The 66,347-nt window shown below is 47.1% G+C and overlaps 2 protein-coding genes across 2 annotated transcripts; one reads left to right on the forward strand and one right to left on the reverse strand.

Moving 5' to 3' along the window:
* The first annotated feature begins 6,659 nt into the window (after positions 1–6,659).
* Positions 6,660–21,811, forward strand: LOC130205453 (phospholipid-transporting ATPase ID-like). Its single transcript, XM_056432850.1, has 28 exons — positions 6,660–6,790; positions 7,542–7,625; positions 7,782–7,840; positions 7,929–8,042; positions 8,261–8,359; positions 8,463–8,524; positions 8,663–8,735; positions 8,860–8,930; positions 9,062–9,144; positions 9,442–9,600; positions 10,279–10,367; positions 10,510–10,703; positions 10,837–11,045; positions 11,143–11,186; positions 11,288–11,453; positions 11,596–11,784; positions 12,781–12,896; positions 12,995–13,159; positions 13,879–13,990; positions 14,986–15,091; positions 15,346–15,496; positions 15,971–16,154; positions 16,250–16,473; positions 16,881–16,964; positions 17,113–17,358; positions 17,954–18,092; positions 18,188–18,318; positions 20,145–21,811. The coding sequence occupies exons 2-28, from the start codon at positions 7,571–7,573 to the stop codon at positions 20,424–20,426; spliced, it is 3,606 nt and encodes a 1,201-aa protein (XP_056288825.1). The 5' UTR covers positions 6,660–6,790; positions 7,542–7,570; the 3' UTR covers positions 20,427–21,811.
* Positions 21,812–25,214: 3,403 nt separating this feature from the next.
* Positions 25,215–30,342, reverse strand: stbd1 (starch binding domain 1). Its single transcript, XM_056432443.1, has 3 exons — positions 29,959–30,342; positions 28,734–29,062; positions 25,215–28,303 (listed from the first exon to the last, which is right to left on the reverse strand). The coding sequence occupies exons 1-3, from the start codon at positions 30,254–30,256 to the stop codon at positions 26,576–26,578; spliced, it is 2,355 nt and encodes a 784-aa protein (XP_056288418.1). The 5' UTR covers positions 30,257–30,342; the 3' UTR covers positions 25,215–26,575.
* Between the last annotated feature and the right edge of the window lie 36,005 nt (positions 30,343–66,347).

Consider the following 66,347-nt stretch of genomic DNA (forward strand, 5'->3'; position numbering starts at 1 on the left):
TCATCCTCCGCCCTGTGTTTTACGGAATCATGGCTAAGTGGATCGATACCAGATTCTGCGCTCCAGCTCGCTGGCTTCCAGCTGTTCCGAGCGGACCGGGACACGGAGCTCTCCGGAAAAGCAAAGGGTGGAGGAATCTGCTTTTACCTCAACAACGGCTGGTGCAACGACGTAACGGTGATCCTACAGCACTGTTCGCGGACCTGGAATCTTTATCATTCACTGCAAACCCTTCTACTCCCACGTGAGTTCGCTTCATTCATCCTGGCCGGAGTTTACATGCCGCAGGGGAACGTGCACGAGGCACAGCGGACCCTCGCCGAACAGATACGGTGTGTGGAGCGGACCTTCCCGGACTCTTTAGTTATTGTACTCGGGCATTTTAACAAAGGAAACCTCAGCCACGAACTCCCTAAATATAGACAGTTAATTAAATGCCCTACCAGAGAGAAGAGCATTCTGGACCACTGCTACACAACAATCAGCAGGGCCTATCACGCCGTCCCTCGAGCTGCACTGGGAAACTCTGACCACGTCATGGTTCATCTGATTCCTCATACAGGCAGAGACTAAAGCTCTGCAAACCTGTGGTGAGGAAGTTCAAGAAGTGGACCAGTGAGGCTCTGGAGGATCTACGGGCGTGCTTGGACTGTACTGACTGGGATGTCTTCAGGACTGCTACCAACAGCCTGGATGAGTACACAGAGGCTGTAACTTCCTACATCAGCTTCTGTGAGGACAGCTGTATTCCATCCAGCTCCAGGGTGAGTTATAACAACGACAAACCCTGGTTCACAGCGGAGCTCAGGAAGCTAAGACTGCAGAAGGACCAGGCATTCAGGAGTGGGGACAAGGACCTGTACACAGAGTCCAAATACAGGTTTAGCAAGGCGGTGAGAGATGCTAAACGTCTGTACTCTGAGAAACTGCAACAGCAGCTCTCAGCAAACGACTCTGCTTCTGTCTGGAGAGGGCTCAGGCAGATCACCAACTACAAGCCCAAATCACCCCACTCCATGAACAATGTGCTTCTGGCAGACGAGCTAAATGAGTTCTACTGCCGCTTTGAAAGACAATGGAGCAGTCCTGAGACCATCCCCACAGCCCCATCAACAAGCCACAGACCATCAGCCCACCCTCCCCAGCCCATCAGGGGCTCACACCTCTGGAGCACCCTCCATCAACTCAGCGACGACCCTCGTCATCCTGAAGAGAGACGTCAACAGGCTGTTCAAAAGCAGAACCCCGCAAAGCAGCGGGCCCGGACTCCGTCTCCCCCTCCACCCTGAAGCACTGTGCTGACCAGCTGTCTCCGGTGTTCACCGACATCTTCAACACCTCCCTGGAGACATGCCACGTTCCAGCCTGCTTCAAGGCCTCCACCATCATCCCGTCCAAAAAACCCAAGATCACAGGACTCAATGACTACAGGCCCATCGCCCTGACCTCTGTGGTCATGAAGTCCTTTGAACGCTTGGTCCTGTCACACCTCAAGACCATCACCGACCCTCTCCTGGACCCCCTGCAGTTCGCCTACAGAGCCAACAGGTCTGTAGACGATGCAGTCAACATGGCCCTTCACTACATCCTCCAGCATCTGGACTCCCGAGGAACCTACGCCAGGATCCTGTTTGTGGACTTCAGCTCTGCTTTCAATACAATCATCCCGTCCCTGCTGCAGGACAAGCTCTCCCAGCTGCACGTGCCCGACTCCACCTGCAGGTGGATCACAGGAAGCAGCACGTGAGGCTGGGGAAACACGTCTCAGGCTCCCGGACCACCAGCACGGGTTCCCCCCAAGGCTGTGTTCTCTCCCCTCTGCTGTTCTCCCTGTACACCAACAGCTGCACCTCCAGTCACCAGTCCGTCAAGCTCCTAAAGTTCGCGGATGACACCACCCTCATTGGACTCATCTCTGGTGGGGACGAGACCGCCTACAGGTGGGAGACTGACCACCTGGTGACCTGGTGCAGCCAGAACAACCTGGAGCTCAACGCTCTAAAGACAGTGGAGATGGTTGTGGATTTCAGGAGGAATGCAGCCCCACCCGCCCTCTCATCCTGTGTGACTCCCCGACGCTGTGGAGTCCTACCGCTTCCTGGGCTCCATCATCTCCCAGGACCTCAAGTGGGAGCTGAACATCCGCTCCATCACCAAGAAGGCCCAGCAGAGGATGTTCTTCCTGAGGCAGCTGAGGAAATTCAACCTGCCAGGGAGAATGATGGTACAATTCTACACGGCCATCGTTGAGTCCATCATCTGCTCCTCCACCCCCGCCTGGCCCCCTGCAGCCACAGCCAAAGACAAGCGCAGGCTGCAGAGCATCATCCGCCGGCCGAGAGGGTTATCGGTTGCAATCTGCCTTCCTCCAGGTCCTGTTCACTTCCAGGTCACTGAAGCGGGCCGAAAAGTTTGACGCTGACCCTCCCACCCTGGACACTCCTGTTCGAGTCCCTCCCTCGGGGAGGAGGCTGCGGTCCATCATGACCAAGACCACCCGCCACACCAAAAGCTTTTCCCGACGGCGGTCGGGCTCATCAATGGACCCCGGGACTGACTGACTGTCACCCCCAGGACTACCACCTCTTCTTCCACCTTCCTCTCTCCTCCTTCTTCCCGCTCCTTCCTCTTCCTCCTCCTCACTCCTCCTCCCTCCTCCTTCTTCTTCCCTCCTCCACACACGTCACTTTAACATGCACTTTAACTAAAACACACCACTTGAAGCACACACCCAAACACTTCACATTATTTGTTGTCTTTCTGTCGTGTTGATTGTTGTTTGTTTGTCATGTCCAAATGTTGCACCTTCCACCAAAAAAAATTCCTCGTTTGTTTGTGAAAACATTCCTGGCAATAAAACTGTTTCTGATTCTGATTCTGATTCTGATTCTGTTGGGGTCCTAGCAGGAGCTAGAGCGAGCGCACTCCGCTACTGCAGCGCAGGTCCTGTGGAGCAGGACAGAGACAGCCTGTCTAGTGAGGGGAGAGCGTAACGCTGCCCTCACTCGTACAGTAGCTGTAGCTGCTGGGGGTCGCAGCAGTAGCACCCGCTACTGTGGCCCAGGTCCTGTGGAGCAGGACGGAGACAGCCCGTCTAGTGAGGGTATCAGCCACCACTGGCCTCCCTCGTCCGGTAGCTGTAGCAGCTAGGGTCGCAGCAGTAGCACTCCGCTACTGTGGCCCAGGTCCTGTGGAGCAGGACGGAGACAGCCCGTCTAGCGAGGGTAGAGCGCGGACGCTGGTCTCGCTAGTACGGTAGCTGTAGCAGCTAGGGTCGCAGCAGTAGCACCCGCTACTGTGGCCCAGGTCCTGTAGGACAGGACGGTGACAGCCCATCTAGCGAGGGTAGAGCGCGGACGCTGGTCTCGCTAGTACGGTAGCTGTAGCAGCTAGGGTCGCAGCAGTAGCACCCGCTACTGTGGCCCAGGTCCTGTGGAGCAGGACGGAGACAGCCCGTCTAGCGAGGGTAGAGCGCGGACGCTGGTCTCGCTAGTACGGTAGCTGTAGCAGCTAGGGTCGCAGCAGTAGCACCTGCTACTGTGGCCAAGGTCCTGAGGAGCAGGACGGAGACAGCCCGTCTAGGAGGGTAGAGCGCGGACGCTGGTCTCGCTAGTACGGTAGCTGTAGCAGCTAGGGTCGCAGCAGTAGCACCCGCTACTGTGGCCCAGGTCCTGTCGGGCAGGACAGAGACAGTCCGTCTAGGAGGGTAGAGCGCGGACGCTGGTCTCGCTAATACGTTAGCTGTAGCAGCTAGGGTCGCAGCAGTAGCACCCGCTACTGTGGCCCAGGTCCTGAGGAGCAGGACAGAGACAGCCCGTCTAGTGAGGGGAGAGCGTAACGCTGCCCTCACTCGTACAGTAGCTGTAGCTGCTGGGGGTCGCAGCAGTAGCACTCCGCTACTGTGGCCCAGGTCCTGTGGAGCAGGACGGAGACAGCCCGTCTAGCGAGGGTAGAGCGCGGACGCTGGCCTCGCTAGTACGGTAGCTGTAGCCGCTAGGGTCGCAGCAGTAGCACTCCGCTACTGTGGCCCAGGTCCTGAGGAGCAGGACGGAGACAGTCCGTCTAGTGAAGTGAGGGCGTCCCAAAAACACCACTGTCCTCACTAGCACGGTAGCTGTGGCTGCTGGGGGTCGCAGCAGTAGCACTCAGCTACTGTGGCCCAGGTCCTGAGGAGCAGGACGGAGACAGCCCGTCTAGCGAGGGTAGAGCGCGGATGCTGGCCTCGCTAGTACGGTAGCTGTAGCAGCTAGGGTCGCAGCAGTAGCACCCGCTAATGTGGCCCAGGTCCTGAGGAGCAGGACGGAGACAGCCCGTCTAGCGAGGGTAGAGCGCGGACGCTGGCCTCGCTAGTACGGTAGCTGTAGCAGCTAGGGTCGCAGCAGTAGCACTCCGCTACTGTGGCCCAGGTCCTGTGGAGCAGGACGGAGACAGCCCGTCTAGAGCGAGGACACCTCTTCAGTAGCTGTGATTACTGGTGTCCTATCAGTAAACTTAAGCGAGAGCACTCTGTTACTGTGGAAACGGGTTCCGTGGAGACAGTTTAGAAAGCGGTCTAGAGAACAGCCTCTCTCTTAGAGAGAGGAAGTGAGGACACGCTTGACTAGTACAGTAGCTGTAATTACAAGCATCCCACGAGTAGCCTGCGAAAGCACTGTGCTACGGGGGAGAAGGTCCTGTGGAAACAGTCGTAGTGAGAGGGCAGGTCCCTTCGAGGACCCTCTCCACTAGTATGGCAACTGTACTTACTGGTGCCTCCCAGTAAGCCTGAGCGAGAGCTCTGCGCTACTGTAGACGCTGATCCCGTGAACACGGGTCAGAAAACAGCATGTCTAGTGAGACAGTGAGGACACACTTCACTCCTCTGGTCTGTCAGCATTAGCGTGGCATTAGTTAGCCTGAGTGGAGACGCTCTGCTAGCTGTAACAGCGGCGATGTCATGGAGGTACATGTGCAGTATGCATCAGTATCGACTTATAGCCTCCTTAGCGTCCCCCCGGTGAGCCTGAGCGGGACGCTCTGCTCACTGGAAGCCGGTAGCAGTGTAGCAGTGTGGCATCCAGCCGCACTAGCGGACGCGCTCTCGTTAGCGCTGTAATCGCCCACCAGTAGCCTGAGCGAGAGCGCTCCGCTACTTGGGCCGAGGTCCTGTGGAACAGGAAGTAGCTGTCGGATTTAGCGTAGGCTCCGTTAGCCTGAGTGGACACACTCTGCTAGCTATGCACGGCGGCAATGCTACCAAAGTCAACACACACGCTATCTCAATCGCTACAGAGAGCCGGTCGCGCCGGTGTAGCAGCACCGAGCGGACGTGCTCCCGTTAGCACACAGTTAGCAGGAACGAGAGCTCTGCTCCTGTGGGATATGCCGTCATAGGCAACAATTGTATTCGATCTCACCCGATTGAAGCTTCGCGGTGAAGGCGCTCTGGTGAAGACCGAAAAAGACTTGTGCGTTCTCCGGTCCGCCTCGACGGACCGCCGTAGAGAAACGCCACGTCCTCCTCCTCAGAGGAGAGCTCGTCGCAGCCTCTGGAGGGCGACGGATCGCAACTCTGACCATATGGTCACAAGGCTCCCCGCGACGAGCTTCAGTTAAACTTCAGCCTTAGCTGATGCCTGCGTTTGCGAGAAGATGAAAAAGAACTGATCTCGGGATGACACCGGAACTTATACCCGGTGGGCGGGTCATCCGAGGTCACGGGTGACTTTGTTGTTATTAATACTCGACCTGCTATGCGCAAGACGGAAGATATCCAGTGCTAAGCACCGCCTCTGGCGGTCAGGAAGGATGAAATAGAAACATATATATGTATATATATATATATGTATATAAATGTGTATAATATTTATTTTTGTAATGTCTGTAAATTGCTCGACATGGCATCCTTTTCAAGCGAGTTCCATCTCCTCGGGTCTTCTCATCAGGTCTGTTTTACGACATCCACACAGACACACACACACACACACACACACACACACACACACACACACACACAATAACTAATTTAGCAAGCTGTTCATGTTGAGATCCCCCGTACGACTCACAGTCCTCTCATTGTGTTCCAATCAAGGTTATAAATTCCATTTCTGTCCACCATGAAATCACAATATCTGGAGCTGTCATTTTAGTAAATAATTTATAAAAAAATCGTTATCCTTCAAGTAACAGAGGCTTGTGCGCGGGGAAAAAAAAAAGAAGCCCTGGGTCCAAGCACGTGTACTTGCCACAGGGTGTGTGCCACCTGACCGCCCAGATCCAATGCCATCCCCTGATTGGCCCGGGTCCGTGCACCTGTGCTGTTGTTTTTATAGCCCCCCCACCTCTGGCCCTCCCATTCCACTCTTCGCAACGCCTCCAGGTCCAAAGGTCGCTGCTCTGTTTGCTCAAGCCCTGAGCCGTTAGGCATGGGGGGGGGGGGGGGGTGGCAGGAGGGGGGGGGGGATGTCCCACAGCTCTTCCGGCTTCGACCTGAAACCTTAACCACTGTAGGCAGCTCTCTATCACCACCGTGCCGCTTCACCTGTCGTCTCATCCCGCGTGTCTTTCATCCCTGCTGGAGGCCGCCGGTCAAGCCCCGTTCTCAGTCGGGACCTGGAGGTCCGGACAGAGCACAGACGAGGGGGGGTGTGGGGGTGGGGGGCGGTGGGCGCCTGGATTTACTTCACCTGAGGCGGATTGAAATTTGCCTGTTATTTTTTCCATCCCGTTGAGGCCCCCGTGTTCCTGTGTCTATGCGTGTGCGCAGGACTGTGCACAGGAAGTCACTTATTCTTTTCTTTTCTTCTTTGAGGTATGTTTTTTTCATTTAGTTTTGCAGACTTTGGCGAAATGGTGGATGTACAGCACTTAACCGAGACTTGTGTACCTTTTGTATTGTGAGGCACACAATGTAAAGATGACAAACTGTGTCCCATCTTCTTCGACGTGGAAAACGAATACATGGGAATGAGCTGCTATATATATATATTTACAAATATATACACCCATTTTCTTCATTTGTTTGTATTTCGCTGTAGACATTTCCAACCCTAACCCCGACCCTTACTCATCCGCAGGTAAACCAAGCAAAAACTATAGATCTTTTTTTTCTCTCCCGGCGTATTCAAAGAGCGAGTCGAACGTTCACGGTCACATCCCTATCTTGATCTTTGTGGTGACATCGACTTCCCTCCGGTACAAAGGGTTGAGAAGGGAGTGCCTCATGCTGCATTTACGGCTCCGCACAGCAGATAAACGAAAGTCTAAAGGATGTCGCCCGATATCATGAACTTCCCACTGTGTTTTTCTCGCCTGGGCGTCATGGAATCTCCAGGGATTTTATAAAAACATACCTTCAATGTTTTTTTTTTTTTTGGGGCTGCAAGAGCAAAACAAATAATAATTATTATTATAAGTAATTGTAATGCAAACAATACCCTCAATAAATATAATAGTTCCCCTTCTGCCACAGTTTCTCTTTAGCCGGTATGAGGAAGTGGCGCTTCGCCCCACTGGCTGCGATTGGCTGTGTGATTGGTGAATCGCGGTTTCCCTTTCTCCAGGCGGGAGGTGTGGAGATGCTGAGCTGAAGATGGGGTCGGTAACCTCGTCCTTCGGCCCGTTGTGTGGGAAAGAGGAGAAGAGAGGTGAGCTCTGGCGCCGTGCATCGAATGTAACGGTTCTTCTTGCTCTCGCATCGTGTTTGTGGACCGATCGCATCGCCGCACACCTTGATTGTCCTTGACCAATCAAAGCGTCCCCTTTCTCCCGCCGCCTCATCCGCCTTGTGTTTTCTGTCACAGAGGAGGTGCGACTCTTTCGTGCCAATGACAGACCCTTCAACCTGTCTTACCACTATGCCGTGAGTACTGAAGGGGAGAACGTGGGGCGAGACCAGAGGCCGCCGGCCTTCGCTGACCTTTCACCTCGTCGCTTCCCTCTTCCTGCAGGACAACGCCATCAAGACCGCCAAATACAACCTCGTCACCTTCCTGCCGCTCAACCTCTTCGAGCAGTTCCGGAGGCTCGCCAACGCCTACTTCCTCTTCCTCATGGTCCTCCAGGTAGATAACGTGGACTGTATATCGCGCGGGTAGTGGGGATCATGTATGCTCTCCGATGGCGGCGGAGAGACGGATGTCTTTGCAAATGTTGTCCACAAATAATTGGAGGTCAGGATTTTGACCTTTGACCTGACGGTTTTTAGCCTCCAGAATATTTTAATTAATGAGACATAATGCAGACGATTGGTATAAAAGTGTGCGCTCGGTTCCGTTGACAGCTCATCCCGCAAATCTCCTCCCTGTCCTGGTTCACCACGGCCGTCCCGCTCATCTTGGTGCTGACCATGACGGCGATCAAAGACGCCAGCGACGACCTCGTAAGAAGGAATCGACCCGCCGGGAATTCTATGAAACGCGGCCGCTTCGTGGGGGAATAATTATAACCCAAAACACTTGTGTTTTTCTTTGTCTCCCGAGTAGAACCGGCACCGAAGCGACAAGCAGGTGAACAACCGCCTGGTGGACGTCCTCATCGATGGAGAGTGAGTCTTTTTTTTGCCGTGCAGATTCCACGCTAGACACTCCTGATAAACCATTCAAGTACAAATATACATCCAGCTTTCCCGAGCTTCAAAAGGGCCATGTGTTATTTCATTTTGGGATTTACATTTTTCTGGCAGACTGAGAAATGAAAAATGGATGAACGTTCAGGTTGGAGACATAATCAAGCTGGAGAATAATCAGTTCGTCACAGTGAGTACGGAGATGCCGCGATGACGCTACAGGATGTAGAGACAAAGTTCCCTGGAGTGATCATGAAGCTCATCTATAATCTACTTTGGGTCCGCACTGCATCGTAACGCTTTCCCTTTTTAAGGCCGACCTCATGTTGCTGTCCAGCAGCGAGCCTCTCAACCTGGTCTACGTGGAAACGGCTGAACTGGACGGGTACGCGTGCATGTGTGTGTGTGTGTGCGTGTGTGTGTGTGCGTGTGTGTATGTGTGTGCGGCTGACGGACGATGTCTCACACTGGTCTTGGATTTCTCCCTCTCACGTCCTCTCGATGTTTCTCCCCCAGTGAAACCAACCTGAAGGTGAAACAGGCCCTGACGGTAACCGGAGAGATGGGCGACGGCATCGACGAGCTGGCTGGCTTCAAGGGTGGGAAGCTGGACGAAGCCGTGTTCGACATACTTTAGTCAAGCAGCCCAACGTTCTGGGACAACAGTGTTTGCGACTGATTTCGTGTTCAAGATTTTGGGATTTCTCTGTACTTATTTCCATTCAAACCCACCCTGTTTGTGTTAGAGCTGAGGTAAAGCATTGAGGTACGAACAATGGAAAATACACAATTAAGTGTAGGAATAGATATCTACTCTTTCTCATGAGTACATCACACGGTGGAGCCGTTAACTCATCTGTGTTGCTGATATCTCTCTCTCTCTCTCTCTCTCTCAGGTGAAGTGCGATGCGAGCCTCCCAACAACCGTCTGGACAAGTTCAAGGGAACCCTCTCCCTGGACGGGCACACGTTCTCCCTGGACAACGACAAGGTGCTGCTCAGAGGCTGCACACTGAGGAACACCGAGTGGTGCTTCGGTCTGGTCATCTTCGGAGGTAAAAGTTGCCCCGCCCGGAGGATTATGCGAGCAACGGAACTCTAACGTGTAACCCCCCCCCCCCCCCAAAAAAAATAATAGGTGGGGCACATCACTCAAGTCGACAGCCCCACATGACAAAACATTACCGTGAGAGTAAAATACAACGTTGAAAAAGAATGAATTTGCAAAGAGAAGATAGATGGACGCATACATTCATAACAAAAATATGATTTAAACAAATAATGGAAGTTAATGGTAAGTAGATTAAATAACTTCTACTTTAGCTGACCAACCTGCACTCAGTTAGCAATTCATATGCTAACGTTGGACGAGTTCAGTTAAATACTGAAAGTAAAGGGGAACATGTTGCACCTAAAAAACGAATCCTGGGGAACAAAAATGAAAAAATACATGTTTTTAGAGCCGCCAAACAGAATCAGATAAACGTTCCAAAAATAACTGAATCTCCGCTGTAGCTTGCAATGAACAGGGACGTGTTGGGAAGTCCAAGTTTGTTACGTGATAACGTTACAGGCGAGAGAAAGTGAATGAAAAACATGTTCCCCAAAAAACAATGACTACAAACTTCATGACGTGTCAATGATCGAGGGTATATCGGGACCGACTTTCACTTCAAATAAAAAAATCGTATCCATCTGCGTCCCGACATTAACCAGTGATGGACGCTCTCCAGGTCCCGACACCAAGCTGATGCAGAACAGCGGGAAGACGGTCTTCAAACGGACGAGCATCGACCGCCTGATGAACGTGCTGGTGTTGTGCGTGAGTGTCACCGCCACACAACTACACCCCGACATGTACAGAAGGTGTTGACGTTGAAAAGCAGATTCATTGATACCGTCTATTTAGAATAATTTGTCGGTGGGGGGTGACATTGAGATGTCTGACGTCTTGACTCCATCAGATCTTTGGCTTCCTGGCCCTAATGTGCACCGTTCTGGCTATCGGCAACGCCATCTGGGAGGTGAGGGAGGGCTCGGTGTTCACGGTCTTCCTCCCTCGCGACCAAGATGCCAGCGCCGCCCTCTCTTCCTTCCTCTCCTTCTGGTCCTACGTCATCATCCTCAACACGCTGGTGCCTATTTCGCTCTACGTCAGGTGCGGTAACAAACGTACGAAATGGGGAAAAAAACGGCGATGGAGACGACGAATGCCGTCGGGACTCACACTCTCTCTCTCTCTCCTCTCTCTCTCTCTCTCTCCCCCCCATCTCAATGTGTTTCGACGTCAGTGTGGAGATCATCCGTCTGGGGAACAGCTTCTACATAGACTGGGACCGGAAGATGTACTATCCCAAGAGCGACACCCCTGCCCAGGCGAGGACCACCACGCTCAACGAGGAGCTGGGCCAGATCAAGTACATCTTCAGCGACAAGACCGGCACCCTGACGCAGAACATCATGACCTTCAACAAGTGCTCCATCAACGGGAACGCGTACGGTGAGCTCCTCGGCCCCGCATGTCGCATCCAGAGTTGCACGGAAACGCCAGCGGTGTGTGACTGATTTTGGGGAGTGTGTGTTTCTCTGTTATTCAGGGGAGCTGTTTGACTTCACTGGACAGAGGGTGGAAATAACAGAGGTGGGAGAAGAACGCCGTCGCACCGTTGTCTACCTCGGTGGTCGGTCGAGCGTCGCTCCAACTCTCTTGTCTCTCTTGTCTCGCTACTTTCCCCTCTGCAGAAGACGGAGAGAGTGGACTTCTCCTGGAACCAGCTGGCCGATCCGAAGTTCGCCTTTCACGACCACAGCCTGGTGGAGACGGTGAGGGAGGAAAACCCGGAGGCTCGGAACTTCTTCCGCCTGCTGGCTCTGTGCCACACCGTCATGCCCGAGGAAAAGATAGAGGGTGAGCGGCTTTGTGGATGCAGAGGTTTAAAAAAGGAAGAGTTACAAAGTGTGTGTGTGTGTGTGTGTCCGGTTCCCTGGTGAGGAAACGTGGGAAATAAAGGACCCAGAGACTGACAGCAATGCTTCCTCTCTCCTCCCAGGCGAGCTCAACTACCAGGCCCAGTCTCCCGACGAGGGCGCGCTGGTGACCGCGGCGAGGAACTTTGGTTTTGTGTTCCGCTCGCGCACGCCAGAGACCATCACGGCCATAGAGCTGGGCAGGCAGGTCGTCTACGAGCTCCTGGCCATTCTTGACTTCAATAACGTCCGCAAGAGGATGTCCGTCATAGGTGAGAGGGAGAATATTTGGGTTTCTTTTAATGTTGCCAAAATATGACGTTTGAGTGTCTGAAGACGTTCAAGACAGATCGTCACGAGAGATTTTAAGCCATCATACGAAATAATATAATGATATCGAGCCGATGCTGACTCAAAATGGCTGGAGCGGTCATCGTGTTAGTGGCGCCGAACTATTCAGTTAAATTCCATGTTTCTAGAAGCAGAATTTGACCAATGTGTTGCTGCATTAAAGCAGTTTTCACTTCAATTGCAATTCATGGTAATTGTGAGGATATTTTAGCAGCAAATAATTCAGTAGATTTATATCGATGTAATTATTGCATGGCATTTAGTTGATACAAAATAAATCAAGGCTGATCCCGGTCACTTCCACTAAGTGAGGCACCCTGTTCTGTTTCTCCTGTGTTCCGTGTCTCCTATGTCTCCTCTGTGTCTTCTCTGTCTTAATTGTTTAATTCCCTGCACCTGCCCTCAGCCACTCTTGTCTCGTTAGTGTCTGATGTCGTACACCTGTGTTTACCCCCCTATATATTGTGTCAGTCTTTCTCTTGTCTGCTGTCGGATTGTCGTCTCTAGTTCCGTGTCCTTTTCCCGTCGTCCTGTCCGTGTTCCTGGTTCTGCCTGTTGACCCTGCCTGCCCCGAACCTGGTTTCTCTGCCTGCCCCTTTTGGACCTTGTTTTTTGTAAACTGTTTTGCCTCATTAAAGAGTGGTTTTTTGTTGTTCTTTATATTGCGTCCAGCCTGTCACTCTGCGCCTGAGCCTCATCCCGTCACAAGAACCTGACACACACAGCTTATCAATTAACCCCGGTTGGTTCTCTTTATCGGCCAAAGTGTTCCTTTTCCTAAGAAGTTGGATCCCTTAGCTACACGGGGAAAGTTACAACTTGGAACAATCCCCGTTGGCCGATCCGATGACTGTGTCTTCTACCCTTTAGTAGAAGTCGTTCGCGTGAGTCTACTTAACTCCCAACATGATTTCCAGTGCGTAGCCCGGAAGGCAAGTTGACTCTCTACTGCAAGGGAGCGGACACCTTCATCTATGAAAGACTCCACCCGTCCTGCAACAAACTGATGGAAGTGACCACCAAACACCTCAACGTGAGCGACGCCGTCTGAGGTTTCATTCCATGACACGTTGGCCTATTAGAATGTAAAGGTTTTTAAAAATTGATTCTTTATTGGGCCAACTGGATCAGGAGTACGCAGGAGACGGCCTTCGCACGCTGGTGCTGGCCTACAAGGACTTGGACGAGAGCTACATGGATGAGTGGAAACTGCGCCACCATGAGGCCAGCACGGCCATGGACGACCGAGAGGAGAGGCTGGACCAGCTCTACGAAGAGATAGAGAAAGACCTGATGGTCAGTCCACGTCGCTGCCGGGGTCGATAGGCTCAGCAATAAGCTGCTTTATTTCTGGCTTTGTTCTGTAGGTGCCTGGTTTTTTGGGAAAAATATGTAATATACTGACATAATAACGTTAAATCAATAATGATGAGACATCGAAAAATTATGAAATGTTACCTCAGACCAACACAAGTACAGTGAGTACGGAAAGTATTCAGACCCCTTTCAAATGTTCACTCTTTGTGTCATTGCGGCCATTTGCTCAAATCCAAAAAGTTCATTTTATTTCTCATTAATATACACTCAGCACCTCATCTTGACAGAAAAAAACAGAAATGTAGAAATGTTTGCAAATTTATTAAAAAAGAAAAACTGAAATATCACATTGTCATAAGTATTCAGACTCTTTGCTGTGACGCTCATATTTAACTCACATGCTGTCCATTTCTTTTTGATCCTCCTTGAGATGGGTCTACTCCTTCATGGGAGTCCAGCTGTGTTTCAATAAACTGATTGGACTTGATTTAAAAAGGTCTGAATACTTTTCGTATCCACTGTATCTCATTTGCAGATTAAACTGCAAATGAAACTAGCATTGCTTTATTTAAATTGATGTTTTAATTCTACCATGAGCTGTGAAAACAGCGTTGCGTCACACACACACACACACACACATACACACACAGACTGAATTGTTTTTACATTTTTGCTTACCGCTGTTCTTTTTTTTCCAGCTGTTGGGAGCGACAGCTGTGGAGGACAAGCTGCAGGACGGCGTGCCACAGACCATTGAGCAACTGGCTAAAGCTGACATCAAAATATGGGTGTTAACTGGTGATAAGCAGGGTGAGTGAGTCACAGACGTTGTGTTCCTGCTCGAGTCACACGTTTGACATCACATTACATTTAGCTCACGCTTTTTATCCAAAAGGAATTACAATCAATCACACACTGCAGTGTAGACACAGCTACGCGGAGCAATTAAGTGTCTTGCTCAAGGACACATAGACTCGGGCTAGCCGGGGCTCGAACCACCGGTCCTCTGATTGAAAGGAAAACCATTGACCCACATTTCAAGACGGGTAAAGTAAGAAACTAATGTCAATTCAATTCAGTTTATTTTGTATAGCCCATTATCACAAATTACAAATGTGTCTCTTAGGGCTTTACAATCTGTACACATACAACATCCCTGTCCCAGAACCTCACATCGGATCAGAAAAAACTCCCCCAAAAAAAAGAGCGGATGAGTGGGCGGAGCATCGGCAGGGCCATGGCATCAGGCCCAGCCAGGTCCAATGGACCCTAAGAGACGTGAAGTCACAAAGACTCCGGAAAGGAAGCAGAGTTAATAATGTGTGATGGAGAGATGAAAATTCATCCACAAGGAGGGAGAAAAGAGGAGATAGGTGCTCAGTGTATCCTAAACGTCCCCCAGCAGCCTATAAGCCTATAGCAGCATATCAAGGGGCTGGACCAGGTGAACCTGATTCAGCCCTAACTATAAGCTCTGTCAAAGAGGAATGTCTTAAGTCTACTCTTAAATGAGGTGACTGTGTCTGCCTCCCGGACTGAAGGTGGAAGCTGGTTCCATAAAAGAGGAGCTTGATAACTGAAGGCTCTGGCTCCCATCCTACTTTTTAAGGATCTAGGAACCACAAGTACCTCCTTACTTCGTGAGCCCAGCTCTCCAGTGGGGCAATATGATCCTCCCCTCGGTGGCTCTAAGGGTGAATCTAAACATGTGGTTTCATGTGTTAATTCGGCAGAGTCACACAGTGAAAATGTGTTGCCGTGTTTTTGACGTATGATTTGCAATACTGTGCATATTGAAAAAACAGAGACGGCGGAGAACATCGGCTACTCCTGCAACATGCTGAGAGAGGAGATGAAGGAGATCTTCGTTGTGTCAGCCAACACGCCGGAAGCAGTCGGAGAGGAGCTACGGTACGTCACAAAGAGATGACGATATAGAATATATATTTGGCGGGTCATTTTCCAACATCAACACATTTAATAGAACTTATGACAAGAAATTCATCTAATAATGAATTCGACACAAGTTGACATGCTCTATTCAGTGATGTAGTTTCCTATGATTATGTCCTCACGGTACCGGGGATCAATTACACGGTTTTCACATTATCCCTCACCTGTCAGAGGTCTTCTTTGACTCGGCCGACCATCCTTCGTGTCTTCAGGAACGCGAGGAGGAAGATGTGTCCCGGCGCAGCGGAGGAGCCGACTGTGATCAAGGGTCGAGCCGGCCTGTTTTGGATGGAGAAGACGGAGAGAGTGGAGGACGAGAAGACGGAGGGAGAATATGGCCTAATTATTAATGGTCACAGTCTGGTAGGAAGGCTTTTTTAGCCGCTTTTTATATTTTTCACTGTGTGGCTGAATAAAAAACACATGCTGGACCATTTTATCTACATATACAGGGGCGTCAACCAGGGAAAGTCCTGCTGGATGCCCTGTTTTTGTAAAAATAAAAATAATTAATAATAATATATATATATACTGTATATATATATATATACTTTTCTTTTAAATACTTTATATATATACATATATATATATATAGTATATATATTTACTTTTCTTTTAAATACTTTATATATATATATATATATATAGTGGCTTTGCTGGACCCCCCAAAAAAATCCACTGCACATTGTTATTTTACAGGCTCATTCTAGTATTTTTAGACCATATATATATATATATATATATCAAAATCTAACTGGGGTTGTGTTGTAGGAGGGGGGACCCCAATCCTGACCCTCATTGCGGCCCTCTAATCCCATTTTCCCATTCGGTCCTCAGGCCTTTGCGCTGGAGAAGAGTTTGCACCTGGAGCTGCTGAGGACGGCGTGCATGTGTCGGACCGTGATCTGCTGCAGGGTCACCCCTCTGCAGAAGGCCCAGGTGGTTCAGCTGGTCAAGAAATACAAGCAGGCCGTCACTCTGGCCATCGGCGACGGGGCCAACGACGTCAGCATGATCAAGGGTGAGCCCATTCGTCTCAGGCCGCTCACCTGGCCGATAGCTATTGTGACTCATCACGTGACCCCTGCGTCTCTCGTCCCCCCCCCCCCCCCCAAGCTGCTCACATCGGTGTCGGTATCAGCGGCCAGGAGGGCATGCAGGCGGTTCTCTCCAGCGACTACTCCTTCGCCCAGTTCCGTTACCTCCAGCGTCTCCTGCTGGTGCACGGCCGCTGGTCCTACCTGCGCATGTGCAAGTTCCTGCAATACTTCTTCTACAAGAACTTCACCTTCACCTTTGTGCATTTCTGGTTCGCCTTCTTCTGCGGCTTCTCTGCTCAGGTATGATGTCACATCCCTTTTAATGGGTTACATGGGACCTTGATTAACTGCAAGAATAATAATGTATATTCGGAGAAATGACGTCTGGTTGAAACTTCTACTACTCATTTTAGTTATTTATTCCCTCAGTAAACATTATTAACATGCGTTCATGGTCTCAATCTCTAGTTTCAAGTCTTCTTCAATACGGCGTGATGTTCATTTAGTAAATGATGGACCACTAGGAGTCAAATAGAGCAGAAAACAACATGGCGATGGCCCAAATACGGAACGAGAGACTTCAAACGGATGTGTCACTTCTCATATGAAGTCTATGGGAACATCTCAACAGACGTACCCCGTACCAGATGCCATGTTCATAATGCTGAGTGCACATGTTGAAAGTCCTCTGTTGTTCTTGTTCACAGACGGTGTACGACGAGTGGTTCATCACCTTGTACAACCTGGTTTACACGGCACTTCCTGTCCTCGGCATGAGCCTCTTTGACCAGGTGTGGGGAAAGTCAGCGTCTGATATCATAGCACGTATCTGTACGACACAAACCCATATCCTCATGGCTCTCTCCTCTCTCTCTCTCTCCCTCTCTCTCCCTCTCTCTCCTCCCCTCCATCACTTCCAATCCTTCCGATCCCGCCCAGGATGTGAACGACCGCTGGAGTTTCCAGAACCCACAGCTCTACTCCCCGGGCCAGCTGAACCTGTACTTCAGCAAGAAGGCCTTTGTGCGCTGCTTGATGCACAGCTGCTACAGCTCCCTCATCCTCTTCTTCATCCCGTGGGCCGCCATGCACGACACGGTGCGAGATGACGGCAAGGACATCGCCGACTACCAGTCCTTCGCTCTGCTGGCGCAGACCTGTCTGCTGATCGTGATGAACATACAGGTGGGTCGACTCAGAAGATTGTTTGATTTGCAAAGAGGCAAAAAACAGTCTTAAAACGTATATTTTAATTATCTTTTAACCATCTGAATGACACACACAAGTTTGACACTGATTGTTTTATCGACCATTACATAAACGAAAGAATATAACAATATAGTGCAATATGATTTCCGCCTACATCTGAAGGTTTCTTCCCTTTTTTCCCCTGTGAACGTAAAAAAAAAAAAAAGTGTTTCCTGATCCGATGTGAGGTTCTGGGACAGAGATGTCGTATGTGTACAGATTGTAAAACCCTTTGAGGCAAATTTGTTATTTGTGATATTGGACTATATAAAATAAACTGAATTGAATTGAAACTTAATTTCTGCAGGAATAAATAAAAACTCATTAAAATAAAATTCACACGCACTCAACAGGATCGTTGAATACTAAACAAATACGAAATATAATACATTGAAAAAGAGAAATGACAACGTGTATTTTGAACAGCCAATGGGGGTTCAGCGAAAATGCCTTTTTTGTGGCTTTGACCGATTACCAACGACTGAATACTGTGCGGCTGAATTAAATACAAGACGGTGCTCTTGTGTTGCAGCTGTGTCTGGACACCCACTACTGGACGGCGGTGAACCAGTTCTTTACCTGGGGGAGCCTGGCCTCGTACTTCGCCATCACATTAACCATGTACAGCAACGGCATGTTCCTCATCTTCACCACGTCGTTCCCCTTCATCGGTGAGTATACGCTCCGCTCATATAACAGTATGATAATAGTGTTTTTTACGACGGGATTCTTGCTGACGGTGTCTGGCGCGTTTTGGAAATTCCAGGCACGGCAAGAAACTCTCTGATCCAGCCCAACGTCTGGCTCACCATCTTCCTGACCTCCCTCCTCTGCATTCTGCCCGTGGTGGCTTTCCGCTTCATTCTCATCCAGCTTCGGCCCACCATCAACGACAAGGTGAGACGGCACACGACGCCCATCAATAAATGAATAAACTAGAATGGGCACTCGGTAGAGCGCATACCTTCGCATATCACAAGATTGGGCATTGAATAATGAACATTTTGGTATTAGTTGCATGCCAATTGGACAAAAATGTATCGTGCTATGGTAAAAAAAAGAGTTTGACCTTTCCATGACCTTGACCTTTGACCCGATTTATCCCAAAATCTAATCAAATGGTCCCCGGATAATAACCAATCATCCCACCAAATTGCATGCGATTCAAGAACATTTTGACCTGTTCATGACCTTTGACCTTGACCTTTGACCCGATCGATCCCAAAATCTAATCAACTGGTCCCCGGATAATAAACAATCATCCCACCAAATTTTATGCGATTCGGTTCAATACTTTTTTAGTTTTGCGAAAGATTTTTGACCTGTTCATGACCTTTGACCCGATCGATCCCAAAATCTAATCAACTGGTCCCCGGATAATAAACAATCATCCCACCAAATTTCATGCGATTCGGTTCAATACTTTTTTAGTTCTGCGAAAGATTTTGACCTGTTCATGACCTTTGATCTTTGACCCGATCGATCCCAAAATCTCATCAACTGGTCCCCGGATAATAAACAATCATCCCACCAAATTTCATTCGATTCGGTTCAATACTTTTTGAGTTTTGCGAATAACACGCATACAAATAAATAAATAAATAAATACACGGCGATCAAAACATAACCTTCCGGCATTTTCAATGCGAAGGTAATGAAGCTCTCTGAGGGATGACACGTGTTATGTGGCAATAACGCGGACGTTTAAACTCCCACCTCGTGGTCCAATCAGGCCTCCTGGAACATTGACGACAGGTAGCAACAGCGGAACAATATGAAAATAAGAAGGATTACTATTATGGATAAGAAGAATACCTAAAAGGCTCTTGCGGTCACATTTGCTTGGTTTGATGTCCATGAACTAAACATTTTAATATGTTTAAATGTTGTGTCGTTGGACTGATAGAGTTGTATCATTGTAGCGTTAAACATCGCATTACAGAAACATATAGTGGCCGGCGCCTCCACTATATATCTTAGATTAAATATAACAAAATATTGTCATTCACTGGCATCATCTGTGGTAGTGACATAATGTAAAAACATAAGATGAATTAATATTATCATTTCAAGGTAAAACGTTCAAACAAGATTTTAAAGTGACATCTGTGATGGATTTAGCTGGCATATTTAGATATTTAGATATAGAATAGAGCCTTCTATAAAATTGTGAGGTCACATTATGGGATAAGAATATACATTTAAGAGATGTACACCGGCAGGTTAACCTGCCTGCTTTTCTTGATTTTTCTACCCCCTCTAATAATGTTCATACAACAACTAAGCTGTACAGCGATGATAGATAGATAGATATACACTTTATTCATCCCCAGGGAGGATGTATTAAAACAAAACACGTCATCCTTGCATTAAAATCCAGAATAATATCCAACACTGTAAAGTATTTGAATTTTTTTAAAGAAAATAAATAACAAGAACTTCACTAAGACATAACTGGGAGAAGTTGCAAGTAAAAGATTAGTGAAATAGTGCATCTGACTTCTAAAGCATGTCAATATATTTATTTTACATAAGACAATATATAGGCAATATATGGATTTAGCTGGCACATTTAGATATAAAATAGAGCCTTCTAATAATTCTGAGGTCACATTATGGGATAAGAATATATATTATAGATAGGTGGACCCTGACAAAGCATGACAATTAACAGCAGCATGCACGACGTATCGAGAGGTCTACATTAACTGCCCGTCCTCTAGGTGAGACACAAGTTGCGGAAGGAGGCGCTGCCGGCCCCGGCGCCTCGCCGTCCGCCCGCCAGGCGCATCAGCACCCGCCGCTCGGGCTACGCCTTCTCCCACGCGAAGGGCTACGGCGACCTGGTGACTTCTCGGAGGTTCCTGCTGAAGCGGCCCCTGAGGAGCCGACCGGTGCTGTTCTCGCAGACGGACTCCCCGCTGGCTCAGAATCAGCCGCAGGTCTACCGCACCATCACCGAGGAGCCGGAGGAACCCCGGGGCCCTGTGAGCGTCGCAGTGTGAGCCGGAAACCTCGCATGTACCAGTTTCCAGCGGAGATCGTTTCCAGGTCCAACAGAACCGAGTCTGAATTTTTATTATTTTTATTTTAATCTAATGGATTAATATCACTGTGAAAATGTCGAACTTTGCAGCAAATGCAACCTCAAAGGACCACACAGGTGTGTTTCAACAACACTCGCACCAGGGAAGTTTCTAGAATTCCACGAGGGGGGGTTAGCCCCAAGGGGAGTGGCATGTTTGGGACCCATTGGCGGCGCAGATGGCCATTGTTTTCAGACAGTTCATTGATTGGTTCAATCAAAAAGAGCGTGATGTTGCGCTGTAGTTCAGTATTTAATACAAGAGACATCATTTCAGGGTCATAGTGAAATGAAATGTTCCTGCTTGTAAAAGAAAGACGGATAAACTAGCTTTCATACTTGCGTCACTCCCAAATCCCATACATCGTTAAGTATGATGATCGGGTATCGGGTTGTAATTTAAAGGGGGAGAAAACATACAAACCAGAACGCACGCACATTTGTAGCATGTTAGAGTTATAAATAACTTGTCCATGTGAGAAACATTTAATTTAATGATATTACCAAAATAAAAATAAAGTTATATATTTTTAAGCTAATAATGCCAAATTATTTGGGGGTGCTGAAGAAGTGAATTAGGGGGGGCCTAATGATGCCCCTGACTCACATGCTGCTGACAATTGTCCAAAAGCTCCCCACGAGGTTTATACTTTGATTTCCTTCCTCCTGGAGATGTATTTCCTTATGACAACAAATAGACAAGGGTTTTAAGCAGGGATGCACAATGTAATCTCTCAGATGCTTAAAAGCACATTGTCATTGAAAAGAAGAGGGATTAAAATCACATGTTCCAACAACATAGCTCACAGATGTAATGCTTTTCCAGTGCATTTCAATAACGACTTTATTGGCATTGAATCAAGTCAGCAAATCAAGTCTCAGGAATATGCAACCTGGGAGAAATTGTGAAAGATTGTTTGTTTGAAAGTGTTGGCTGTACTGTAGTCATATAGGAGAACATAAACAACCTGAAGGGGTTAGCCTAATTCATGAAATTTGGAAATATTGTCCTTAACGAGCTGAAACCTGCAACAAGATAATCGTGAACAGCACATTGTTGTGGTTTTCGAGAAAGTTTAGTTTAAATGAATTAAAAAGGTTTTCACCACACTGCGACATGAAGTTGCATTTTGTATCTTTTTTTATTCTTATTTTCTTAGAAATCATATAACAGTGATTTCAGTGAAAAATCCAATACTTTCACTGTTGTTTACATAATTAATTAATGATATAAATGGAGATGATTTTTTTTACAGTGTTTTAATAAGGCTCTGTTCTGCGTTAATAAACTGTTTGTTCATTTGACATTTCTGTCGCCTGTGAAGAGATGTACAACCCTGCAGTATGTAGTCTATAATGACACCGGTGACATTAAGGTATGATGTCATACCGGGGGCCGTGCAAGGACCAGCGGGCATCATACATTATTCATAAATTCCCCTTTTTCTTTTCATTCCAAACACATGTTTCCATCGTGTCATTCATTTTTATTCTGTCACCCTTTCCACAACCTGCTCGACCTTCGAGTGACCTTCGATCACTAGACCACGTAATTTCATATCGTATAATGACATCGGATGAAGCACACCTCTGCTGGTGGTTTTATGAAGGGCAAACATTTCTGGTTATTGTAAATATTTGATAACCCAGACTTATTCGAGGAAAGCCTCAACCCTCTAGATTTGTTTGCATTATGCATGTATTAACTCTCTCTCTCTTTCCCTCCCTCTCTGTGCCTGTCTTCCTCTCGCTCTCACATACATGCATCCTGTACTGTTACGTCTGTGCGAAACACACACACACACACACACTACAGTCCCGCATTCAGCCCATAACTGCAGTGTCCTCTGGGACTGCCAGCGATGACATCACCAGTGTGTGTGTGTGTGTGGGGGGGGGGGCTGTCCCGTGGCACAGATACCGTTGGCTTTCTGATTCACGAGAAAAAAAACACAGTTGACTCCAAATGTTGATAACAGGTTTGAATCAGCGGGGAGTAAAAAGGAATCCTGAAAAATGTCTTTAAAATGATATCTTTTGAATTGTTTTAAGGACCATTAGAAGTCATACACTTTGCAAAGATTCAGATTTAGCATGCATTCCTTCTGCTCCAGGTTAACCCTTGCTCCTCCCCTTTCTTGCCGCGCAGTGCAGTCAGCAAGTGCCACAGTCTCCGGTGAAGGTCTCAGAGCGACCCCACGGTATGGAACAGGGACGAGGACTGGTTCGCTCTATAAATAGCCAAACCACTGCCATCGGCTTTATCATTTCAACGTATCTCTGACTACACAAATGTAGAACTTTAATCACACGATAACTTTTTTTTTAACAAGCTACATTTTGGCACCAATTCATTGTAATAAAAAGCCAGTGATAGAGAAAAAAACAGTTAAATCCTTCATGCTATTAATAGGCTCTGATATTTATTGTTCCAGGAACAAACCCTGAATAAATCTGAAACTGGGGCGAATCGGGGATGGGGTCAAAGCTCAGTGTGTGCATTCGAAGTGTTGCAACAAATATTAGCAATCTCCCTGCGCTAAAAGATCAGGCTTCAACTGGGCGTCTTCTGTAAGAGGAGACAAGCAGACTTGACTTAAAGGGAATTTCACACTTGGGCGGTCCAACTCGGCTTTGAGAAGACCGCTGTGAGTCTCAGTGTACCTTCTGTATGCGTGAGCTCTCAAGATGTTTCACTTTGAGCAGCACTTTGGTAGACAAACAGGAATCTCAAAATCTCATGGCCAGATTGACACCTTGGATGTCGAGTATTAAACAATTGATTTATGGACTGCCGTTTTTAACCTTAAGTTCGGCATATTGGCTGTCACCATCTTGGTTTTTGCCAAGTAGCGACCTGTCAATCACACGGTAGCCCCGCCTTAAAACATAGCCTGCTTTATGGTCTGCTAAATGGACCGACATTTACTAAATAATCATCACGTCGTATTGAAGAAGACTTGAAACTAGAGATTGAGACCATGGACTCATGTTTACAATGTTTACTGAGGTATACATCAAGAGAGAAGTAGAGCCATTTTCTTCATAGACTTATAGAAGTTCAATGCACTTGAGGCATTGGCTTCCCTTTTCAGAACCAGTTTCCCACCCGTGGCACATGACTAGCTCTCACAGTGAGACACGGGAACAACAACTGAGTGACCTTCACAGGTGTTGATTCGGAGGCCGGGCTCACATTAAGACTTTAGCCTTAGCGGGGTCAGACATCGGTGTAACTGTTTGACAAATGGGATAAAGAGAGTCATGCAAAGGGAGAGTTATCTATGAGGGGTGTCACTTGTGGGGCTTGTGTCAAAATAAAAGGATTAACTTCAACCTAAGAAAGTGCTCCCTCTCCCAGCTGCCACATTAGCACTGGTGCGCTGCGTTCACACGCCGCATAATCATCCCAGGAGAACACGTTGGAGGCAGCAATGACCCTTCTATGAGCAGGGGTCACATCAGTCTGGTCTGGGTGGTTGCACACAGGGAAAGAAAATATTCCAAAGGGGCTTTTGGTGTAAACAGAGCCTCTCTATAACATTGTGTTGTGTTTGTCTTTGGCTCTTTGCGCTGGGGGAAAACAGGCAAAAGTTCCCTGAACTCCTGTTTAAGAAAATAGAGATCACGCGACCAACGCCTGGACAGAGTTCCGATGACCCCCGTTTGAGGCGAGGTGTACGAGTCCCAGTGCTCGATGTTCAGGGTTCAATACCCAGAGGGAGGAGGCTCCCGTGAGTATTGGTTACTTTGGTGGGGAGGCGGGTGGGGGTCTTCCAAATGTAGAACAGCGGCAGAGATCACATTTCAGAGACGGTCACGTTATCATGGAGATGACAAACGGTGAAAGGTCGACATGAGAGGCATGCAAGTTTACTCCGATTCCCATTAGGCTGGCAAAATATGTGTGCCATATTATGTTAACACATATATACACATATATAAAATTGATATTTGTATATATATATAAAAATATCAATCATATATGTTTATATATATATATGTTTGTGCTTGGTTTATTCGCCTTGCTGTGAGCCGTCTTGACCATTCAAACCGACACTGCTCTGAATTCCTCTCTTCACCACGCTGCCCATAGAGAGCGTCAAGCATCTTCCCCCTCCCCTCGTTCATCACTGCTTATGTTTTGGTTTTATCCTCTGAAATAACCTCACATAAACCCTGCCGCTCCCTGCAGTGCAGATTAATCGTTTCTAGAACTTGTGAAACATTACATTTGAGTCCAGAAGATGATGAGCTGGCAGGAAAATATGACGGCTAACGGACTCCTCTGCGTGGCCACCTCTGAACAAGGTCACGGGTCTGGGGTTTTGGAACGGATCAGGATCAATTGAAGTAGATTTAGTTGAGCGAGTTACCTCACGAGTGCCCACAAGGTTGAACTGTTAGTTTTTGTTTGTTTGTTGCAACCGCAGTTAATGGTTCACAGACATGAGCGCACCATGTGGCTGCCTGGTGGAGAAATAACAAGAGTGGCCACATCTAAATGATCAGTTGGAATGGAGATCTGCAAATATCTGTCTTCAGGACGGACACAGCCAGGTGCATTCTGGTTGATATATCCTCGTGCCTAAATAAAACAGCTTTAAAAAGAAAAAATGGATTGTCACATTAGCCTCTATCACTTTTTTTTGTCCTCCAACTCCCGTTGGAACCAAATGTGTTCAATGAATAAACTAAAGATATGACAGACTTGGACCATTTGTTTATTTGGTAACCAACTTCACCTCAATGACATTACAGGGTACCATCATCTTCACAGTATTGCATAACAAGATACTCTGATCTGAGATATATATAGACACTGCACCGATTAAGAATTAAAAAACTGGAGCCAAAAACAGTGACAGCTGTTTTGACAAAATAAAACATACTGCAAGACACTCAATACAAGTTGCAGTGAAACACATAAGATGATGACTAGCATAGCTGTCAATTAAAAAGAAAAGCCACATTCTTGTTGATGCATCTTAACACATTTTAAAAAATAATTAAAAAAGGCACATTCATAGAACATCCATGGGACAATATTGCATGCACCGCCCCAGGGGATACAAGCAGCATCAACGTTAAAACTACATCACAGTTTAGTGGTAAACACCTTAGAATACCTGCACCAGTCATACAGTGTACAATATACAGTTATTGCCTACATTATTGCTATAGTAAAAGTGATCCATGTGCATTTATTCTCATCGATTGTTGGGGGGTATTTAAGCAGCATACAGAGATTATAGTAAAGTTTCCATTTACACTAATTAACATTACGTCACCCAATTTCTTAAAGAGGTGCAATTTGCATAATTATAGATAAAACCACAGGGAGGGGGGGGGGGGCATTTTATGTAATAATTCTATCTTTTGATGACAATCGTTTCAGTTGTCTTAAAGATCCAGAGAACCACTGGCCATCAAAGTGCAACCCCTAAGAAAAGCCCCTTAACCCTTGTGTTGCCTTCGGGTCATTTTGACCCGAATCAATATTACACCCTCCTGCCGCCTTCGGGTTAATTTGACCCCATTCAATGTTTAATGTCGGTGTTCTTTCGGTAGTCAACAAACAAACATAAAGTGCCTCACACTTAAACTTGGAAAACAATATTAATTCTAATAATTTTCTGGAGGTTTTAATTGCTGGCGTCAAATTGAACCCAAAGGGTAAAATATGTTAGTAAATATAAAGGTAACAGGAGGGTTAAACATTGAATCGGGTCAAAATGACCCAAAGGCAGGGGGAGGGTGTAATATTTAATCGGGTCAAAATGACCCGAAGGCAACACAAGGTTTAAGATGACGGGTGTATTCCGGTAAAAATGGTCTGGGCTTAAAAAACAAACCATTAAATCATAGCAATGGTTATCCGTAAACTCGACGAACAAAACAAAAAACGATGCATCCTCTTAAAGACCCCCAAATTCACTGAAGCAATGCTTACCGGGACGCGTGTTTGACAGGATGCAGCATATGGGGTCATTTCGATCCACTGTAACCTCATGGGGTTCAGCCTCCGGTACCAAAGCGTCCTGAACACGTCAAATCCCAATCTCCCTCTCACAAACGTGCCCAACATTTCTGCACCAGCAGTTCGTCTCCGGCGCCCGTGTCGAGGAGGCGGTTGCCGCATTCCTCCCAGCGGCACACCTCGCCCTGATCCACCACCACAAACTTCCACTCCACGTGGCTCTCCGCGGGCAGGCTGACCACCGTGGCCCAGTGCCCGTCCACGGTGTTCTCCAGGGGGACGAAACCCGTCCAGTTCCCCAGCGCCTGCTGGTTTCCCATGACCCCCACCGTCTGGAACGGCGATTGGGTGACATAATGGACGTTGAAGGTCACATCGACATTCTGGGCCGTGGGCTGGACCACCGCGACGCTTTGGACGTTTTCATGGACAAGGGAGAGCGCGCCGTCTTGTTGGACTTCAGCATGGAGGTCTTGGCATTCTTCAAAGGGAAGCTGGTTGCTTTTTGTATCGTCTGAGGCGGAAAGATTCATCCAAGGAAAGGCTTGGCAGTTACCATCCATGATCCATTCATTATGCTCCATAGTTGCCTCCATGATACTGATTTCCGTCTTTTCGTAGCCCTCTTCTTTTTCCTTCGCCGATTTTGTCGCCTCTTTCATGTCAACGCTTCCTCCCTTCCTCTTCTCTTTAGTCCGCACAACGACGCTCGCCTCCGAACGCTTTTCGGTGAAGCAAGCAACGCTGCCTGCGATCTGCGCCGCAAACTGATCCACGGCTCTGTGGTAGCTATCCTCGATCTCGTGGCCAAACGGGTCCTGGCTGGATGCGAACGATTCATAGACGGTCCGAGCTGCACGCTCGCTGCGAGGCGGCCGGGAGAGATGCGACGGGCGAGGCCCGAGCACCATGCCCGCTGCGTCCTCCTCGATGACGGATACGTCCGCATCCTCAGCAAAGAGGCTGTTCTGAGCCTCCTTCTGTCCCTCAGACTTCAGATCACTTTGCACCAGCGGGACCGCCATGTTTCCAAAGACCACGTCATACTCGTTACCGGCATCAGGGGTGCCGGTCATGCTTGAAATGCCACTCTCTTCACCCACACCGGCACACGACACGTCGTAATCAATCAGTGCAAATTGCTCCAAAGACGGCAAGTCGACTTGACACAAGCGAGGATTTAGGACCTCAATTGGGACGGGAGCAGCGCCGGTGGCCACTTTGGAAAAATCCGCATTATCAGTTTTGGTTTGGTCACTTTGCCAGTCTTGGGATGACCATTGGTCAACACGCCCTTCAGCCAATAAGGCGTTGACATCTCCTTGCAGAACAATAGAATTGGTATCTAGAGATGGAACTGGATGATCTTCTTTGTGCAGGGGTTGACGATCCAATGACAAATCAGCAACTTCTGCAATGCCTAGGGTACCCAACAGACCAGCGAGATTATCAGCCTTCACGGGCGCGCTCAAACAGTCCAGAGCAGGGCTGAGCGCCACACTGAAGCAGTCACATTCTTCGCGACTGTTTCCCCCCTCAAGTTCAATCTCCACGGCTCGCTCGTCGAACTGTGCCGAGGGGGCGTCCAAATGGTCTTCCCGTACAACTCCTTCGCCAGCTGGACCGCCGTCTTCGTCGCAGTCTCTGTACCAAACAGGCGGCGGCGCCTCGTCCGTCACAGATGGCCGGTTTGAGCTTCGCTGGAATGTCGAGGACTGGAAGCACACCGGGTTGTTCAAGGCACACTGAAAGTTGTCCTCCCGCCTGGGCGTCTCGTCAAAGATGTCCTCATCTTCTTGGCATTCTGACGCGGACACCTAGACACACAAATAAAAAGTCAATATCTCTCTCAGACACTTTGTCTGACAGGAGATGAAAAATACACACAAGATTTTAAATACCCCCCGTTAGTCCAAGACCGCAGAGCGAATGAGCTCTATGGGGAAAGTGGGTAAATATACGCAAGAGAGAAATATTCCCGCCGGGTTGGTGCTCCAACCTTGAAGAAATGGTTCGGACAAATTTTAAAATGCTCTTATTTTCCTCTCTTGCTGAGAGTTTGACGGAGCGGAAAAGACGCCGCTCTTGTATCTGGACTGGAAAGTAACAGCTCGCCTGGCTCTGTATGAAGACAACACAATCCACCTACCATCACTTCTAAAACTCAACGTTTTAACACCTTTTTTTCTAAAAAAATAATGAAATAAACCACTTGTGACCGATGAGTTTTCAATAATTTTATAATACCATGCGTGTATCCTCAAACAGAGGCCCAGTGGCTGCTCCCTGCTCGCGGTGGTCGGCATCCATCGGCTCAGGCTCCTTCACGCAGCCGGCGTGCAACTCTTCCAGCGCACCCTTGATCACCTCCTCTGCGTACGCCGCTGCCACATGGCGAGCCGCTTCCTCCGTGTCGTCCGCGGTGGTGCGCTCAAAGCCCGGCGCTCGGTCGCCGCTCTCGGGAGGGGAACACGGCGCAGGGATCTTCTCGGAGGCGGCACGACGGTGTCGGATCCTGAGGTCACGCGTTGTCAGATCAACGTCCTCCTTCACGTCTGATGAGCCATCATCATTCACTATTATAAGATATATGGGGTGAAAATAAGCACTTGAAATACATTTTAAAATACTATACGTAAATATTCTTTACACAAAAAATATATATATTTTGTAACTTTACAATGAGAAAAGCAGGATAGATGATGGAATAGTTCATATTAATTACATTTGTTTAGGTGCATTCAAGTTATACTATTTGATGAATTATATTTACTGGTTTACAAAAGTACAGATTGTGCTTGTGTTGTTTTGCACTTTGTCTTCTTCACCTTTGTACCTATTTTTCTTCTTCTTATTTTAAGACATGACAACACAGCAGAAAATCTAATCACAGGATTGGTAATCAATGCAATTCACCACAGTAATTGTTTGTTGGTCTTATTTCACCAGCCCCCCCCCCCCTACCATTTGACCTGCGTCATCATTAAGCCCTTATATCAATTCCTTATATATATATATATATATATATATATATATAAATAGTTTGCCCTATCCGTGTCGTTTTATTTCTTGAATATTATTACAGAACCATTGCATTTACTTTGGGGACAGTTTCATCTGTACCATATTGGTAACTATCCTAATCTGGAAAGTAGCACAGAAACAAAAGTATCAAAATACATTGAAGTATAAATACTCGGGTAAAACAGATCGACAAGTAGGAGCTCAGCGTTACGCGCAATAGCCTGAGCAGCTACTAACTCTCCTCTGACGTGCATTTGGATGCGCATGTGAGGTCATCTTTTACTAATAGTGCAGAGTTAGTCATATCTTTAATAGTTATGAGTGCCTGTGTACACCTCCCAGTCTCACTGGAACCTAACCCACACTAGAATGAATTAACGTAACGTATAATAATATTCAAATTATATTCCTCAACACTGGATATGTTTCTACTCGTATTGTTTCTTACCTGTTGACTCCACGGAGCGCTGCCATTCATGCATCACCGACGCGTCTCCCTCCGCTCCGGCGGGGCTCGTGCCGTCTCGGTCTCCGTCGCCATCGGCGGTCGCAGCCGCAGCCGCAGCCGCCGTGGCCTTCCTCCGCTTCCCCCTCACGTTCCAGTAGATGACGAAGCCCGCCAGCACGGACATCATCGCTATCACGGCCATAGCCACGGCGGGACCGTGGCGCCCAATCATGCAGAAGAGCGACGCCAGGTCCACGCGCCTCTCCACCGACACGGTGTTGTCGTTTTTCAGCGGCATGGCGCGTCTCTGGTCCGGGAAACAAATAAAATCACGAGTCGCCTCCCGCACCTCTGATTATGTTCTGTAACGTGCACGCGCGCTGACTGGAGTTGCTGCAGGCTTCTCTCTCTCTCTCGCGGCTGTTTATAGTGACCTCTTGTTGCTGCAGAGCTGCGGGTGAAGCGGTGTGCAGGTTGCGAGCTGCTCATTGGCTGAGCCGGATCACGAGGGTCTCGGCATTCATTCATAATAAAAAAGGTGTGTGGGAGGGGGGGGGGCCTACTGCAGCCTGCCTCGCGCTGACACCGCTCTAATCGCGTCAACATTGATTGGGTGTCACATCCCATTGATGGAATTAATTTGAAACGACTTGATGGGATTTGTCCCCTAGAGAGGACTTGATGGGATTTGTCCCATCAAGGGCCCCTCTGAGTGGGGGTCTTCCCTCACGGAGAGCAGCGATCAGTGACATCATCTCAAATGTCCTCAATGGACCAACCAGAAATCGGGTTGGCTGCAGTTTGGTTCAGGATCCTAATTCTAGTGGCAAATGTTAGACAATTTTACCTTTTAAGTAAAGACACATACAATGTTGACATATGTATGTTGATGGTATTTATGAAAAAATATATACATTATGCTTGAAAAATGTATATATTTATATATATATAACATATATTTATATATATATAACATATATATATATATATAACATATATATATATATAATTTTATTGTATTGCAACTGCATTTAGTTTCAAGCATAACATATATATATATATATATTTATTTTTTGGAACTGCATTTAGTTTTAGATCGATTAACATTCCAGTACAAAGTACATATTAAAAGTCAGGCAGCAAGGTGGAGGCCTATACGGAGCGGGACCATAGGGTCCTGTACAACTAGGCCAGAGACACACTGACAAAGGAGATCAGGGTGACAAAGAGGAGCTACACTGAAAAGTTGGAAAACATGTTTTTAGTCAACTTTGTGAGTGTGGAGAGGTCTGCAGGACCCCACCAGCTACAGCCAACTCCTCCTCCTCCTCCTCCTCCTCCTCCTCCTCCTCCCTCCTCCTCCTCCTCCTCCCAATCATGAACTGGCTGATGACCTGCATTGTGTTCTACTGCAGGTTTGATGAGCCCTCTTTCACACCCCTCACCCAACTTCTCAAACAACCACCCACACCCCCCTGAAACACCTCCGCACCGCTCCCAACCGAGGCCCCCGACCCTTCGTCTCAGGTCGAGGAGCGGGGTCATTCGCAAGGGTTCTGTTTGTGGACCTCGGCTGATGCTTTAGGACTCGAGGAGCCCCTCAACACTGCCCCCCAACATGGACACCGTCACAGGAAGAAGAAGAAAAAGGGGCCCAGCAGAGGATGGACTTCCTGCGCCATCACTGGGTATCGGGTCCCTTGTGTTTGCGGGACAACCACTCTCCCCATGACCTACAGCTGACCCAAATGATACAATTATTGATAATAAATCAGGACGTTTGCACGTGTACTGGTGTCAATAATCCTCTTGGGTTGATGGAAGCATTCCTAATGTTGACACATGTTTTAAAAAAGTCAAATAGAAAGCTGTTCTCTGCATAATGTCCAATCTCAAGTCCAAATATTTGACGTAGTGATCCAATAACGTCAGCTGAGCAACAGCTTCTCCCGGTGGTGAGTGATGGTCACGACACGCTGGGCTTTCTCCTCTTAGAATGGAGAAGCTGGGACGGTCACACACAGTATTGAACTATGATCACCAACTCATGTTTTAGTTAGTAAATAACAAAATAACTTTTTCACCCTTAGAGATTGAAGACTTTAATCTACCAGACCAATTTACGTAATCACGTCTCTGAGGTAAAGGTCAACATGGGTGCTAAACTATGTGATAAACTGATAAATGTTATTTACTTATTTACTTACTTACTCTCTTGAATAAAGTGTCTCTCTCACTCTCTCTCTCTCTCTCTTGGACTTGTGTATGTTGTGTTTTCCCACTTTGAATCACTGTGAATTATATGTGTATGTTTATGTATATATATGTTTGTATATATATACTGTATATATATATATATATCCATTCCGTCTTCACATAGTGGCTACAATAATTTTTTGATATTTCTTCCCTAAACTTCTCTGACTTTTACTCATGAGTTATTTGAACCGCATTAATCTTTATGTGGTCGGATCGCTTTCTCTTTTAACGAAGGCAGCGTAAAACTGCAATGCTACCAAGTTCAGTGAAATATCTGTGAAGAATCTTTAGGCAGTAGAGACATACTTAGTGTTTCAGGAGTTATAATACCAGTTATAAACCCTCAACCTAGATCTCAATGACACTAAAGGTGCGTTCACACCAAAAGCGACGCGATTTTTCACGTCGCCCAAAACGCGTGAGTTTACTCGCTCGGCCATTTGCCGTGTTCACACACCATACGCGTCGAGACGCTCCGCGAGGTTGGCCCGAGTTGCGAGATTACCGCCTCAAAGTTGAAATATTTCACCTAGGGGCGAAAATTGCGCCGCTGAAAACGCGCCGCTGTAAACGCGTCGCCCACATCGCGTCGCCCCAAACGCGCCGCCCGGAAAAATATCGCCTCTATCGCAGCCACAGGCGTCTGTACGTTGTCTTTTCATGGGATTCGGTCGCTTGAAAAAATAGTTTCGCTTTTGGTGTGAACGCACCTTTACTGTAAGGCTCTGTTCTGTGTCTCCTCTGTCTTCTCTGTGTCTCCTGTCTCCTTGATTGTTTCATTCCCTGCACCTGCCCTCAGCCTCTCGTCTCGTTACTGTCTGATGTCGTACATCTGTTCTCATGTCGTACTAAATATCAAAATAAAGATTTTGATATTGGTCGAGCTTTTGTGAACCTTGTGCTGCCAGTGCACCCTGTCTCAGGACCCTCCGGGCTTTTCCCCAGAAGAAGAAGAAGAAGGAGGAAGCCAGAGAAGTCGGCGGGGAAAGTGTCAACGTGTCCTTCTTTAAAAGGCTCATCTGATGAGCATCCCCAATTTCTCTTATTCCATCCCATTCCAAAGAACATCTGCCTGATGGATCGTGGAGGTCTCCATCGTGGAATATGCCTACTATGAACTATTCATACACTCTGTCATATTCATTGAATGTATTTTAACTCTAAATCTGTCCTTCTGGTCACATTACATCTATTGCATCTGTCCATCCTGGAGAGGGATCCTCCTCTGTTGCTCTCCTGCAGGTTTCTTCCCTTTTTTTCCCCCTGAAGGGTTATTTGGGAGTTTTTCCTGGTCCGATGTGAGGTTTTGGGGCAGGGATGTCTATGTGTACAGATTGTAAAGCACTCCGAGACAAATTTGTAATTTGTGAAATTGGGCTATACAAATAAACTGAATTGAATTGAACAGAAGGGGCGCATAGCTGCATCTACCATGTCATGTTTCATATTTAAGGGTCTTCTTCTCTGACATGATTACAGTCGTTTATGTCTGGTCCTTATTGTCCTCTGACATCACTTCTCTCTCAGTGAGGATAGTTTGGGAGAATACAATATATATTTTCACAGTTTGACTTGCTTTTAATCAACAGGTATTCATAACGGTGATGCTTTTTTTCGTGTGACTGTAGTTATGTGGCTCTCTGGTTGAAGATTGAAGGGGAACTCGACCTCTTATAGGACCTAAATCACAATCACCAAGTGAAACAAAGAATGTGAATTGACATTGTACATTGTGACAGCATCTTTTTCTTTCTTTCCCTGTACGTTGTTTACCAGTTAATGCTCCGTCTCTCTCTGGCTCCCATCGGGCCTTTTTTTCCGCCAAGAATAGACAGATTGTCCCTTGAAAACGTGGCAGCATCGGTGAGGAGGAGGAGGAGGGGAGAGAAACTACTTCAGGGTCTCTGCTTTTGTTTTAATTCTCTATTTGTGGAAAATGCAGCTCCTTCTCTTCTCCTCTCCATCTCTCCTCATTTTCCCGGTTGGCCTTTGTGTCTATGCTCCCCCCGCCATATCACATCCTCTCCACCCCCCCATTCCCCCCTTACCTCTGTGACAGCGAGGTTTGGCGTGTTGCCCCCCCCCCCTCCTTTGTTTTACTCAACATCCCCTCTTTTCATTTCCTCACTTCTGCAAGATGCTGAGGGGCCGCCGACACATGGGAACATTTACAGACCGGTTTTTATTTCCTCTTTTCCTCCAGGCCCACCCCATCCTCCAATCATCCTTCTTTACTCAAATCTTTCCCTTCACCCCCCTCCCCTTGCACTAATGTCCCCGTCGTCTCAGACACTTTAAGTTGACTCTTAATCAACGGGGGGGGGGGGGGGGGGGGCGTTTGCAAGCAGACTCCTTTTTATTCCCGTCAGAAAAAGCCCATGAGGCAGCCTGGTGTGTGTCTGTGTGTGTGTTTGTCTGCGTCAGTTTGTGTTGGTGGGGATGTTGTACACATGCAATGTGGTGCCTCATCGAATGTGATTTTAAAAGTTTCAGTACGTCAAACACTCAAAGTTCTGCTGAGGAAATATATATGTAAATATATTCTTCTTTGTTTTCCTTTCTTCTAAATGTGAGTTAAGTGGTTTTCTCCTGATGTACAAAGGTTTGACTGTATCTTGACCTCCTGGAAGCAGTAAAAACGCAAACACTCGACTTCCCGCGTCAGTCCTTTCCCATTGGACGACGAGGAGCAGTCAGTTTGGTCGTGATACAGAAGGCAATATGTTGTTTGTTTTTTATACACAAGTTTATTTTTGAGTTGCAGTGTTATTTGTAATGTCTTAGGTGGTCTGTGAGGTAGTGAGACACCCGATGATGTCACGATGATGTCATCAGGGTTAGCTTGGCTCGGACGCACGACAGATTGTGATGTGGAGTTTGAAAGACGTGAATAGGGTTGTCAGGCAGGGGGGGTCTGATGAAATTATCTATCAAGTTTGCATCATGGGAAATGTAGGATACAGTGGTTTGTGAGCTTCACCCAAGCTGATGCGACTTCTCAGGTTGGAAAAAGTCTGATTATATAGAAGTCTATGAGAAAAGGAGGAGTGATTTATTCTTTCAGTAAACTTTGTAAACATACGTTTATGGTCTCAATCTCTAGTTTTAAGTCTTCTTCAACACATCATGATTTTCATTTTAGTAAATCATGGTCCCTTCAATCAAACAGACCATAAAGCAGTGGAGGCTTTAGGGCAGGTCGCTATGTCGTCTCTACTTTGCGTTCCAGATATGGTAGCCTCCGTTCATTGGTTGTGGAAAAAAACAACATGGCGACGTCCGTAACCCAAGATGAAACCAGTGGGTGACGTCACCTTACTGATTTTACTCTAGTCTATTGTGAGTCCTTCAACTTTATGGTGGTGCAATATCAATTTGCTGGAACATGACTTTAATCTTTACCAGACAACCATTCTGGCACAAAAGTCATTACCAGGATGGAAAAACAAACTCAAACATGAAACCAAAGAGAGAGAGAGAAATATAAAGTTTCATTGTGTGTCGGAAAATGTTTTTATTCTGTTGGACATTCCTACTTGTGGACTGGTAGCATGCTGCATGCATCAGGGTTGATGCCTGAAGAAGTATTTACTTGAACAATCAATCTCTGGCGGATCAAGTGCTGTCTGAATCCAACTGACATCATCATGGGAGAGCTACGGATTTAACTTCACTGCATTTTTCAAATGCTGGAAATTTCATTTGATCCCAGTTTTTTTCGGAATTTTATTCATGTTGACGATTACGCCCATTAAAGATTTATGTCCAGTGCCAACGTCTAGTGTTAATGCCGAAAGTAACATTTCAGAAAACTCTTTCTGCGAACAATAATTGTCTTATTGCTCATTAATACTCCGACCTTTCTCAATGTCCCGTTTTTAAGTATTTCAATTCAATTCAATTCAGTTTATTTGTATAGCCCAATTTCACAAATTACAAATTTGTCTCAGAGTGCTTTACAATCTGTACACATAGACATCCCTGTCCCAGAACCTCACATCGGATCAGGAAAAACTCCTAAGTTTTTCCCAGGGAAAAAAGGGAAGAAACCTTCAGGAGAGCAACAGAGGAGGATCCCTCTCCAAGATGGACAGGTGCAATAGATGTAATGTGTACAGAAGGACAGATTTAGAGTTAAAGTAATCAACTGGGGAAGTTTCATGGTGATATCTAATAGTTCCATCTTTTCCGCCGTTCACCTGTAGTCTCTTCAAAATGTATTTTACAATATATATTCTTAGAGGCCGTTTAAAAAAGAAAAATGTTTTCCATTCATCTATATTCTCAAGGTTTTCACACAGGCATTGTGCGGTCCGACTTCGGTCCGATTAACACCCCTGGATAGCTCGGTCCGATCTAGTTGATAATTTGACTCTCGCGGCATGTAACTCTGAATTCGATTCGGAACTGGACTTTGCGTCTTTGCGCATGCTCGAGATCCCGCCGCCCTCCCTCCCATGTCGTGACCCGGAAGTCGAAAGAGACGATAAATTAAATTCTCTGTGTACCTTCGGCGACGGCGTCTTCTCTCCGTTATCAACTCAGCCAATAGAGCCATTTGCATTCGCTGTACTCCTATTAACACCATGGAAGAATAGTAGAGGGATGTAGCTTCGCCTTGCTCTCTGTTCGCCATCTTTTTCGAAATGTTGTTGTTGGTGGTGGTGAAGAGGTCAAGCGGAAATGGCTGTATCACCACGAGTTGTAATGAAAACAGCGCCGCCTATCGTATCGGATATGACATGCTTTCGGCCAATGATTCGAATGACTCACTGCCATGTATATTGGGATAACAGCAGATCCCCCAAAAGATAGCATAGTCCGACTAAAGCAAGATTCGAATTATACCATCATGTAAATGCACTGCCTGAAGATGGTTTGCAGCGTCGTCCAATAGCCTGAGAACCCCAACGCGACCCCGAGAGAACACGCTAACTCCTCGCAGAGCACCAGATCTCCGCTCATGCTTTAGATTAAATGTGTGCCGACACCTAACAAAAGCTAGACTACCAACAGCAGTGGCAAATTGTTACATCTTAATACTTGTACCTTAGCTATGCGCCACACAGAGCTCCATTGTATCCCTTCTGATACCGCGCTCATGAAAGGAAAAAACTCTGGCGCTGTATAATGATGTGTTTATTTAACGTCTGTGCCCTTTTGGAGTAGCATTACTGCAGCCACGCGACACATTTACCCCTGTTACTTATTGTGGGAACGCGTTCTGAGCAGCGAAAAGGTCAAATATTTTATTAAATTGTGCTCACAAAGAGCGGCTTCTGTAGCAAACACGAGCACGAACACGCACGTATTTCCTGTGTGACTTTAGGGTCTCCGGTATTTGAACAGATGTGGTCAGACTGAGCGTGCCTCGATTCCCCCAAGCTCCCCCACTGACCTAAACGTGCGCTTCCTGCTCCGAAAGCTAACACCCAGAGAGAACAATCGTAGTTTGTACCCTCCGAACACACGCACACACACACACACACTCAAACACATACACCCAGTGCTTTAAGATTCAAGATTCAAGATTCAAGATGTTTTATTTGTCACATACACACACAGGGTGTGCAGTGAAATGAAAGTGGCAATGCTCAGCAGGAATGTGCAAGGGCAACAAGTACACTATTTACAAATAAAAACAACACAATATTTACAGTAAGTGTGTGTGTGTTTGTGTGTGTGTGTGTGTGTGTGTGTGTGTGCCTAAGGGGGCAGTTGTGTGGTCTATGTGGGGGGGGGGGTCCTGGTGATTCACAATCCTGATGGCCTGAGGAAAGAAACTCCGTCTCAGTCTCTCTGTTCTTGCGAAACAGTCTGTTGTTGGGGTGGTGAGGATCCTTCATGATCCTGCCGGCTCTGGTTCTGCACCTCCTGGTGTACAAGTCCTGCAGGGTGGGAGTGTAGTTCCAATGTGCTCAGCCGAACACACACTACTCTCTGAGCCCCTTCCTGTCCTGAGCAGAGCAGCAGTTAAACCAGGCTGTGATGCTTCCTGTCAGGACGCTCTCACAGCTCCAGAGTAGAAGGACTGAAGGATCTTAAATTTCCTCAGCTGCCTGAGGTGGTAGAGGCGCTGCCTTGCCTTTCTCACCAGAGTGTCTGTGTTTGTTGACCATGTCAGATCCTCGGTGTGTAAGCCGTAAATACACATAAAAACACATGCTCACAGATGCTTTGAGGGATGGACGTGCACACGCACAAAGCAGTTGGTCTGTGCGAGTGTTTTCAAATGAGCTGGGGGCGAAACCGCGTTGCATTTGAGAAAATTCAATCTGAGATGGACGGCGACGAGCGTGTGGAGAGAGACGGAGCAGACGAAGAGGGGAAGAATATATGAAAACAGTGGAAGAGAAACATGAGAATTGCGTTAGCAAAAGCAGACGAAAAAAGCGAGAGACGTGCCTCCTCAAATTTGGATGAAATACGGCATTAACGAGAGATTGCGAGGTAAATTCATTTGAATTACATACAAATAAATGAATAAAACAAAAGAAACAGCAGAGGGACGCCAGAACTTCAGGGATGAGGAAAACTGATCAGGAGAAACAAACCAAGAGGTCGTGGACTGTGAGCTGAATGTGTGCCAGTGAGGCGGAATGGAAAACTAGAGCCAGTTTGGGTAAATACTATAGGAAGGGGCAGATTAACAACACACACTGAAACTACTTTTCTTAAACCATCCATCTGTCTTCAAGCACATGCGCATATATAAATTACTTTGCATTTCAAAAATAGCAAGACATCTCGGTTTCACTGGCGAAAGGTTGGCAAAGCTAGCAAAGGAAAAATGACACACAACAACACCAGTGAAAAATTGTTGAGTTATTACGCTGAAGTTCAAGTGAAATTCAGACACATAAATCAGCTCAAACTTAAAATAGATCGGCTCCGGGTTATCAATCAATACCCTGGCCACAAATGACCACCCGGAGGCCGCTCCTATAGCCTAGAGTTGTCTTTATCCGCCGTGTGTCTTAAAGCTCGAACAAGGTCGTAAAAAAAAAAAAATTAGCTGTTCTCAGTTGTCAGATAGTGGAAATATTTCCAGGAGTAGCAGCATGCGGGGCAGCAAAGGACTTCCCAACGAAAAGGGAGACCGGGAGATGTTTGTAGCCACGCTAATGCCTCGGCTCTCGGGCGACGGCGGTCAGTCCACTTTGGTTCGGATGGAAATATATTAACGACTGGAGCGTTTGCCGTGAAATTTGGAACAAACAGAGGTCCCGAGGGAATGAATTGTCATGAAATCATCAGGAATTACTTTGTCCAATGTCTAGTTCATGCATAAACACCCGCAAAGCTAATGCGCCTCGGATGTAAATTGTGCGAGCGAGCAAATGTTCACATGCTAACGCGGTACTCCTTGATTGTGAAAATTGTAATCGTGTTATACTTGACCTGTTCAACATCAGCATGTTAGCATTGCCGCTGTTAGCATTGGCACTGTTATCAAGCTGACGTTAGCTAGGGTGACCAGACGTCCTCTTTTCCCCGGACATGTCCTCTTTTTGAGACCTACAAAATGCGTCCGGCAGGGATTCCAAAAACGTCCGGGATTTTGCTTTGTCAGAAATTTGTGTTTCTCTGGGTCTTTCACAAACGAGTTATTACCCCTTACAAGTTTAGTAAATGGTATCTCCCTTACGTTCCACCTCCTTGCGTGAGCTCTGACTGTAGAGAGAACAGTCATTGGTCGACCGATCTCAGGGTTGCCAGATACACGATAATTATCCTCCAAATACGACCATTTTGAGCCTTTGGTACGATACTTCACCATTTCCAATCTGGACCCCGAGACGAAGTGTCCTCTTTTTCACAAACTCAAATCTGGTCACCCTTCTGTTATCAAACTGACGTTAGCATTTAGCTCAACTCACAATGTTATGGTTGGTGAATTTTTATGATTTTTGTTATTAACAACACATCCCTCTAAAATAATGAAATCATCCAATGTGTTACCCTTCAAAACTATTAAATATAATTCCTGTAGAATCTATAAACCACACATCTGACTGCTGCTGTAAATACTCACAGATCTGTAAGTACTGCGATGCTAAAAATATTGAGTGTAAGTAACATTTGCTAAAACATACAGGACCCTGCTGTTTTCAATATTATACTGACATATTCTTATAGACTTGCATGTTCAGAAATAACAAATGGACATGTATTTGTATGTGGGCTTGGGGCCGAGTGCCACAGTGTAGGGAAGCCAGAAAGAAGCCAGCAAATTTAAGGATGATTTTGCAAGTTTTGTCTGGCTATTTTACATGTGGTGCAGGGACCAAATAATTAAAAAATACACTACTTTGAAAGGTTTCGTGCAGGATGGCAAAAAAAAAAGTGGAAAATTCATGTCCATGTGCACAAATCAATAGATTTTTAGCGACTATTTCACAAACTGCCGTGAGGATTTGTTGAAAATAAAGTACATCATTCTTATTTTTTCATATTCATCCTAGTCGGTCTTCGTTAAATGAGCAGCTGTGGGGCTTTTATAGAAAAATGTCACCACTTTCCCGACACTCCCTAGGAGGCAGGACACCTGGCTGAGTTGACACTGCCTTCCTGGCTGAAAATATGAAGTGGTTGTACTTGTGTGTGTTATATTTTGTACAAAGAAAAGTGAAATAAATGGATAAAGTCGTGGCTGAGAAAGCAGAGTCAATATGGCCACTTCCTTATGTGAACCGGCATTTCAGATGCAATATTTGTGGGGAAAAAAGAAAATATTCATAAAAGTTGGTCACAGGGAGATCAGAAAAACCACAAAAAATACATTGAAGAGCAGTGAATTTATTCTTTTGTGTATTCAAAGTCAAAGTGAGATTATTCTCTTCTTATTCAAAGTAGGACCAAAAGAATTGTGCTGACAAACTATGTTCCACATCCACTGAAGTAAACACAAAAAACACACCGTAAAACGATGCAGTGCACATCACAGTTGACATAGACAGCTATGATAATGACATTAACAGAGTGCAAGAGAAAGCCTGATGTGTGTGTGTACGTGTATGTGTGTGTGTGTGTGTGTGTGTGTGCATGCACGAGAGACGGCGAAAGACAGACCATCATGACATCATTGTTTCCACAGGAAATCATGTTCCCCAAAACCCTGGTTTTCCACTCTGTAGTCTACCTCATTCACATCTCTCTCTCTCTCTTTCTCCCCCCCAGTGGCTCCATGTCTCTCCATCCCACACATGATACTGCATAGTGGCAGCAGTGGACTCCATCAGTGTAACTGTGTCTTCTAGTGTTGTTGTTCCCACCAGCAGACAGGGTGAAGTCATATCGTTTTACAGACTCGGCCGGTGATTCAACGGATATAACAAGCCGGGTCTCGTTACCTTCGCATTGAAAATGCGGAAGGTTATGTTTTGATCGCCGTGTATTTATATATTTATTTATTTATTTGTATGCGTGTTATTCGCGTAACAAAAAAAGTTGTAAACCGAATCGCATGAAATTTGGTGGGATGATTGGTTATTATCCGGGGACCATTTGATTAGATTTTGGGATCGACCGGGTCAAAGGTCAAGGTCATGAAAAAGGTCAACATCTTCTGGAATCGCATGAAATTTGGTGGGATGATTGGTTATTATCTGGGGACCATTTGATTTGACTTTGGGATCGATCGGGTCAAATGTCAAGGTCATGAAAAGGTCAACATCTTCTTTTTACCATAGCACGGTCACATTTCTATCCAATTGGCATGCAACTAATGCCAACATGTTCATAATTCAATGCCCAATCTTGTGATATGCGAAGGTATGCGCTCTACCGAGTGCCCGTTCTAGTTTTCATTGCTTTGGTCATGATTCTCCCCAAAGCAAACGTCCAGATCTTAATTAATAATGGGCGACAACCTCAGATCAATTTGCCTTTAGTTGAACCTCCGTTTCTCTCTCTTATCAGTCTGAACATGTGTTATCCTCCTTAGTTTGCTTTTGTCCCCTCTGGTTTTGTATAATTTTTCGAGTCGTTTATGTGTTCAACTACTTGTCTACACTCGTGTGAGTTTAGTCGCCCAACTATTTGTGGTTTATTTGCGTCATTCGCTTCATTTGCGCCTTAGAGGGGGCGTGGCTTATCTCCCTGGCTTTACTCTGTGGAAACAGTGTTAATTTCCACCATCTGCCATGGAAGAAATAACCACTATTTCGGCTTTATAGCTACTTGGTGTGGACGTCCCACAAATGTCGGAACATCTAACGCCCTCGTGTTTGGGTTCATTAAATCACCCGTGGGCTCACACAGCTCGGTGACTTTCGCCAACTACGTCTGAATGACTTCCGCTTGTAAGGGTTATAGGTACTGGAACCCAAAAGCACGACAAACACCGGAATGCAGGAGGAGGCAGTTTACTGTGTGTTTCAGGCAGGGTCAAAACCAGGTAGTCAGTCCAACAGGGCAACAAATCCAAAAAGGGGCAGGCAAAATCTTGAGTCGGGCAAACAGGCAAACAGGGTCGTAACAGGCAGGTCAGGAAGAAACTCTAGTAATGCTGGAAGGTTTGGCGGTGACACACAAGACAATCCGGCAGAGGACCAGTGGAAGTGAGGGAGCTAAATAGTGAGGGACTAATGAGGTGATGGGCTGCAGGTGAGAAGGGTGTGAGGACCAGGTGAAGGGAATGAGGGACAATCAGGTGAGGATGACAGGAACTGGAATGACAGGAGAGTTAATGAAACATGTACGCAGGATGAATTTAACTAGGAAGGTGGGGAATTTGTGACAGAACCTCCCCTTCGAGGGACGGCCCTTGACGTCCCACTGGGCTGATCCGGATGAGCATGGTGGAAGGCAGTGATCAGGGAGGGGTCCAGAATGTCACGAGTGGGGACCCATTGTCGCTCCTCCAGCCCATAGCCCTCCCAATCCACGAGGTATTGAAGTCCCCTACCCCGTCGCCGAGATTTGAGCAGGCGACGGACCGTGTAGATAGGATCCCCGTCGAGGAGCCGGGGGGGTGGTGGGGGGCGGGGTGAAGCGGGCTCTCCTCGACAGGTTTAACCCTGTAGACGTGGAAGGTGGGGTGAACTCTCATGGCTGTTGGTAGACGCAGCCGGACGGCTGCAGGATTAATGACCCGTGACACCGGAAACGGGCCCACGAAACGAGGAGCCAGTTTCTTGGACTCCACGCTGAGGGGAAGATCCCGTGTAGAAAGCCAGACCCGTTGTCCTGGAGCATACTGAGGTGCAGGGAGGCGACGTCTGTTGGCAGACTGTTTGTAGCGCTCGGAAGTGCGCATCAGCGTGGAGCGGGCCTGCTTCCAAGTGCGTTGGCACCGCTGGATAAACGCCTGGACAGAAGGAACACTGGCCTCGAGTTCCTGCTCCGGGAAGAGTGGGGGCTGATATCCACGGGCACACTGGAAGGGTGAGAGCCCTGTGGCTGAGCTGGGAAGGGTGTTGTGGGCATACTCGACCCACAGAAGTTCCTTGGACCAGGATTGCGGGAGGAGAGGCATCGTAACGCTGTCTCCATCTCCTGGTTCATGCGCTCCGCCTGTCCATTAGATTGCGGATGGAACCCTGACGACAAGCTGACTGTGGCCCCCAGTAGCCTGCAAAACTTGGCCCAAAAACGAGAGGTGAATTGTGGGCCACGGTCGGAGACCACATCCATGGGCAGACCATGGGAGCGAAACACCTCCTGCAACAGAATCTCAGCCATTTCCTTGGCGGTAGGCAATTTTGTCAGTGGGATAAGCCGGGCAGATTTGGAGAATCGATCAATAACTGTCAGAATAACTGTGTTACCACTGGAGCTGGGTAGGCCGGTTACAAAATCCAATATGGGACCAAGGGCGATGCGGAAGTGGTAGAGGGTGGAGTAGACCAGAGGGAGCCTTGCGGTAGGTCTTGTGCTGAGCGCAGATTTGGCAAGCACCAACGAATCCCTTGGTGTCCTCCTCCATGGACGGCCACCAAAAGCGTTGCTTGAGCATTGCTAGTGTGCGTCGGATCCCGGGATGGCAAGCAAGGCGAGAAAAGTGACCCCACTGGAGCACCTGCGAGCGGAGGTGAGCAGGAACAAACAACGGTTAACGGACAAGCACTGGGAGCAGGATGTTCGGCGTTGGAGCGTTTTACCCTGTCCTCCACCTCCCAGGTTACTGCACCGACAACACACTCCGGAGGGAGGATACCTTCAGGATGAAGGGGGGAGCTCTCAGGCTGGAACTGACGGGACAAGGCGTCTGGTTTGAGGTTCTTGGAGCCTGGTCTGTAGGAGAGCAAAAAATCAAAGCGATTGAAAAAAAGAGCCCACCTAGCTTGACGAGCGGTCAGTCGTTTGGCCGAGCGGATATATTCCAGATTCTTGTGATCCGTCCAGACCACAAATGGCTGCTCCGCTCCCTCCAACCAGTGTCTCCACTCCTCCAATGCTAGTTTGACCGCCAACAACTCCTGGTTCCCAATGTCGTAATTCCTCTCTGCAGGAGACAGCTTCCGGGAGAAGAAGGCACATGGATGAACCTTTTGGTCCTTAGCCGACCGCTGAGACAGGACCGCTCCTACCCCCGTGTCAGAGGCATCCACCTCCACAATAAACTGCCGGGCAGGATCTGGAAATCTGAGGATGGGAGCAGAGGTAAAACGGAACTTTAACTCACTGAACGCCGCTTCAGCCGCAGAGGACCACCGGAAGGGCACGAGTTGGGATGTGAGAGAAGTGAGGGGGGTAGCCACGGAACTGTAGTTACGAATGAACCGCCGGTAGAAGTTGGCAAAGCCAAGAAAGCGTTGAAGTTCCTTTCGAGTGACGGGCACAGGCCAGTCAGCGACTGCTCTCGTCTTGGCTGAGTCCATCCGGATATCACCAGCATTGATGACAAAACCAAGGAATGATACCGTTGTGGTGTGAAACTCACACTTCTCTGCTTTTACGAAGAGGTGGTTCTTCAAAAGCCTTTGGAGGACTTGACGAACATGCACCACGTGTTCCTGTGGAGACTTTGAAAAGACAAGAATGTCATCCAGATACACAAAAACGCTAATATTGATCAACCCCTGGAAGACTGCCGGGGCATTGGTGAGACCGAACGGCATAACCAAATACTCATAATGTCCACTAGGAGTATTAAAGGCAGTCTTCCATTCACCCCCCTCTCGAATTCTTACCAAATGGTAAGCGTTACGGAGATCGAGCTTGGAAAAAATGGTAGCACCTTGTAGCAGCTCAAATGCAGAGGAGATAAGGGGAAGAGGGTACCTGTTCTTCACCGTAATGTCATTGAGTCCTCTATAGTCTATGCACGGCCGCAGGGTCTTGTCCTTCTTACTGACAAAAAAAAATCCAGCTCCCGCAGGAGACGAGAATAGTCTAATGAGACCCGCAGCCAGAGAGTCGTTGATATATCTCTCCATTGATTTAGTCTCGGAGCAGATAGTGAAAACAGTCTACCCCTGGGAGGAGTTGTACCTGGAAGCAGGTCAATAGCACAGTCATATGGACGATGCGGCGGCAACGATGTGGCCCGGGTCTTGCTAAACACCCCCTTCAGATCAAGGTATTCCTTGGGAACCTGGGAGATATCTGTAGAGTCAGAGGGATCAACCCGACTAGGGACCAATGATGAAACAGGTTTTAGGCAAACAGCATGGCAATGAGCACTCCATTGTAATATAGTTCCTGTAGCCCAGTCAATGTGTGGATTATGTCTCCTAAGCCATGGATAGCCCAAAATGACTGGCTGCTGTGGTGAATGGATGAGGTGAAAGGTGAGTGTCTCACTGTGAGTACCTGACATGGTCATCGGCAGCGGAGTGGATTGATGAGTGACCCTGCAGAGGAGATGGCCGTCTAAAGCCGTGGCGCGGATGGGTTCCTCCAGGGCTATCCGCCCGATACCCAGCTGTAAAGCGAGAGTCATGTCCAGGAGGTTTGCATCTGCACCAGAGTCAATGAGAACAGAAACAGTGTGATGGTTCCCTGAACATAGCAACTGAGCCTTAATCAAAGGTCGAGAGGGCGTTTTAAAGTTCACATTCCGGCTCACCAGCGCCCTTTGGATTACTGGTGAGCCGACCGAAAAATCCCTCTCCTTTCTCGCAGACGACTGTCGATACGGATGGCCAGAGCGACCAACTCATCCAAACCAGCAGGAAGATCTCGAACCGCCAATTCGTCCTTGATGCGGCCCGAAAGGCCTTGGTAGAATGCGTCAAGAAGCGATTCATCGTTCCAGCTGCTGTCGGCTGCTTTGGTGCGGAACTCGATGGAATATTCCGACACGGCCCTCGCCCCCTGCTTCAGCTCTAATAACCCTCGAGCGGCCTCTCTTCCTGGTGTGGCGTGATCGAAGACCTTCAGCAGTTCGTCAGAAAATAGCTGGACCGAAGAACAGCTTAACGATCCTCATTGCCACTCAGCGGTCCCCCAGTCCCTGGCTCTGCCCGTGAGTAGAAAGACAATGTACGCCACCCGGGACCTCTCTGAGGGAAAGGCAGAAGGCTGAAGCTCAAAGGCGAGAGAGCACTGGACCAGGAATGGCCGACAGGAACCAGGAGCCCCCGAACAACGCTCCGGTGGAGGCAAGCGCGCCTCTGACCCGGACGCAGGGTGAGGCGGAGGTCTGGAAGAAGCAACAGCATCTGGACCCCGAGCCGCATCAGAGAGTTTCAGCAGATGATCACGGAGAGACTCCATGTTGCGCTCGTGGCGGATCTTCATTGTCTTCATAGCTTCCGTTATGTCGGCGAGCTGCTGCTCGTGTCGTTGCGTCGTGTCCGTCTGCATCATAGGTCCTGTCCCGAAAAGTGGGAAGTCGGCTGGGTTCATATCTTGGCCAGATTGTACTGTAAGGGTTATAGGTACTGGAACCCAAAAGCACGACAAACACCGGATTGCAGGAGGAGGCAGTTTACTGTGTGTTTCAGGCAGGGTCAAAACCAGGTAGTCAGTCCAACAGGGCAACAAATCCAAAAAGGGGCAGGCAAAATCTTGAGTCGGGTAAACAGGCACACAGGGTCGTAACAGGCAGGTCAGGAAGAAACTCTAGTAATGCTGGAAGGTTTGGCGGTGACACACAAGACAATCTGGCAGAGGACCAGTGGAAGTGAGGGAGCTAAATAGTGAGGGACTAATGAGGTGATGGGCTGCAGGTGAGAAGGGTGTGAGAGCCAGGTGAAGGGAATGAGGGACAATCAGGTGAGGATGACAGGAACTGGAATGACAGGAGAGTTAATGAAACATGTACGCAGGATGAATTTAACTAGGAAGGTGGGGAATTTGTGACACCGCTTCCAGCACTACTAGAGCAGCAGCCGCCAGTTAGATTCAACAACGTCAAAACGTCAGTGATGACGGGCGGAGCGTCTCAATGCTGATTGGCTTTCGCAACTCGGCATCAGGCAAATTTTTCGCTTCGCTCAATTCACGTTATTCGCAAACATTTGTGTCTATGCATTGACTTTGCATGGGGTCTACTCGCACGAAAAATTCTAATGTTTATTTCGGTCTGATCCGAAAAAGAAACAAATGTATTTCATTGAATTAAATTCTTCTTAAGAAACTTTTCTTTTGGGGTTCTTTAGACATTTACATCTCCACAATGGCTAAACCATTCAAACGTGAACTTTCTTTATTCGTTTGCAGTGTCAATTTGTGAAGACCGCCCTCACCAATCTCTTCATCAAGTTTATATCAAGAACATTAGACCCTCGGAGTATGTGACACAGCGAACATAGATAAGACCGTTTTTTCTTCTCTCTTCGCTCATCAGGGAAGCGTACGTGTTGAGATGAGAGGAAGGTGGCTTATTAGTGCACGGTCAGCTGCCACGACGGAGCCACGTGACTCGCTGATGAACAGAAAATGTTGACCCGATGGCCTGTGGAGACTTTGAAAAGACAAGAATGTCATCCATTTTGGTTGGAAGCCCGGGGGGGCATTTGGGGGCCAAATAACCAAATACTCATAATGTCCACTGGGAGTATTAAAGGCAGTCTTCCATTCCCCCCCTCTCAATTCTTACCAAATGGAAAGCGTTACGGAGATCGAGCTTGGAAAAATGGTAGCACCTTGTAGCAGCTCAAATGCAGAGGAGATAAGGGAAGGGGGTACCTGTTCTTCACCGTAATGTCATTGAGTCCTCTATAGTCTATGCACGGCGGGGGTCTTGTCCTTCTTACTGACAAAAAAAATCCAGCCCCCCGGGAGAAATAGTCTAATGAGACCCGCAGCCAGAGAGTCGTTGATATATCTCTCCATTGATTTAGTCCCCGGAGCAGATAGTGAAAACAGTCTCCCCCTGGGAGGGTTGTACCTGGAAGCAGGTCAATGGCACAGTCATATGGACGATGCGGCGGCAACGATGTGGCCGGGTCTTGCTAAACACCCCCTTCAGATCAAGGTATTCCTTGGGAACCTGGGAGATATCTGTAGAGTCAGAGGGATCAACCCGACTAGGGACCAATGATGAAACAGGTTTTAGGCAAACAGCATGGCAATGAGCACTCCATTGTAATATAGTTCCTGTAGCCCAGTCAATGTGTGGATTATGTCTCCTAAGCCATGGATAGCCCAAAATGACTGGCTGTGGTGAATGGATGAGGTGAAAGGTGAGTGTCTCACTGTGAGTACCTGACATGGTCATCGGCAGCGGAGTGGATTGATGAGTGACCCTGCAGAGGAGATGGCCGTCTAAAGCCGTGGGGCGGATGGGTTCCTCCAGGGCTATCCGCCCGATACCCAGCTGTAAGCGAGAGTCATGTCCAGGAGGTTTGCATCTGCACCAGAGTCAATGAGAACAGAAACAGTGTGAGGGTTTCCCCTGAACATAGAAACTGAGCCTTAATCAAAGGTCGAGAGGCGTTTTAAAGTTCACATTCCGGCTCACCAGCGCCCTTTGGATTACTGGTGAGCCGACCAAAAATCCTCTCCTTTCTGCGCAGCGACTGTCGATACGGATGGCCAGAGCGACCAACTCATCCAAACCAGCAGGAAGATCTCGAACCGCCAATTCGCCCTTGATGCGGCCCGAAGGCCTTGGTAGAATGCGCTGGCGAGTTTATCGATCGCTCCAGCCGTTGTCGGCCGTCGGCGCGAACTCGATGGAATATTCGACACGGCCCCTCGCCCCCCTGCTTCAGCTTCCATTAACCGAGCGGCTCTCTTCCTGGTGTGGCGTGATCAAGACCTTCAGCAGTTCGTCAGAAAACAGCTGGACTGAAGAACAGCTAATGATCCCGCCACACTCAGCGGTCCCCAGTCCCCGCTCTGCCTGAGTAGAAAGGATAACAGTACGCCACCCGGGACCTCTGAGGGAAAGGCAGAAGGCTGAAGTCGCGCGAGAGAGCACTGGACCAGGAATGGACGACAGGAACCAGGAGCTCAACGCCCGTGGAGGCAAGCGCCTGACCCGGACGCAGGGTGAGGCGGAGGTTCGAAGAAGTATCTGACCCCTGCCGTATCAGAGAGTTTCGCAGATGATCACGGAGACGGCGTTGCGCTTTGTGGCGATTCGCGGATCACCGGTAGCCTGCGCCGGCAGCTGCTGCTCGGTTGCCAAGGCCGCGTCCGCTCGCATCATAGGTCCTGTCCTGTGGTGTCGGCTTGGGTCTATCTGGCCAGGATTGTACTGTAAAGGGTTATAGGTATCGAACCCAAAAAGCACACAGCCACTGGATTGCAGGAGGAGGTGTTTTGTGCAGGGTCAAACCACAGGTAGTCAGTCCAACAGGGCAACAAATCCAAAAGGCAGGCAAACCTGAGTCGGTAAACAGGCACACAGGGTCAGAAGAGCAGGTCAGAAAGAAACTCTAGTAATGCTGGGAAGGTCGGCGGTGACACACAAGACAATCTGGCAGAGGACCAGTGAAGTGAGGAGCTAAATAGTGAGGGACTAAGAGTATACGTGAGAAGGGTGGAGCCAGGTGGAAGGGAATGAGGCAACTGAAAGAGGGATGACAGGAACTGGAATGACAGGAGAGTTCAGAATCAGAATCAGAAACAGGTTTATTGCCAAAGAATGAATGTTTTCACAAACAAACGAGGAATTTTTTTTGGAAGGTGCACATTTGGACATGACAAATAAATAATCAATGAAGGAGGGGAGGAGGAGCAGGAAGAGGAGGAGGAGGAGCAGGAAGGAGCGGGAAGAAGGAGGAGAGAGGAAGGTGGAAGAGGTGGTAGTCCTGGGGTGACAGTCACGTCCCGGGGTCCATTGATGATTCGACCGCCGAAAGCTATTGGTGTGGCGAGGTCGTGGTCATGATGGGATCGCAGGCCTCTCCCCTCGAGGGGAGTGGACTGAACAGGGAGTGTCTAGGTGGAGGTCGGCGAAGGCCTTTGGCCCGCTCAGTGACCTGGAAGTGAACAGGACCTGAGGAAGGCAGGATTGCAGCTGATAACCCTCGGCCGAAAGCGGATGATGCTCTGCAGCCCGCGCTTGTCTTTGGCTGTGGCTGCAGGGTGCCAGACGGGTGATGGAGGAGCAGATGATGGACTCAACGATGGCCGTGGTAGAATTGTACCATCATCTTCCTGGCAGGTTGGAATTTCTCAGCTGCCTCAGGAAGAACATCTCTGCTGGGCTTTCTTGGAGATGGAGCTATGTTCAGCTCCCACTTGAGGTCCTGGGAGATGGAGCCCAGGAAGTGTAGGACCTACAGCGTCACGGGGAGTCAGCGCACAGACAGAGGGCGGTGGGCTGCATTCTCCCAAACCCACAAACTATCTCCACTGCCTCAGAGCGAGCTCCAGGTTACTTGGTTGCACCAGGTCACCTGTAGGTGGTGTCTCACCTGTAGGCGGTCTGCCCCCAGCCAGAGACATTCAATGAGGGTGGTGTCCTCACAACTTAGGAGCTAATGACTGGTGACTGAGGCAGCTGTTGCACAGGAGAACAGCAGAGGAGAGAACACAGCCTTGGGGGTCCTGTGTTGGTGGTCCGGGAGCCTGAGACGTTTCCCCAGCTCACGTGCTGCTTCCTGTCGGTCAGGAGTTCAGATCCACCCAGGTGGAGTCGGGCATGCAGCTGGGAGAGCTAACCCTAAAAATAGGACGGATGATGGAATTGAAGGCAGAGCTGAAGTCCACAAACAGGATCCTGGGCGAGTTCCTCGGGAGTCCAGATGCTGGAGTGGATGGTGAAGGGTTATGTTGACTGCATCGCCTGCAAGAATGTTGGCTCTGTAGGCGAACTGACGGGACAAGGCGCCTGGTTTGAGGCTTCCTGGAGCCTGGTCTGTAGGAGAGCAAAAACTGCAAAGCGTATTGAAAAGAGCCCACCTTAGCTTGACCTAGCGTCAGTCTGTGCCGAAGCTGATATATTCCAGATTCCTGCATCCGCCCAGACCATGCCAATGGCTGCTCCGGCCCCTCCAACCAGTGTCTCCACCTCCAATGCTAGTTTGACCGCCAACAACCCTGGTTCCCAATGTCGTAATTCCTCCTTCTGCAGGAGACAGCTTCCGGGAGAAGAACATGGATGAACCTGGTCCTTAGCCGACTGGCTGAGACAGGACCGCCTTACCCCGTGTCAGTAGGGGGCGCCCACCTCCACAATAAAACTGCCGGGCAGGATCTGGAAATCTGAGTGATGGGCAGAGGTAAACGGAACTTTAATCTCACTGGAACGCCGCTTTCAGCCGCAGAGTGACCACCGGAAGGGCACGGCTGGGATGTGAGAGAAGTGAGGGGGTAGCCACGGAATCTGTAGTTACCTAATGAATCCGCCGGGTAGAAGTTGGCAAAGCCAAGAAAGCGTTGAAGTTCCTTCTCGGAGTGACGGGCACAGGCCAGTCAGCGCACTGCCTTGGCTGAGTCCACATCCGGATATCACCAGCATTGATGATGCCAAAACCAAGGAATGATACCGCTGTGGTGCGGGAAACCTCACACTTCTCTGCTTTTGTCAAGAGGTGGTCTCTTCAAAGTGCCTTTGGAGGACTTTGACTTAACATGCACCCACGTGTGTCCTGTGGAGACTTTAAGACAAGAATGTCATCCAGATACACAAAACGCTAATATTGATCAACTCTGGAAGACTGCCGGGCATTGGTGAGAATTCACGGCATAACCAAATACTCATAATGTCCCACTGTGAGTATTAAAGGGCAGTCTTCCATTCACCCCTCTCGAATTCTCTTACCAAATGGTAAAGGGCATTACGGAGATCGAGCTTTGAAAAAATGGTAGCACCTTTAGTAGCAGCTCAAAATGCAGAGGAGATAAGGGGAAGAGGGTACCTGGTTCTTCTGGTGCACCGTAATGTCATTGGAGTCCTCTAATAGTCTAAGTGCACGGCCGCAGGGTACTTTGGTCCTTCTTACCCACAAAAACCAGCCCCAGGGAGATTGAGAATAGCTCTAAATGTGAGAACCTGCACAGAGAGTCGTTGATATTCCTCCATTGATTTAGGTTCCTCAGCAGATAGTGAAAACAGTCTACCCTGGGAGGAGTTGTACCCAAGCAGGCTCAGCACAGTCGAGGCGGGATTCATGCGGCGGCAATGGCTCCGGGTCTTGCTAAGCAACACCCTCTTCAGACTGCTGGCGTATTCCTTGGGAACCTGGGAGAGTATCTGTAGAGTCAGAGGGATCAACCCCTGACTAGGGACCAATGATGAAAACAGGTTTTAGGCAACAGTATGGGTAAATGTGAGCACTCCAGTATTGTGGTTATAGTGTCTTGTAGCCCAGTCAATGTGTGGATTATGTTCCTAAGCCATGGACAGCCCAAAATGACTGGCTGCTGTGGTGAATGGATGAGGTGAAAGTAGTGAGTGTCTCATCTGCGAGTACCCGACATGGTCATCGGCAGCGGAGTGGATTGATGAGGACCGGTGCAGAGGAGAGATGGCTGCCAAAGCCGCATGTACGCTGATGGGTTCCTCCGTGGGCTATCCGCCCGATACCCAGCCAGGTAAAGCGAAGAGTTGCGTCCAGGGAGGGTTTGCATCTGCACCAGAGTCAATGAGAAGAGAAGTTCCCAGTAAGATGGTTCCCGAATAAAATCAGTTTCCATCAAAGGGTCTAGAGGCGTTTTAAAGCTCATATCTCGGCTCACCAGCGTTTTGATTACTGGTGAGCCGACCGAACCTCCTTTCTCGCGAGACGACTGTCGGCTAGCGGATGGCCAGAGCGACTCAACCTCATCCAAAACCAGCAGGGAAGATCTCGAATCAGCCAATTGTTCTTGATGCGTGCCCGGTAAAAGCGCCTTTTGGTGGAATGCGCTGTTAGTTGGTCGATTCATCGTTCCAGCTGCCGTCGGTTGCCGAAAGAACTCGATGGAATATTCCGACACGGCCCTCGCCCTCGCTTCAGTCTCCCACAACCTCGAAAGCGAAGCCTCTTCCGGTGGGTGTGTGGCGGATCGAAGACCTTCAGCAGTTCGTCAGAAAATAGCTGGACCGAAGAACAGCTTTAACGATCTCATTGCCACCCAGCGTCCCCCAGTCCCCGGCCTCCTGCCCGTGAGTAGAAAGACAATGTACGCCACCCGGGACTCCTCTGAGGAAAGGCAGAAGGCTGGCTCAAAGCGAGAGAGAGCACTGGACCAGGAATGGCCGACAGGAACCAGGAGCCCCCGAACAACGCCCGTGGTGGAGGCAAGCGCGCCTGACCCGACGACGCCCAGGTGAGGCGGAGGTCTGGAAGAAGCTACAGCATCTGGATCCCCTGAGCCGCATTCTCAGGAGAGTTTCAGCAGATGATCACGGAGAGACCTGCTGCGCCGGTGGGCGGATCTTCATTGTCTCATAGCTTCCGGGTGTCGGGCCAGCTGTTGCTCGTGGTCACAAGGCCGCGGTCCGGCCTGCATCATAGGGTCCTGTCCCGGAAAGCGGGAAGTCGCTGGGTTCATATCTTGGCCAGATTGTACTGTGTAAGGGTTATAGGCACTGGAACCCAAAAGCACGTATAAACCGGATTGCAGGAGCGAGGAGTGTCATCAGGTGTTTCAGGCAGGCCAAAACCAGGTAGTCAGTCCAACAGGGCAACAAATCCAAAGGGGCAGGCAAAATCTTGAGTCGGGTAAACAGGCACACAGGGTCGTAACAGGCAGGCAGGCTAGGGAAGAAACTCCTAGTAATGCTTGGAAGGTTTGGCGGTGACACAAGACAATCTGGCAGAGGACCAGTGGAAGTGAGGAGCTAAGACAGTGAGGGACTAATGAGGTGATGGGGCTGTGGGGTGAGAAGGGTGTGAGAGCCAGGTGAAGGGAATGAGGGACAATCAGGTGGAGGATGTGATAGGAACTGGAATGACAGGAGAGTTAATGAAAACATGTACGCAGGATGAATTTAACTAGGGAAGGTGGGAATCAGGACACCGCCTAGCACTAGCATCACGAGACAGCAGCCGCCAGTTAGATTCGTAACAACGCCGGCACGCCAGCATGACGCGGAGCTGCCTCAACGCTGATTGGCTGCGAACTCGGGCATCAGGCAGCAACTTCTTTTCGTCCGCTCAATTCACGCTATTCGCAAACATTTGTGTCTATGCATTGACTTTGCATGGGGTCTACTCGCATTTTAAAAAATTTAATGTTTATTTCGGGTCTGATCCGAAAAAGAAACAAATGTATTTCATTGAATTAAATTCTTCTTAAGAAACTTTTCTTTTGGGGTTCTTTAGACATTTACATCTCCACAATGGCTAAACCATTCAAACGTGAACTTTCTTTATTCGTTTGCAGTGTCAATTTGTGAAGACCGCCCTCACCAATCTCTTCATCAAGTTTATATCAAGAACATTAGACCCTCGGAGTATGTGACACAGCGAACATAGATAAGACCGTTTTTTCTTCTCTCTTCGCTCATCAGGGAAGCGTACGTGTTGAGATGAGAGGAAGGTGGCTTATTAGTGCACGGTCAGCTGCCACGACGGAGCCACGTGACTCGCTGATGAACAGAAAATGTTGACCGTGTGCATTTCGCTTGTTTCCAAAATTCAAAAAGTGCGAAAGCAACAATTTCCCCAGAGCAGAAACCGTCAGCCAAAATATTAATACTGCCCAGAGAATGACTGAACTGAGATCTTTTTGACGGATAACACTCAGACATCCGGAGAGCTGGAGGAAAGCTTGAAAAACAGATGACTTTGACAGAAGGGAACCCAATTTTTGCCAGGACATCTGACAGCAGTTCCTGTTTGTATGTTTTCCAGGTCAACACAAACAACGCCGAATGGAAAAGCAGTTATCCCTTTTTCCGTGGTGGACACAAGAATGATGCATTGGTCAGAGACAGTGAAGTCGTAATAAATGTTGTGAAAGACCACATAGTGGACCGGTGGCAAGTTCAATATTACCACATTTTGATCAAACTAGTGCTCTTTGCAGCGGTGGAGTCCAGCAGGTCTTCCACAGAGGGACTTTACAGGCCCACGAGCAGCACTCTAGGGACCAAGCACACGGTCAAGTGCTCCAAGTGTGTGTGTGTGCGCGTGTGTGTGTGCATGTGATCCGGTTAATGGTTGAGTGAGGGTTGTCGATTGAAGTTAGGTAGTAAGATGACCAATATTTTAAGTCTACACATAAATACGCAAACACTGTACATTTACACAAATATCTCAATAGATTATATATATATAAATATGTATATGTATATATATACACATATATATATGTATATATACATATATACATATATATATGTACATCTTTACAAATATATACATATATATAAATATATATGTATATATATAGATATACATATATATATATATATATATAAATACACACACAACACATTTTAAAAAATGGGAGTGAGAGAGTAAAAGGGAACACGATACAAAATAAAAAAATATAAAAGCACAAAAATAAAAGAAGACTTCAATACAATTAGAACCTATTTTTTTGCAACCAAAGACGAAGTTGCCGCCTTGCTGGCAGCCAAGCAATCGGTTGGTCTCTCTTCCTCCCCCGTCAAGTTCTCCTGTGGTCGCCTTTGGGCCAAAGTACATGTCTTATTTCAGCTCTCTATACGCTCGACTCAGCTTTATCTCTGTTTGCACAAGTCTTATGAAGACACATGCATCGCACGCATCTGCAGCCCACTTTGTTCTCTCCGTCTTTGCTTCCCCTTCTCTTCGTTTTGCCAACTCCTGCTACTTCATGTCAAATAGGGTGATGTATATTTTAACTTCCAAAAGGCCCTCACACTTCAATGCTAATGCACACAATGTCAATAGTGTGCAGGAGACTCAGTGTGTTTTCACAAGGAATATTGTACATTCCATAGCAACTTAGACTTCACTGATATTCTTTGCGTTGTATAGTGTAATACAGTTGTTTTAAACAGCTGTTCTGTAGCATCAGTAAAACAAGACAAACAAACAATTCTGGAGGAGCTCGAAGGAAATCTTAAATACGTATGCACACAGAGACGCGAATGTCTGCGTAGATACAATACACACACACACACACACACACACACACATGCAGACAGCTACACAAACATTCACAATCCAAACAAACAAATGTACACGCAGAAACTAAAACCGGGCCGAGAACAAGGATTTTCATCTGTAAATAATTACACACACAAATCTGTTATTGTAGCCGCCAAGAATTGTTTGGGTGAAACAGACATGCTCCTCCCAATCACGCAGCTCTGATGACCTAAAAACACTTCACACACACGTTAACACACTTTTGTGTTTGCTCATGGAGTGGCTCATGGCTTTTATGGAGCGCTAGTGTTTCTATTGTGATGCTGGGACTTTTCAAGTGTAAGCGAATATTAATATTTAGTTAATAAGGTCGACGACAATAACCGTTTGCTTTTGTGAGAAAGTTGCTTTTCTCCATATTCACTAAAAACCTGTTTCCCATCATTAAAAGTATTTTTCTGTCTACTTACTTCTTAATTTCACTTCAACGTTTCAGTATATGATACATTCTCGTGTATGTTTAAGACGGGAGAGACGGTTCTGCAGTGCATGGGATGGTTTCCCGTTTATTTATTACTCATCGGTATGTTTGGGTGCCGATGACTTAAAGTGACAGTGACGTTAAGTTATTTTGTGTGATTCTGAAGCATCCTGCCCCCCTATACTTACTTGAGCAGGTGGTATGTCCCATTTCATGTCAGGCTTAGAATCAAGATGATCCAGACTATATTTTGTATATATATATTTTGTATATATACATCAGTGTAAATCTAAACGGTTATACACGCGATATATGACATGAGATCGATGTCATTATAGAAATAAGAGATGAAATTGAGATGATATGTATCATAAAATGTGTAAAATAAAGACAGATTGAAATTGAAAAAATCATTTGAGATACCATATATATTAGATAATACATGAAAAACAAGAAGAGCGATGTAATATATATCAGATGATATACATATTAGATGAGAGAGGATGAAATATGAAACCAACTATGGATGCGATTATATGATCATGATAAAAACATGAGATGTAAGAGAAATATAATTCATTTGGGATAAGTTTAAGAGATAAAGAGGAATTATATACTTTGGTTATTCAATCAAATGGTATATAGATCAAATGATGACAAATGAGAATATATATGTGTACATATATATTTAGGATATGTCAAATGACACCATTTACAGATTTATGAGCGACCTGTCATCAAACGTTTTAAGGGTTGAAGCCTGCTATGACTCCCTTCTGTACATGAAGGCTCACTATTAAAAAAAAAACTTCAACTTCACATGTGTGTTGTTAATAATTATCATATTGAATGTAACACACAGACGGGTTGGTGTATCGGTGTTGTGATACTCTGGGGAGGGCCTCAACATATGGTTGACGCAGGAGGGGTCATGCCTATAACTCTGTGTGACAATCTTTATGGCATGTTAAGAATGTTTGACAACGTGCATACACACACACACATACACACACACAGACACACACACAAGACCTGTTGTACTTTTTACATCAAAGTGGTGACATTTAGCCCCCGACTTCATGAGAGGTCAAACGCAGCCGATCGCCCACCGCCAAAGCAGCGATGAGAATGTCACTCAGTCTTCATGTGCGTGTGCGGTGGTGTGTGATAAAAAGAGAGAAAGGGAGAGTGTGAGCGACTGAAAGAGAGAGGAACAGAGAGGGCATATGTCTCAGTGTCTGTGTGTCACAAGGTCATGTGAGCCGATGAGCCCCTTCTTTCAATGAGTTGGCCCGTCACTCTTTGAGGCGAGTCAACGACCTCACCTGCTTCCCCGTTTGCCCCACACACACACACACTCAGGCTACATCCACACCAACACATTTGAAAACATATGGCCTGTGCTTTTTGATTTTCATGCTTATAGCCCGTGTTTTGTCTTCTTATTGGGTTCACACCAAAAGCGATGCGATGAAAAGTCAACGTACAGATGCGTGTGGCTGCGATAGACGCGATATTTTTCCGGGCGGCGCGTTTGGGGCGACGCAATTTTCGCCCGTAGTTGAAATATTTAAATTTTAAGGCGGTAATCTCGCAACTCGGGCCAATCAGCTCTTGAGTTGCTCCGCGCGTCATCGCTGTCCCGCCGCTGTTGAATCAGAACAAGACGGACAATAATGTTATGACCACAATAACATATATTATATATTATAACGCTGAAGGAACACAATAACAGCGCTAGATGTTCCGCTTCCTCGAAGCGCCTGGAAGCGTAAAGTCTTCAGTCATAAAATAGTAACCTTCATCGTGTGAGCGGACGGAGCTGAGTGAGCCCACGGTGATGTCATGAACCCAAACACGAGGGCGCTAGTGTGTGTGGGACGCCCACACCAAATATAAACCAGAACTAGTGGTTAGTTATTCTGGTGATGAAGCTGAAATTATAACGGTCCTCACGGAGACGCAGACGGAGGATAAGCCCCACTGCTGGAGCATCTCGACGCTATGGCGTGAACACCAGGCAAATGGTCGAGCGAGCAGTAACCACGCTGGCTTTTGGAGCGACGCCAAAATCGTGACGCTGGTGTGAAGGCACCTTCAACAGGCCCAGCACGCCCTTCCTTGATACGTGGCAGTAAGGCCTCATTCACGGACCCCATTTCCTGAAGAAACCCAAATTGGCCTCGACTACCAGCGGTTAACTCAACATGGGGACAACGGATTCTGGTGGGTGTTGTGATACCTTTTTCATGCTAGTTGCTGTCGGGCATTGTTCAATGTTGCAGTGATAAACGCTTAGTTTCGCGTGGTAATGCGAAATGGACCTGTACTTGTGTCGCACCCTCGATGGCCACAATAGAAAAGAATGCAAGTTTAAGAGATCATTATATATTGTAGCCATAACTGCATGTACATAATAATTTAAGTTATCGTCAGGCTACCGATGGGAGGAGCCACCTGCCCATCATCAGACCAATTAACATTCACACACCGTAGGCACAGCTACAGTGAGCATATTTTGAAGTTATGTTCTTTCCACATCTTGCGGAGCCTGGGATCGAATCACGGCCCTCTGATTGAAGGATGACGCTGCTCACCACTGCTTCGCCAGTTGTGCCCGCCTGACTTAACTTCTGAAACGGTGCAGGTCACGATGTGGATGCAGCTGGAGGAGGAGGAGGATCTCTTGGTCGCTGGCAGCCAAGCGTAAGCAGAGCCTTATTTTGCTACCTATGATAATACAACAACGATAAATATTTGATCAGCTGAAAGAAACAGAAACAGCCGGCGGAGTTGAAATGGCTGCGTCACACAGCCCTCCAGCCTGTCATCGAGGTAAACAACTTTTTCTGTGGGAAACATTTGCTCGATCTGCTTGCGGCTGTTTATATGTGTCGCTCGCAACAAACCACTGCAATGGAAATGCTAGTTCTTCATGTTTTAACACACACACATACACTCACGCAAAAGGCTCCAATATATATTGGAAATCTACTATGACTTAGAAACAGCATTTTACATATAGAAAGGGAAGCCTGTTTTTAGAAAACGCCAAGCTTTTCTTTTTCAACTTTTAGATGATTCACTCAATAAAACATTATTTTTACAAAATGGTCATTCATGAATTTAATTTGTAGTGAGTCCACACCACGACTTTCAACAAGTGGAAAAAGTACAGGAAAAGTCACAACAGAAGGAATTATGCAACACAGATCGCTCACTGAAAATGAATTATCCGATTGGCAAATCCCCATCGCGTCTCTCCACCGCTGCGATGTCATGCCGTCCTTTTAAGAAGACAGTTTATGACTTTTAGATTGAGTTTTAGATTGTACCGGGCCGCCTGTCATGTATCTTGTTTTGCATGAGACCTCAGTGGGGGGAAGCTAACCGTTTGCTTTTGTGAGAAAGTTGCTTTTCTCCATATTCACTAAAAACCTGTTTCCCATCATTAAAAGTATTTTTCTGTCTACTTACTTCTTAATTTCACTTCAACGTTTCAGTATATGATACATTCTCGTGTATGTTTAAGACGGGAGAGACGGTTCTGCAGTGCATGGGATGGTTTCCCGTTTATTTATTACTCATCGGTATGTTTGGGTGCCGATGACTTAAAGTGACAGTGACGTTAAGTTATTTTGTGTGATTCTGAAGCATCCTGCCCCCCTATACTTACTTGAGCAGGTGGTATGTCCCATTTCATGTCAGGCTTAGAATCAAGATGATCCAGACTATATTTTGTATATATATATTTTGTATATATATACATACATGTGTGTAAATCTAAACGGTTATACACGCGATATATGACATGAGATCGTCGATGTCATTATAGAAATAAGAGATGAAATTGAGATGATATGTATCATAAAATGTGTAAAATAAAGACAGATTGAAATTGAAAAAATCATTTGAGATACCATATATATTAGATAATACATGAAAAACAAGAAGAGCGATGAATATATATCAGATGATATACATATTAGATGAGAGAGGATGGGAAATATGAAACCAACTATGGGATGCGACATATGATCATGATAAAAAACATGAGATGTAAGAGAAATATAATTCATTTGGGATAAGTTTAAGAGATAAAGTATAGGGAATTATATACTTTGGTTATTCAATCAAATGGTATATAGATCAAATGATGAAAAATGAGAATATATATGTGTACATATATATTTAGGATATGTCAAATGACAATTTGAGATTTACAGAGCGACCCTGTCATCAAACGTTTTAAGGGTTGAAGCCTGCTATGACTCCCTTCTGTACATGAAGGCTCACTATTAAAAAAAAAACTTCAACTTCACATGTGTGTTGTTAATAATTATCATATTGAATGTAACACACAGACGGGTTGGTGTATCGGTGTTGTGATACTCTGGGGAGGGCCTCAACATATGGTTGACGCAGGAGGGGTCATGCCTATAACTCTGTGTGACAATCTTTATGGCATGTTAAGAATGTTTGACAACGTGCATACACACACACACATACACACACACAGACACACACACAAGACCTGTTGTACTTTTTACATCAAAGTGGTGACATTTAGCCCCCGACTTCATGAGAGGTCAAATGCAGCCGATCGCCCACCGCCAAAGCAGCGATGAGAATGTCACTCAGTCTTCATGTGCGTGTGCGGTGGTGTGTGATAAAAAGAGAGAAAGGGAGAGTGTGAGCGACTGAAAGAGAGAGGAACAGAGAGGGCATATGTCTCAGTGTCTGTGTGTCACAAGGTCATGTGAGCCGATGAGCCCCTTCTTTCAATGAGTTGGCCCGTCACTCTTTGAGGCGAGTCAACGACCTCACCTGCTTCCCCGTTTGCCCCCCCCCCCCCCCCCCCACACACAAACACACTCAGGCTACATCCACACCAACACATTTGAAAACATATGGCCTGTGCTTTTTGATTTTCATGCTTATAGCCCGTGTTTTGTCTTCTTATTGGGTTCACACCAAAAGCGATGCGATGAAAAGTCAGCACGACAGATGCGTGTGGCTGCGATAGCCGATATTTTTCCGGCGGCGTTTGGGCGTACGCATTTTCGCTAGTTGAAATATTTAAATTTTAAGGCGGTAATCCGCCTCGGGCCAATCAGCTCTTGAGTTGCTCCGCGCGTCATCGCTGTCCCGCCGCTGTTGAATCAGAACAAGACGGACAATAATGTTATGACCACAATAACATATATTATATATTATAACGCTATGAACACAATAACAGCGTTTAGATGTTCCGCTCTCGTAGCGCTGGAAGCGGAAGTCTTTCAGTCGCAACAGTAACTTCATCGGTGAAAGTGACGGAGCTGAGTGAGCCTACGGGTGATGTCATGAACCCAAACACGAGGGCGTTAGTGTGTGGGACGTCCACAACAAATATAAACCAGAACTAGTGGTTAGTTATTCTGGTGGATGAAGGAAATTATAACGGTCTTTACGGAGACGAGACACGGAGATAAGCCCCGCCCTGCGGCATCTCTTTATGGCGTGAACACGGCAAATGGTCGAGCGAGTAAACTTACGCGTTTTGGGGCGACGCGAAAAATCGCATCGCTTTTGGTGTGAAGGCACCTTAACAGGCCCAGCACGTCCTTCCTTGATACGTAAAGGCCTCGATTCACGGGACCCCATTTCCTGAAGAAACCCAAATTGGCCTCGACTACCAGCGGTTAACTCAACATGGGACAACGGATTCCAGGTGTTGTGGACACTTTTTCTATGCTAGTTGCTGTCGGGCTGTTCAATGTTGCATGATAAAAGTTTTAGTTTCGTGGTACGTAAATGGACCTGTACTTGTGTCGACCCCTGATGGCCACTAGAAAGAATGCAAGTTTAAGAGACTTCTCCATTATATATTGTAGCCATAACTGCATGTACATAATAATTTAAGTCATCGTCATACACCGATGGGAGGAGCCACCTGCCCATCAGGACTAATTAACATTCACACACCGTAGGCACAGCTACAGGAGCACATTTTGGGGTTAAGTGTCTTTCCCACATCTTGCGGAGCCTGGGATCGAACCGCGGCTCCTCTGATTGAAGGATGACGCTGCTCACCACTGAGCCACAGTCGCCACGAACTTCTGAAACGGTGCTCACGATGTGGATGCAGCTGAGGAGGAGGAGGATCTCTGGTCGCTGGCAGCCAAGTAAGTAGAGCCTTATTTGCTACTCTATGATAATACAATAACGATATAAATATTTGATCAGCGGAAAGAAACAGAAACAGCCGGCGTGAGTTGAAAATGGCTGCGTCACACAGCTCCTCCAGCCCGTCATCGAGGTAAACAACTTTTTTTCTGTGGGGAAACATTTGCTCGACTGCTCGCGGCTGTTTGCGGGCGTCGCTCTGCAAACAAACCACCTCGCAATGGAAATGCTAGTTCTTCATGTTTTAACACACACACATACACTCACGCAAAAGGCCCAACATATATTGGAACTAATATGACTTAGAAACAGCATTTTACATAGAAAGGGGAAGCCTGCTTTTAGAAAACGCGAAGCTCTTCTTTCAACTTTTTAGATGATTCACTCAATAAAAACATTTTTTTACAAAAGGCCGGCTGAATTTAATTTGTGTGAGTCCACACCACGTATTCTCAACAAGTGGAAAAAGTACAGGAAAAGTCACAACAGAAGGAATTATGCAACACAGATCGTTCACTGGAAATGAATTATCCGGGATTGGCAAATCCCCCATCGTGTTCCACCGCCGTGATGTCATGCCCTTTTTTAAGAAGACAACAGTTTATGACTTTTTAGATTGAGTTTAGATTGTATCGGGCCGTCTGTCATGTATCTTGTTTTGCATGAGACCTCAGTGGGGGAAGCTCTCACTGTCTTGTTACAGCGATTATGTAATAAACTTCCAGAAAGACACAAAGGATGTGTGAGACCAACCGCAAAATTATCATCTTTGTGTGTCTTTTAAACATTTTTCCTATTTATTTTGATTTTACAAATTAACAAGACATCTCACTGTCTTGTTACAGCGATTATGTAATAAACTTCCAGAAAGACACAAAGGATGTGTGAGACCAACCGCAAAATTATCATCTTTGTGTGTCTTTTAAACATTTTTTTTCCTATATTTATTTTGATTTTACAAATTAACAAGACAGGACTTTAAGGATACAATACAAAGGGAAAGAAGAAATAAAAGGGTAAAGAAAAACAAAAAACAGACCAAAAAAATGGATACAAAATAATTAGAAAAACCAGAGCAAATAACACATTCACACATCATCACATCAAGTCAGGATCGGGACCGGCGTTTTTAATCTGGCAGCGCAAAGTCCATCCCGGAGGGGTCCACCATGTCTAAAAAATCACTTAACATTGTCATGGAGGGTGTGGGTCCACCTTTCCAGAGGGAGAACTTCCAAAATCCCCTTGTACCAATCATCCATATAGAAGGGGTATCTTTAGAAATGCAGAATTTAAGGATAAGCTTTCGTGCAATGTATAATAGTATTCCACTCAGTTTAGCGTCATTGTTGCTCCTTGCACTGCCCACCGTAGCTGCCAGGACACATTGAGGAGGTGAAAGCTCCAGGGCATACCCGATCAAAGAAACCACATCATCCTTCTCTTCTGTGGGTCTTTTTTAACGCATTTTAAGCTTTTCATGTGTTGCGCGTGATGTTTAAAGCTACAGCGCTACGTTGACAGACACTGTTGTGTTGAGGGAAAACATCATGGTGAGAGCAAAAATAAGTTTGGAAAACACGTAAACAGTAAAACGTGTGACAAAAAAACACTATATATATATATATATATATATATATATATATGTGTGTGTGTGTGTGTGTGTATATAAAATGCCCTCACTAAAGCCTTTCAAGACATGACACGTCTGGGTTTAAGCAAGAAGTGACAAGTGGGACGAAACTAAAGAGAGCTGAAATGTGACTTTGTTGAAACAAACAAGGGTTCTTTTACCTCGAAGGGCAGAGACCATTTCCTCCCCCCCCCCCTTTCTCCTCCGCTCTCTCCTTTTTAGGGTCTTTATATCTTTTCTCTCCTTCCTCCCGTATGCTACTCCATGGCATATGTCTCTTACTCGCTCGCCGTCTCTGTGTGACACGTCTCTCATTTGCTGACTCCCTCCTTTAGGTTTCTGGCAAAGGAACTGACAGTGTGTGTGTTTAATCCACAGGTCCTCTCTCTCGTGTGTGTGTGTGTGTGTGTGTGTGTGTGAGCCAGAGGTTCTGTGGTCGCTGTGACTTCAAAGATGAAGCCAGAGTCTCTCCACAGTCTGCAGCTTCCCTATAAATCACACTAACCATACCGCAGGGGTCGAGACGCACTCTACACGTATACACAGCCACAACAGAGAGAGGGGGAGGGACATGAGAATGAAAGCAATAAGAAAAGAAATGAGTGATAGAAATAGTGACAGAAAGAGAAAGAAAGGTGGAAAGAGAGCTACGATGAACTGAATGTCACAAGATAGGGGTCAGAGTGGACTGGAATGAAGTGAAGATGAGTTTTGGGCCGAGACGGTTTAAAAAAAAGAGTCGAGTAAAAGCAGAGGAGTGCCAGCCGTTCATTGAATTCACCATAAAAATAAACAGGGTGTTGCCAGGCAAGCCCGAAGTGAATTTTTCTTTCAACTATATTATTTCTCCTGTTATATATGCAACTATGCAGTTGAAACCAATTATTTCCCTCGTGTACAGTAACCAAAGACTCAATAGGGGCGTCTGCAAGGAGGTTCTGCTTTGTTACTCGGACCTGTACTTGTATAGCTCTTTTCTAGTCTTCGGACCACTCAAAGCGCTTTCACACCACATGACATCCTTCACCCATTCATGCCCTGATGGGAGGGGCTACGGTTCCACCTGCACATCAGCAGTAGCTAGCATTCATACACAGTAGGCACAGCTATGGGAGCAATTTGGGGTTAAGTGCCTTGCCCATGGACACGTCGACACGGACTAGCGGAGCCGGCGATGGAATCGCCGATCCCCTGATTGATGGACGAACCTGCTCTCCACAGAGACACAGTCGTCTAGATTTAAATGTGTCATTGTCGTGAAAGGTGATCCATGCCCTGCATCACGCTGCAGATCCGGCCCCAAACATGGTTGTTGGACCTGGAGATGCCGTGCCATGCTACACATCTCACCGGGCAGGAAAGCAGCGCCGATAACAGCGTAGAAAACAAGTGACCCCACCGAAATTGTCTTTTGCACTTTCCCCTGCCAGTTCCGGACAACGGTGCACCACCATCCAAATACAATTATGCTGTATCTTTGGAATTATGGTTT

The sequence above is a fragment of the Pseudoliparis swirei genome, chromosome 15 (assembly GCF_029220125.1).
Source record: "Pseudoliparis swirei isolate HS2019 ecotype Mariana Trench chromosome 15, NWPU_hadal_v1, whole genome shotgun sequence".
Lineage (NCBI taxonomy): Eukaryota > Metazoa > Chordata > Actinopteri > Perciformes > Liparidae > Pseudoliparis > Pseudoliparis swirei.

What these genes read in the sequence shown, in the direction of transcription:
- LOC130205453 (XM_056432850.1), top strand. Translation starts at nt 7,571, where the DNA reads ATGGGGTCGGTAACCTCGTCCTTCGGCCCGTTGTGTGGGAAAGAGGAG. An exon ending in TTATTAATGGTCACAGTCTG is followed by an intron (nt 15,497 to 15,970) that starts GTAGGAAGGCTT and finishes TTCGGTCCTCAG; the next exon opens with GCCTTTGCGCTGGAGAAGAG. An exon ending in TCTGCGGCTTCTCTGCTCAG is followed by an intron (nt 16,474 to 16,880) that starts GTATGATGTCAC and finishes TCTTGTTCACAG; the next exon opens with ACGGTGTACGACGAGTGGTT.
- stbd1 (XM_056432443.1), bottom strand. Translation starts at nt 30,256, where the DNA reads ATGCCGCTGAAAAACGACAACACCGTGTCGGTGGAGAGGCGCGTGGAC. An exon ending in GCGCTCCGTGGAGTCAACAG is followed by an intron (nt 29,063 to 29,958) that starts GTAAGAAACAAT and finishes ATCTTATAATAG; the next exon opens with TGAATGATGATGGCTCATCA. An exon ending in TGTTTGAGGATACACGCATG is followed by an intron (nt 28,304 to 28,733) that starts GTATTATAAAAT and finishes TTGTGTGTCTAG; the next exon opens with GTGTCCGCGTCAGAATGCCA.